Raw genomic sequence first — 53469 nt, 5'->3', positions numbered from 1 at the left:
ACCACACCAGGACTCCAGCCTCTGTTTGCTGTTGTTAAATGCCATTAAGTCAATTCTGGCTCACACCGACCCTGTATCAGGTTTCCGAGGAACGGTTGGTGGGTTTGAACCACAGACCTTATGGCTAGCAGCACCACACCAGGACTCCCCAATCTCTATTTGTTGTTGTGTGCCGTGGAGTCGGTTCCGACTTATATAGCAACCCTACACAGGATTTCCGAGGCTGTAAATCTTTAAGGGAGCAGACCGCCTCATCTTTCTCCCGTGGAGTGGCTGGTAATTTTGAACTGCTGACCTTGCGGCTCGCAGCCCGATTCGTAACCACTATGCTACCAGAGCTCCTTTAGCAACTATTAAAAACAAAGCTCTGTACTGAAGGCCGGGGAAGACATTAGATAAATAGTGGTCTGTACTCTCAAGGAACTCAGTTTAAAGGAAGTGACACAAAAACCCACTGATAATACAGTGTGATAAGTGCTGTAGTGGAGGTTTGGAAGCATGGAGGACAGAGATGATAACTTGGAGACCATTAAAGAGACTTCAAAGACAATCTGGACTAAAAGCATCAGTCAGTGCCTATCTTGTTCTCCACTGTGTTCCTAGCACCTAGCACAGTGCCTAGTACAGAGTTGGCACTCAATAATTGTTGGATGAGTGAAGGAGGTGACAACTACCTTGTTCCTTGGAAAATAAGGTTTGCCAGGCAGGTAAGAATGTGTAGGGTAAAAAAGATGCGAAGGGTAAAAAAGCTCAGCACATTTGAAGAGTGATAAAGTTTGAGAGGGGTTGGGACTGGTCAGGGTGAGAGTATGGAGGAGAAGTTTGATGCTTCAAGTCTCTGTAAGGCTCTCAAAGGACAAAAGGAGCTGGCTTGTTCTGTGTAGCACTGGGGGCAGAGCTAGGAGCAGTGTAGGAAGTCACAGAGAATCAGATTTCAGTTTAATATAAAGAACTTTCTAACAGTCAGAGCTGTCCAACAGTGGAATGGGCTGCCTTGGAAAGCAATGAGTAAGTTCCCTATCGGAAAAGCAAGCAGGCACCGGACAACCTCTTGGTGCAACAAATTGCCCTGCATGGATACATTTTTGTTTCCTGGCTAGATTTTGAAAGGATTTCTGAACTCTCCTTTTATAAGGATGTTAGATAATATATGGACAGTCATCCTTAAACAGCAATTCTACAGAAGGCCCAGAAACTTTGCTCAAGTGGTTGTCAGTCATGATTAAAGCTGAGATCAACTGGGGAACTGAAGGCACTGTCATGGGAGGATAATGTCTTTTCAAAATCACTGAGGTCATCATTCATTTCACGTACAGTTATATATTCATGTAGCAGTCGTATACAACATATATTGGCCACTTTGCTAAGCGCTGAAAATGCAGACATAGCTGGGAAGGGTGTAAGCCACCTGCCCTCACAGTTGAGTGTTTTTTGTTGTTGTTAGGTTCCATCAAGTCTATTCCGACTTATAGTGACCCTATTTGTTACAGAGCAAAACTGTCCCATAGGTTTTCCAAGGCTATAATCTTTATGGGAGTTGTTGTTGTTGTTGTTGTTGTTGTTGTTGTTAGGTGCCATCGAATCGGTACCAACTCATAGCGACCTTATGCACAGCAGAACAAAACACTGCCCGATCCTGGGCCAACCTCACTATCATTGCCACACTTGAGTAGGTCACCAAATATTTCCTCCTGTGGACCGCTTGGTAGGTTCAAACCTTTTGGTTAGCAACTGAGCACTTCAATCATTATGCCACCAGAGCTCCTACACAGTTGAGTACAGGATAGATAAACAAATAAATATTTATGCTTCAATAACTATAATACAAAGTACTCAAGAAACACTGAAGACCAGAAATTCACTGAGCCTGCAATAGTGAGACTTCATCTCTTGTACTTTGGGCATGTTGTCAGGAAGGACCAATCCCTGGATGCTTGGTATAGTAGAGGGTTAGCAAAAAAGAGGAAGACCCTCAAGGAGATGGATTGACACAGTGTCAGCACAATGGGCTAAAACATAACAATTTGAGGATGACCCTGGACCAGGCAGTGTTTCATTCTGTTGTGCACAGAGTTGCGATGAGTTGGAAGCCACTCAAGGGTGCCTAGCAATAAATAACAACAACAAAAGAATCAGGGAAGACCTCAGAGAGGAAGTGACTCTAAGATAACTTGTGATTTTCTGGAGAGAGGAGGAAAAACACATACACAGGAGAAGAAAACATATACAAAGACATTGTTGTTGTTGTTATAAGCCATGGAGTCGTTTCCGACTCAGAGTGACCCTGTACAGGGTTTTCGAGGCTGCAAGTGTTTACGGGAGCAGAAATCCTCATCTTTCTCCCTCAGAACAGCTGGTAGTTTCAAACTGCTGACCTTGTGGTTTACAGCCCAATTCGTAACCACTACACTACCAAAGCTCCTTATACGAAGACATTGTTGTTGTTGTTGTTGTTGTTGTGCCGTCGAGTCGGTTCCGACCCATAGCGACCCTGTACAGGGTTTCCGAGGGTGTAAATCCTTACGGGAGTAGAAAGCCTCATCTTTCTCCCGCGGAGCGGCTGACCTTAAGGTTAGCAGCCTGATTCGTAACCACTACGCTACGAAGACATGGAGGCATGAAAATACTTGGGCTAACATGGGCTGGTGAATGGTTAGTGAAAGTATACAGTAAGTGACAATGGTAGTAAGGGACTTGAATCCAAAGTGAAACATTCTGGATTTTAATACATAAGCAATAGGAAGCTACTGATGACTTTTAGATGGGAAAGTGATATGATCATATTTATCAATGGAAATGATCCACATAACTCTTCTAGCAGATGTGAAAAATATAGATTGGAGATACCCAGACTTGGGCAGAAGACCTACTAAGAGACTACTTGGAAAGTCCAAGTAAAAGATGCTGGTGGCCTGAACTCTGGAGCTGATTGGACGAAGAGGAAGCATGAAATGGTAGGGAACTTTTTTGAAGCAGGATGGGCCGGATGTAGGGGAGGTCAATCTTACATTACCTCTTACAATGAAGACATGATGGGTGTAGGTGCACTGCAGACTTTAAAAAAAAAAAAAAAAATGGGGAAAGGAAAAGATCTCTGTTCCAGGTCCTTAGGATGACATTGTTTTTGCAATTTAGCACTAAATTGAACTCTGAGCTCCCTGAAACCAAGGCAAAAAGGGCAGCATGATGATGTACCTAGCTCTCATTCTCTGTTAAAATGAAGTAAGACAAGGAAGAGGAAGAGACTAGACAGACTGGGTGGACAGAAGTTAAGTCTAGATGGCACCTGTGGGCAGGTCGTAATTATACCTGATTCTGAGAGTCCTGGGGAAATGACATTTCTGGAATTAGTTGTTTCTGGTTGCTCATACTGCTCTATTTTTGAGGCAGCAAAGTGGAATGCAGAGTCCAGCCTTTGTTCAGGAAGTTTTCTTTACAGACAGCTATTGAAAAGTATTTCAACCTAGTAAATGGATTCCCTACCAGCCCACCATGAGTAGTAGCTCAACAACCCATCAGATGCTTCTTACTTCTCCCAGTGGTCTCCCCTTCAACATTCAATGGAGTCTCCAGGAACTCTGCAAGAGAAGCTGGGCAGGAAATTGAGGTTCAAATTAAACATATTTACCCAAAGTGGCACAACAAGTTAGGGAGAAAGCCAGAATACAGACTTTACCTCTTGATTGCAGAGCCTAAGTGTTTCTGGTCTGGACAACGCTTGTTGCTCTCTTCTTTCAAAACCCAAACCAATTCCACTGCCCTCAAGTTTGTTCCTACTCATAGAGACCGTGTAGGACTGAGTAGAACTGCTCTATAGGGTTTCTTTCTGAGGCTGTAAATCTTTATAGAGGAGGAGTGGCTGGTGGATTTGAACAACTGGTTTTGTGGTTAGTAGTCCAGTGCTTAACCCAGTCCACCACCAGGGCTCCAACGTCCTTTTAACTCATGTATTCATTCAAACAAGGAGTCAGGGTCCGGCTCTTCAGCTCTCACTGAAGATAGATGAACATGGCCATCACTGTCAGAGAGGTGCCTGGCCTTACCTACAGAGGCAAAGGAGAGCATATGTCCTACCTCAGGAGAGAGGAGAAAAGCACGGAAAGATGTCTCAGAGAAAGGTCAAAGGACCCAGCTGGGCTGCATTTCAACCTGGTGGAGGTACAGAGGAGAACCGGGAAGGGCACTCTAGGCCCCTTGAATTATGATGCCCTCTCTTTGGGTTTTGAGTGTTTTGACTTTCATAATCTCATCTGATCTTAAAGGCAATTGCCGTGAAGATCTTCACGACTTCGCATTTCAGAGGTGTGGAGAGACTTTTTAAACACGATTCCTGATTCCATCGGGATGCGGAGCGCCTCCCGGTTTCCGCAGCCTTCTTCCCCACACGGATCCCGGCATCTCATTCTTAGCCACCCGAGAGTTATACCTGAAGCCTTAACTGGGTTCCATCTTCCTTCATTTGGGGCGTCACGGGGAAGCAGGGGTTAAAACCCGTGGCCCGGGTGGCCCCTTCCCCCTCCCCAGCCCCCTCGCCTCCTCCCGGCGCCGCGCCTGGGGCGTCCGTCCCGGAGACCTGCACGAGAGAGGAGGAGGAAAAAAGTGGGCCTGTTTCTCGGGTGGCCAATCCACCGAGTCCTCGGTGCCCCAGAGGAGGCGCCAAGTACGAGGCCAACGCCAGGCCGGGGCTGCTTGCTTCCCGCGGCAAAGTACAAATGCGCCCGAGCGCCGCGCCTGGCGCCCTTGGCGTGCACAGCCGACCCGCGCTCAGCCAGTCCCGCGACCGCCGCGCCGCTGCCTCTGCTGCCGCTGGTACCGCCGCTCCACAGGGTCCCAAGACCTCGAGCACCGACTCCGAGCCCGCGGAGCAGGCTCTAGCCCGCGTGTCCGGAGCACTCCGGTGGCCCAGCGCGCCTTGCCCGACGCTGCGCGCTCCCCGGACCTGTGCCCTTTCCTCTCTCTTTCTTCTACTGCTCGCCCTCTCACCGCCTCTTCTTTTATTGCTTTCACCTCTTACCAAACCTTCCTCCATCTCTTCATCTCTTTCCCTCCTTCTACCTTGGTGTCTTCCCACCTCGGACCTTCCTCTCCTCCTTTTCTCTTCATCACCTTTCTCTCGGTCCTTCTCTGGTTCTCCTCTGTAGCAGTAGCTTTCTTTGGGTCTGTGGAGTGTTTTGTGACCCTGTGCCTCAGTGTCCTCATCTCACTTTCTCCCGACTCCGCCTGGAGGCCTGGCCCTGGGGAAAAGAAGAATGGTTCCCGAGGTGAGAGTTCTCTCCACCTTGCTGGGGCTCGCGCTGCTCTGGTTCCCCTTGGACTCCCACGCTCGAGCCCGTAAGTAGTTGGGGATGATGGTCAGGCAGAGAAGGATTCCGGGGACCCTGTGATGGGGGCGGGGGTAGGTAAGCGCCAAAAACTGTTCTAACAGCCATCCAGGCAGCACCTGTGCCGGCAGGGGTGGGAACTCCTCTGGGAGGATACTGTTGGCAAGACTCAGAGGCAGGGGGCTGCTGCCATTGACTTGATGATGGGGGTGCTGAGGGCAGTGAAGTGAGGGCAGGACGTTGAGCTTTAGGGAAAAGAGGCTTAATATTCCTGGTAGAGAGTTCCATATGTTTGGCTGCAAAGAAGAAGTATGATGAATACAAAAAGGCTGTTGCATTTAGAAAGAGTGTGTTGGAAGAAATAAGCGCTTACTAGGTCGCTATGGGTCGGAACCGACTCAACGGCACTTAACAACAACAACAACAACAAGGACAACGTTGGAGTCCTGGTGTGGCACTGTGGTCTAATGCATCAGACTGCAAAGTCGTTTGAACTGCAGGGTCGGTGGCTCAAACTCACCAGCTGCTCCTTGGAAACCCCTATACAGGGTCGCTATGGGTTGAAATCGACTGGACGGCACTTAACAACAACAGGACATCCTTGGAGTCTTGGTTTGGCGCTGTGGGATAAAAAGCACTGGACTGCAAAGTCGGCTTGAACCACAGCGTCAGCTGTTCAGACACACCAGCCACTCCTTGGAAACCCTCTACAGGGTCGCTATGAGTCGGAACCGATTCGATGCCACTTAACAACAGGATAATGTTGGAGTCCTGGGAGCATAGGAGGTTGTAGAGTTTGGCTGCAAACATAGAGGTCAGCTGTTTTAATCTACCAACGGACTGATGAGGCTTTCTGCTCCCTGTAAAGATTTACAGTCTTGAAAACCTTTATTGGCTCACTCTGAGTCAAAATCAACTCCATAGCACACAACCACCACCACCACTACCAGGATAACTTTCCTTTCTCTCTGTTGATCTTCACAACACTCCAATAGATGGATATTATCACTGTATTTTATAGATGAGAAAACTTAAGCTGAGAGAAAAGAAGGAATATGCTCAAGCTTACAGATAGTAAGCCATCCTAAGCCTATACTCTCTAGTACCAAATCCTGTTTTTCCTCCTGCCCCACACATAGTGCCCAGGAAGAGCCCTGATTTGGAACTGTGAGACTCTGGGAGGAAGCCTGGCACAGTGAGATAGATCAAGGTCTTCATTTCCCCAGTCCCGTTGAATACCACCTGGTGGGAGGCAGGTATCCAGGGTACCTTTATACCTATATGGTCTAGTCCTTAGTTTCCTAGTCTATACAATGGGAGTAGAACTCCCAGGACTGTTAATGGAGATTAAATTAGAGAAATATGCAAAGCAACAGCACAAGGCTGGAACAAGGCAGGTTCTCAGAAATGATCAGTTCACAAATTCATGCTTTTCCATTTACAATGTGACCTTAACAAGTTACGTATTCTCCCTGAACCTCAGTTTCCTCACGGACCCCACAATAGGCTATTAGATTCACTAAAGGGATTTGCAAGGGCAAATCCCTTAGGATGGTGTGAGGTTGAAAAACCAAAGCAAAACCCCCTTCAATGAGAAGGGAGAAGCTTAGTTCAAACCCCATCTGCCCAATAAAGAAACTGAGGCCAAGTAGGAACAGTGGTTTGCCCCAGATCACAACAGGCAGAGCCTGCAACTAAAACCTCAGTTTCCCAATGCCCAGTCTGGCGCTCTTTCCTCTCCACAGTTCAGCTCTCGAATTTATGCCTTTCTTTGAGCATGTGACTTTCTGGAGCTGGCTGCTGGATTTTGTTTCAGTCTTGTCTCTGCTCGTGAGTGCAGGGTGTGTGATCATCTCAGGCCTGCCTACAACCTAAGATTCACAGGAGTCCTTAGGAAAAAGTCATGTTGGGTTCAAGTCCTGATTCTGCCTCTTACTAGCCATTGTGACTTTTCATAAATCCCAGCTCTCTGAGCCTCAGTATTGTCATCTTTCAGAGAGAGGTCCTAACCTGAATGGCTCTTGGGTAGATTAAATGAGAGGACATGTCTAAAGTGCTCAGAACAATGCCAGTTGCTCAGTAAATGTCACCTCTTCCTCCTTGAATTCTGGGGGCTTTCTATAAATTCTAATCTGTTGTTTTCTACACGAGTCAGCACAAGATACCCTCCATGCCTCTCTCTTCCACTTGGTACCTCCTTCTTGGCCCCAAGATATCCTAGAATCAGACTACTGTGCAGGATTTCTCATATCTTACCCACATCTCTCTCTTCACCTCTCATATCTTGTCAGCCCAGCAGAACCTTACTTAGGTCACCCTGCTTCCAGCAAATTCTCTCTGACAACCTGATCCATACTCATCTCTCATCCATGCCTTGCTGGCCCTCAGTTGCATACCTCTCACTGGGGTCTGTCAGTATTCCATCTTCCCCCACAGCCTAGTCTAATGTATAGAGAGCTTTTACATGTCCCGACATGCAAATAGAAGAACTCAGAGCAGACTTGTTATCTTGAGGTGAACTGGCATTCAGAGGAAGGTGTACAGATTTGAGGATGTCAGAGCTGAAAGAGCCTTTGAAAATCATTGATGTCTGCCCCTCAGTTTACCTATCTATATCATTAAACTGAAACTCAGACAGGGGAAGCTCTTTGCCCAAGGTCGCACATCAAATTTATTAAAGATCCAGTAGCAGAACCAGTTGCCATTGAGTTGATTCTGACTCATGGCGATTCCACGTGTGTCATGGTAGAACTGTACTCCTTGGGGTTTTCAGTGGTCGGTTTCTGGGAAACAGATCACCAGTCACCTCTGGGTGGACTTGAACCTCTAACTTTTTGATTAGTAGCTAAGTGTGTTGACAATCTGCACCATCCAGGATCTCGTATTATAGAACAGAGACCTGGATTGTAATTTCCAATCTGTCACTTATTGGCTGTATGAATTGAACCTTCTTGGAGCCTCATTTTGTCTAGTGCTGACAGTCTGTGAAGATAGAAACAGTCCCACCGTCACTTGCCAGGGTCCTATTTGAAGGTGTCTCATGAAGGTTCTCATCTCAGTTTAAATGGGATATCAAGCCTATTGTGGGTAAGAAATCTCTGACATCTTAGGTGTTTTCAAAAAGGGTACCAACAGATGGAAATTCTCAAATCTGTGTGGTGTCAGACTCCTAAATTGGCCCGACCCTGCAGAATGCCAAGGGCCTTCGAACATAGGTGGTAGCTTGCTCCCCAGTTAAACTGCAAGGCTAGTCTAACAAAGGGTATTGTATACTCAGCTCTATTTCCAGTCTTAGACTGAGTTCTGATGCCAACCCAGACTGAGCTTTAACTCCAGTTGCAGACTGAGCCCTAACCCTCCAACCCTGAGCACAGATTGAACCCCATTTCACCCTCAGGCTAGGTCCTTTCCCTGACTTGCTCTCTGACCAGTACTGATCCCAGCTTCAGGCTGAGCTGCATATATGTGTGATGTTGGTCACTGTGCACCTACCTACCCCCTCTGTGGGGTGAGAACCTGACCAGTCTCTTGACTCCCTCTCCAGTGCTCTGTCCCCTAGGTCAGCTCCTCTCCCCTGTCTCCCACACATGCACACATTCCTCCCTTTAAGGTATCCAGCATGCTCCTTCTGTCTCTTCCCTCCTCTCACCCAATCCTGCTTTCAGGAGAGAGTTGCCACAGTAAAAATATCAGTTCCTCTATTCTTTCTCCAGGAGTCCTGGTGTAGCACTATAGAATAAGCACTCAATTTCAAAGGTTGGTTTGAACCACAAGGTTGGTGGTTCAAACTCACCAGCTGCTCCTTGGAAACCCTATATAGGGTCACTATGAGTCAGAACTGACTCTACGACACTTAACAGCAACAACGTTCTTTCTCCAAATCCCACTGCCGTCGAGTCGATTCCAACTCCTGGAGACCCAGTATAGGGTTTCTGAGGCTATAAATCTTTTACAAGAGCAGAAAGCTTCTTCTTTCTCCTACGGAGTGGCTGATGGATTCAAACTATTGACCCTGTACCCTTGTTATTAAGTGCCCCATTAAGTTGGTGCTGACCCTTAGTAACCCTGATAGGGTTTCCTAGGAGCGGTGGTGAGCTTGAACCACTGACCTTGTGGTTCAAACCGACCTTGCGGTCCAGTGCATTAACCCACAGCGCCACACCAGGACCCCAGCCTACCCTAGGGGATATATGTTCTAAGAACTGAAGCTTTTCATTCCTAGATAGAAGAATTCCAGACCTCAGAACAGGGATGAGGTGGGAAGGGAGCTACCCACAGTACAACGTGGTTCAGAGGGCAAACTTGGAATCAGAAATCTGGGGCTCCAACATTGTGTCTGCCACCAGCTCCTACTGTGACCCAAGATAGGTATCTTTTTCTTTCCCTGAGTCTTTTTTCTAGCTGTAAATTAAGTTGGTGGATTTGAACTGCGTGATCTTTTGTGGACCATTCCAGTTTGTGGACCATTCCAGTAACAATTTGTAATTCTAAGACTCTAAAATCCAGTGGGGTCTAGGTTTGGTGCTGTAGGGTAAGCACTGGATCATTAATCATAAGGTGGTGGTTCATACTCACCGACTGCTCCTTGGAAGCCCTATACAGGGATCAACTCGATGGCACTTAACAACAACAAAAACGAGGTCCAAAGATGCTGTTGCTTTGACTATGAGAGTCTACTATGATCTTTGGAAAAGGGAATGAGTCTGTAGTCTGATACTTCAACTGGGAAGTAAGAGTCAAGTTGTCAGATGCTCAGATGCCTGGAGTTTGTACCTGGAGAGCTTAGAGTAATAGGCACTTTCCTCTGCTGTTCACCTTAGTCACATCCCCATCCACCTGTCTACATATGTGTGACAGTGAGCTGGGGGGCACTGAGTCTGGCTCTAGGCGGGCCTCTCTCTTGTGTGTCTTAAGCTGAACTTTCTGCACCTCCTTTCTCTCACCGTTAGAGGTCTCTGCCTCACTCACTGGCTTGTAGGCTGCACAGCAGAGCTGTGAAACAGCTGTGCAGCTGCTCCAGCTGTTGCACCTGTTCCACAACTGGCCTCTCAAGTTCCCCCAGCCACCAGCCAGGGCGCCAGGATCTGGGGAGGGAACTTGTATCTCTTGGAGTCCCAAAAGACAAGGATTGGTGTGGTAGCAGTGCCCTTTGAGGGTGGTACAGCAATCATTTCAGACATATCCCTGCCTCTGGGAAGGTCTCTGTCTCAGAGAAGACTGTCCCACAGTCTTTTATTACCCATGCTTAGAGGTAGGAAGTTCTTCCTTAGTTCTCAACTAAATCCTTTTGTTTGCAATTGAAAGCCATTTTTTCTAGCCCTGTCCTTTAGGGCATGGGTGTCCCTAAAAGCACCTGCCCCACATCTGAAGACTAGCACTGTAGTTTGTGCTTACATGAATCCATGATCTTCAACAAGTCCTTTTCTCTCTCTGGGACTCAGTTTCCACATCTGGTAAATGAAGGGATTGGATGTCTTCTCTAAATCCCTAACATTCAAAGATTCTATTTTTCTATGTATCTATGTTCAAGGAACGATAAATTGTGAACAGCCCCATGGCTGCCCCTGGCCCTTGCTAGGTGACAGACTTGCCTTTCCTGGTTTGACTGTTCTCCCCTTTGAGACTCTTTATGCTCCCGCACACTTGCCATGCACCAGAAACAGGGAATTGGATTCTGAGAAGTGGAGCTCCTTTCCCTCGGTTACCCAGCTTGGCCACTAAAGAGCTGAGGTTTTTATTCTGATTCCCTTAAGAGGCCTCTTCAGTCGGGTGTCAGAGCCCACAGCAGGGCTTATGTCTCAGATGGGAGCAAGTTTGTTTGTGTGAAAAGGGGACTATAAATAAATAGAGAAAGTATGGCTGTGTGGGCGTAAGGAGAGAGATGTAAACGTTCTCACATTCCTGTGCAGCCTGGCTCACTCAGGTTTCCTGAGTTCTTGCAGGCTGGGGACAGGCCAGCCATGATCCCAGCCTCTCTCCTTTCACCCTTGCCCCTCCTAATGCTATTTTCATGGCCTTAGCCAGTTTTCCTCCCAGTTCAGAAGCTTCTTTCTGGTTGCCTTTTCTACCTCCTACTGAGAGAATTCCCCACTACACTTCCCACTCCTAGTCACCCCCTCCCGCAAGACCTTTATCACAACATGAGGGTTTTGAGTCAGTCTGGAAGATGAAATGGAATGGGAACTGTTTAGAAATTTTGACTTACGTTATGTATGGAATGACTCATCTTCTCCTTACCTGTTCCAGGCTCCTGAGTTTTTATACATTCTGTTGTTTGGTTCGGCAGGTGGTTTGGGAGTTCAGATGGCAGGGAGCACACTGGAGACACAGTGATTCTTAATAGGCTCTGGACCTTGCTCTCCAGAAGGTCATGATTTAATGACGGAGAAGAACCCATTTGACAGTGTGATGAGGGCTGGGTTCAGTTATGTGAGAGCCCTAGGGAAGGAGAGATCAGTGGTCTGAAAAGTTGGGGCAACTTCACTGAAAGGTGATGTCTCATTTTTTAAAATGAGGAGTTGATCAAACATGGTGATGGGAAATCACAGTCTAGGTGGAGAAAATAGCAGTGGGCAGGCACAGAAGTGTAAAGGATCCTGGTGAAGAATGAGGAATTTGTCAAAGCTGAAAACAGGGCCACAACAAAGAGGTCTGGTGGAAAAGCTGGGGATGTGGCGATAATGTTTGGAGTTTCTCTGATAAACATGTTGTAAACTCATGGTGACCCTATGCACAAGAGAACAAACATTGCCTGGTCCTATGACATCTATGATCACTTGCAGATCAGACCATTAAACATAGCTGCTCTGAATTCAGTTTTGTTGTTAAGTGACATGGAGTCAATTCAGACTCATAGCGACCAGGGTTTCCAAGGAGCAGCTGGTGGGTTTGAACTACCAACCTTGTGGTTCATAATCCAGTGCTTACCCTACAGTGCCACATCAAGAGTCAGGAATTCGGATTAGATCAACTAAATCCCATCACTGTAAGTCATTGTCAATATAGGTGCAGGTTGTGGTGTATCCTCAGCACACCTCAGCCACTTGCAGTTTCCTGCATGAACCACATTCACACCCACCTCTCTGCCTTTGCAGTAAGCTTCGGAGACAGCCTTCCCTCTTTCTTCCCTTTGTTATTAACTCCTTCAAGATCCAGCTCAGGTGTCTTCTCAGAAGACCTATGTATGCTTCAGCTGTTATAGCACATGTAGTACATTTATCTGGCTTCTTCATTAGGCTGTGAGCTCCTTGAAGTTGGGAACTATGTCTTCTTTGATCATATTTCATGTCCAAGGTTGTGTATACTTGATATATAAAAAGCTCAACAAATGGATGACTAACAGGAAGTAGGAGACCTGGTGTGGCACTATGGGCTAAAGCACTGGACCGAAAGGTTGGTTTGAATCACATGGTCAGCGGTTCAAACTCACCAGCCACTCCTTGGAAACCCTATGTAGGTTCGCTATGAATCAGGACCGATTCGACAGCACGTAACAACATAACAACAGGAAGCGAAGTAGTAGGATTATTACTAATGATAATAATGTTTACTATTTATTGAACTCTGATATGCCATTTATTCAGAGCCAAAACCTCAGTCCCATCCTTAACTGCTCCTTTACCCTCTCCACCCATAGCCAGTCCATCCCAAAGTCTTTCCACTGTACATGTTAACGTGTTCCTCAAGTCAGTAAGTACACTTTTGCCCATCGGCACTACTTCTCGATTGGTACAGTTCACCATTATTTTAATTTTTAATGTTTTATTGTGAATTATGTGATAATTTACATGGGAGAACATTAATTTTACATTCATTCGATCGTATATCGTCTCATTGCCATGGTTACAATCCCTTCCATACATCATCAACCAGCCAAAGGTTAGATCCAGAGAGGAAGAGCAACTTTGTGCTGAAGACTTGGAGGATATGGGGGGCAGGATTACAGGGTATACCCTTTGGTTCACCACTATTTTAAATCAGAATGATTGCAGCTACCTCTCCCCAGACCGTCTTCATTTTTGCTGCCACAGTGACGATTCTAAAATGCAAAACGGATCACAGACCTTGCTCGCTTAAAGCTTTTCCATGGCTTTCCCTTGCCCTTCGGGCTCACAAGACCCTTTGTGACCTTCAGACTTTCTCTTAAGTCTGATCCTTTGCCTCTTACTCCAGACACCGTGCCACCCTGTCTTCAACCTACCTTTCTGAACTACTTTTCATCTCTGTAGCCCAGCCCTGGGGTCAGATCCTTGTTGGTACAAGGTAGTGTTGAGGGCTACTGTTGCTGTTGTGTTGTGGTGTGCTATCAAGTCGGTTCTGACTCATAGCAACTCTTTATAGGGTTTCCAAGAGTGACTGATGGGCTTGAACCTACAGTGATTATCCTACAATGCCACACCAGGGCTCTGAGGGAGACTGACCTGGCTATAGGGAAGAGGTAAAAGAGGGGGAAGAGGAGCCACAGAAAACAGGCTTGGTGAGGTTATAAATGAGATTTGGGAGATTTGACCTCAGTGGTTGGCACTATGAAGCCATAGCAGCTCCCTGAGCAGTGGTTTTAGCTTCATGTCCTAATAGGTGCCAGGTACTGCCACTTAGGATTCTGGGAATAAAGGAACTACTACAGCAAATAGACTGTTAAGGAAATTTGGAGTCCACATTTAGATCTGGTTTCTGTCTGTTTGTTTTTACTACTATGTAATTGAGTGTCTAATATGTATCAGCCAGTAAGCATGCTACATATATCATCTGATTTAATTTCACAATAATCCCAAGAGGTAGTTAAATTGCTAGTTTCATTTAACAGATGTGGGAACTGAGGCGAAGCAATGGTTAAGTAATGTGCCCAAATTCATACACAAATACAAGCCAAAGCCACGATTTGGACCTTGGCTGTCTGACTCCAAAGCCAGAGACTTAACCACTGTATACATATGCTCACTGAGTGAGGGATTATGAAGGGTATGAGCTCTGTCCAACATCAATTACTCTCCAGCCCATCTAAGGCCTAGGATAGGGCCAGTTGTCCTCCCCAAACTAAAACTTCACTCACTACAGTTTTTTTCCTGAGTTAGTCATCAGAACCAGGGAGTATTAATGGAGAGTGGGGAAGCGAACTGTGGACACAGGTGATAGGGAGAATCCTGAGGGGATGAGATGTGGGGTGGGGAAAGGAGAAGATGCAGGACAGGCCCAAGGCCTGCACAGGAGTTAGGAGGCCACTGAGGACCAAGGGGGAGGTGGAAAGGGAGGAAGATGTGAGAGACAAGTATACCTACTTCAGTGCCACTTAGGGTTGGCCCCACTGACTCCCTGAACCTGAGATGTTAAGAAACCATTAAAAAAAGAACTTCATGAAATCTTGGAATGATCAAATCTTAGAACCACAAAATCATAGCATTCTAGAAGCTTTGTGTTCTAAAGAACTGTTTGTTGTTGTTAGGTGCTATTGAGTTGGCTCCTATTCATAGCAACCCTGTATAGGGTTTCTGAGAAATGACTGTAGGGTTTGAGCTGCCAACCTTTTGGTTAGAAGTCCAATGCTTATCCTACAGTGCCATACCAGCACTGTAGGCTCTAGAAATATGAAATTTTCTAATCCTGAATCTTAGACACCTAGAACCTTGGAGTCTTAGCCTCTTTAAATCATGGATCCAAAAGCTTAGCAGAAAAACTCTAAAGGGCATACATAGTTCACCCTTCATATTTTGAAAATGGGAAAACTGAGGCTCAGAGATGGAAGAAAGCGTCTTCCTAAATGCCACATGGTTAATTCAGGGCTTCAGGAACTAGAGCTGCTTCCACCAGCCATGTGCAGGAGCTGAGGAGGCCTGCCCCCTGGCAGGTCCTCCTCTCCGCCTGGTTTTGGCATGGCCACCCTAAAGGGAGAAGGAGCTCCAAGCAATGCCACCTTAGAGGGCAGGGTGAGTTGGGGATTGTGGTGGGCAGGAAGCCTCCAGGGCTGACAGACAGCCTGCCAGGCCCCCCACATTCTCAGCTTCTGCCAGGACGATTGGTGGGGGGAGGGGACTTCCTGACCTGACCACTGGCTGAGATATTTTCTCTGTCTTAATGCTCTGAGCAGACAGCAAGGTCGGGTGCCAATTGGCATAGGGGGTGGGGCTAGGAGGCCACCCCAAGGTGGGCCAGGGTTTCTTCAGTAACTGGGCTGAGAATTAAGACTGAGGTGTGTCGCAATCGGCCCCCTCCCTACTGGAGGGAAGGGACAAGGAAGAAAGACATTATTCACTCCTTGGAGAGTTAGGCTGGCTCTGACAAGCACCCCAGCTGGGCCTGTGTCCCACCCTCTCTGCCAGCAGCGGCTGAGAGATAAACACAGCTCATTTGATACGGGCCAGCCAGGGGCCTTGCTGGAAACAGGATCTGATATCTAATCCCCCCTCCCCACCACTGAACTTTGGGGGACTGGAAAGGGGGTGGGGAGGGAACTAAGTTGTGTGTTCTTATGATCCTCAGTAGCCTTCAAAGCCCAGACTCCGAAGGCATCATGACATTGGCCTCAAATCTTTGTTGTGGGAGACCCAGTTGGACAGAGCAGGAGCAGTGTGAAGATCTAGAGGGAGGCAGATTGAGGCTACCTATAAGAAAACTTACTAAAAGTTGGGACTGTCCCATAAGTTCCTCTCCCCAGAAACTATGTTCACAGGTTTGAGTTCGGCCCAATCCACAGCACTGACTGAGAGAGAATTCTTCATTGGGTGTAAGCCCTTTGAACGGCTATACTGTTTTCTAATGTTCTGAGATTCTGTTAATTTCAGTCTCAGGGATTGTGATTCAGAAAGTGTGAAAGTCAATGTTTTCAGGATCCTTGATTCTAGAAAGTGGGAAGGAAAAGGCATACAAGGCAGCTTCTAGATTCTAGAATGGGAGTCCTGATGCGATGCTGTAGGACAAGCGCTGGACCACAAGATCTGTTTGAATTTCATGGTAGGCAGTTGAAACTCACCAGCTGCTCACCAGAGTTGATAAGAGTCAGAACCGATTCAATGGCAGGTAACTACAATAACAGCAGATTCTAGAACAATAAGGATCTAGTATAGAAAATGAGGGATGGTTGCCAGTGGAACTGAGAGAAAAGAAGGAACTTAAGCGTTTAGGTCCTGGGATTGGAGAAAAGTCATCATAGGTGGTGAAGTGAACTGGAAAGAGTTTGGCTTTAGAGTTGGGATCCTAGGTTCAAATCACCTGCTACATGGCCCTAGGCAAGTCACTTTGGCTCTGTGAACCTCAGGCTTTTCATCTTGTTTACTAGTAACCATGACACTGCAAGATGAATATTATCATTTATATAATTTTTTTTCTATGGTTGTGATTGCTGACTTAATTCTCATTTTTATAATATCATTCAACTAAGCTGCCAAGCCCTAGGCTAAGTCAGCATTTTATAAGCATTATTTAATTTAATTCTAAAAATAGTAGTGCTACTGAGATAAGAACTTATGTTATAAATTCACCACAGAGAAGGTACTTAATAAATAAATGTTAGTTCCTTCACATTTAATTCAGCAAACCTAGCCTGTTACTTAGTGCCCAGGGACAAATGAAGACAAATCAAACCCAGTCCCTCCTTAAAAGACTTTTATTCTTTGAGTATCTGGGAAATTTTTGCATAGAAATTTTGCATTTCTCTCCTGAAATGCAAACCCATCTAGTATCTGTGTGGAAGATGGTTGGCAGGGAAAGGACAAGAGGTTACAAAGCTGAACTGGAAGGCTTGACCCAGGATAAGCCATGAGTGGGTAAGAGGTGAGGGCTGGATAGTTTTGGACAGAGCTCTGACAGGCTGAAGATCAAAGAGCACAGCCTTTGATATGGATTACATCTCAATGTCAAGAAAACAAAAATCCTCACCACTGGACCAGTAAACAACATTCTTATCAATGGAAAAAAGATTGAAGTTGTCAAAGACTTCATTCTTCCTGGATCAACTATCAACACTCACGGAAGCAGCAGTCAAGAGATCAGATGACGTATTGCATTGGGCAAATCTGCTGCACAGGAACTTTTTAAAGTATTGAAAAGCAGAGATGTCAGCTTGAGGACTAAGGTGCGCCTGACCCAGGCCATGGTGTTTTCAATAGCCTCATATGAATGTGAAAGCTGGACAGTGAATAAGGAAGATCGTAGAAGAATTGATGCCTTTGAGTTGTGGTGTTGGAGGAGAATACTGAAAGTGCCATGGACTGCCAAAAGAACCAATAGATCTGTTTTGGAAGAAGTGCAGCCAGAGTGCTCCTTGGAGGCCAGGATGGCTAAGCTTCGTCTCTCATACTTTGGACATATTGTCCGGAGGAAACAGTCACTGGAGGGTGTCATGCTGGGTAAAGTGAAGGGTCAGAGAAAAAGAGGAAGACCCCTAATGAGATGGATCAGCCAGGTGGCATTATTGATGGACTCAAGTGTGGCAGTGGTAGTGAGGTTGGCCCAGGATCGGACATTGTTTCGTTCTGCTGTGCATGGGGTCGCTATGAGTCGGTTCCGACTTGATGGCACCTGACAACAACAACTGATAGTCTGGGCAGTTGATTGGTTATGATAGAGAGATGGGGATTTCAGGAAAACAGAATTACAGGAGAGATGTCTCAGCCATCCAAAGAAACAAAACATCTCAATTGCTCTTAGAAGGCTTCATCCATATACTGACAAGTGATATGCAAATTACATAAAAAGATCCATTGATGTTCCAATCATAAATCACAATAGTAGCAATGACCATTTTTAATATATTAAAGTCAATTTTCTGACAGCCTTTTACTAGGCAGTGCTGTATTTGCCCAATTCAAGCACTTTTCATCACAGCAAGCAACAAAGATGTTGTCAGTAGCTTTATTTTAAAAGTGACAGGAGCCAGAGAGGTAGTATGTATGGGGGTGGCTGTGGGTAGGGTTGGGAAATATAGTAAATAAATAAACAGCGGCAAAAGAAGAGGAAATGAGTATGCATATGCGTATGGAAGGAGGACTGGACTTGGTCTGTTGTCCTTGCTTGGTGACTGACTTACTGTGTGGTCTTGTTGTTGTTGTTAAGTGCTGTCGAGTTGGTTCCAACCCATAGAGTTTCCGAGGTGTGACTGGTAAGCTTGAACCGTTGACCTTGTGGTTCAAACCGACTTCGTAGTCCAGCGCATTAACCCACAGTGCCACTCCAGGGCTGTGTGGCCTTAATAGTATTATTTATTTTCTCTGGACCTCAGCTTATTCATCTCATCATAACAGCTCATATTTATACCATGATTTCAATCTGTAAAACATTATCACTGCTGGATCCCCTAACTGTCCAATAAGGTAGTTGTTGTTGTTATGTTGTTAAGTGCCGTCGAGTCGGTTCCGACCCATAGCGACCCTGTACAGGGTTTCCGAGGGTGTAAATCCTTAAGGAAGTAGAAAGCCTCATCTTTCTCCCGCGGAGCCACTGGTAGTTTCGAACCACTGACCTTAAGGTTCACAGCCAGATTCGTAACCACTACGCCACCAGAGTATTAAAGTATTATTTCCTACCTGGACAATGAGATCGAAGCTTAGAGAGAAGTGTGTGGTCAAGCTGAGATTCAGACTCAGACATTCTGACCTCCCTGACTGGAAGAGAAGGTAATCCAAATGATATCCTTCCCAGAGCCAGAAAGAAAGAAAGATGTAGCAGAGTCTTTGGAGTGGAGCCTTCTGGGACTAACCTAGCAATGTTGGTTTTCCAGGGCCAGATATGTTTTGCCTTTTCCACGGGAAGAGATACTCCCCTGGCGAGAGCTGGCACCCTTATTTGGAACCACAGGGCCTGATGTACTGCCTGCGCTGTACCTGCTCTGAGGTAAGTTCCTCTGGTCACCTAAGTCAGGTATGACAGGGAGGCCTCACAAGAAGACACCATAGAGGAAGGGAAGGCAGCCAGAAGCTCTGTAGGCCAGGGGCACTCTAAAACCAAGACCACTATAATTGTGCTCTGTCAGCTAACAGCTGAGGGACTTGGGGCAAGCCACTTCATTACTTAGCACTCAATATATAGGAGTACATACCCCAGAAATAAGGCATACAGAGTGTCAGGAAGACCTGGGTTTCCCTTCCTTCATCCCAGCTTTCTTCCACCTCCACCTGATGTGCGCCTTCCTGCCTGCTGTGCTGTGGAGTGGCTCTTACCTCCCGTTCCTCCCTTTTCACATACTGTGTCCTCCAGTTACCTGTCCTGCCACCTTGCCTTAGGATTCCTTCCCCCAACTCCACTGGCCCAAATATTAATTCTTTAATGCTTCATCGAATGCCACCTCCACCAATAAGCCTTATGTGAGTCCTTAGCTGGAAGTGTGTTCTTCTTCCAGGCTTTCGTACAAATTTCTCTGTTTTTATCTCCTTGTCATTGTGTAGTCCCCCTGTTGTCTGTGTCCATGAGTTACTAACCCTCCTAGACCGAGTCACTGAGAACAGGCCTTCCTGGCCCTTACTCACTTCCAGCACAGTGCCCTGCTGAAGGCTGAAGGCACACTGGGGCAAAGATCAGGGCTTTTTCCACCCAGCGTCTTCCACAGCGTCTTGCCTTGTGAAATAAATGAGACCCACATGTGATCCAGAATTCTTAGGTCAGGTATGAGGTTGGAGGGGTGGGAAAGGAGGGCATACCTTAGAATGTTTGAAAAAACCTGGCTTTAGCCTGGGGTCCAGTTTGGTTGCTATGAAATCCTCAGTTTTCTCTGTCTTTGACTTAGTGCTGGGGGGAGGTTACCCAGCTCCCAATTGGAGACTGATCTTTAACCCCCTCTTTCCGTGCACAAAGCCATGAGAGGAATGCAAATAGCCTATAAGAACCTCCCTTGTTAAAACAAAGTCAAAATCCTCTGAGGTGGAAGCAGAGAGCAGAGCCCTTCCTGAGGAGACATTGGGAGGTGGAAGCATGGAGGAGGGAGTAGGCCACTGGAGTATCTCCCTCCTCTTGGGGTCTTTCCCTCTGATTTCCCACAGTATCTACCATGTTGGCCCCAAGTAGAACTCTGACCCAAACAGGGACATAACCCTCTCACAACTGCCTTTCCTTGGTTTTCCATAGCACATCTGAGGCCAATCAGCCTTTTCGGAAAGAACTTTATGAAATATAGCCAGACAACAGAAAGGAAACCATAACAGAAAATTCCAGACATATCACATGGTCCAGTTGACAAAGTCCAAGTTTTGTGACCCAATGGAGCTAACTCATTTCTCCTTTCCCCTGAATTCACACACACATTTTTCATCCTCAACTGAAAGATCTGTTGCCAATATCTCCAAAATATACCTCAAATCCCCCCACTGTAACTGCTCCCCCTAATCTAAGCTGCCTTCCTCTCTCACATGGGTTATTACACAGGACTCCTAATTGGTCTTCTCATTCCCCCTTCTAAATATATTCTCCAAATAGCAGCCAGAGTTATTTTTTCCTGAACATGAAACAGATTGCGTCATTCCTCTCTTAAAAGTCTCTAATAGTTTCTAAAGTCAAAATCAAAGTCCTCGCTGTGAGCTACAAGGCACTGAGTGATATGGATTCTGTCTTACTGGCCACCCTCATTTCATATCTGCTTTAGCCACTCTGTTCCAACCACTCTGGTCTTCTTTCAGCTCTTCAGACTCATTCCCACTTGAGGATTTCGCAGTTGTTCCCTCTGCTCGGAATGCCCTTCCGGGATCTTCTCATTTCTCAGTTCTTAACATAAAAAGGCCTCCTTAGAAAGCCTTTCCCAGCAACTGTCTCTACAGTAGTCTAACCCTGTTCACACAATCCTGTTAATATCATGAACCTAATATCTAAAGTTATCTTGTTCTTTTACTGTTTACTTGTTTTTATAGTCTGTCTCCGGTCTTATTCATTGCTGTATCCCTGGTGCTCAGAGAGGGCTGGGTGGCCAGTAGGCATGCAGTAAACACTGAGTAAATGAATGAGTCCGTGCTCCCCCCACCAGAGGCAGCTCAGCATAATGGAAAATACATCACGTATCAACTGTGTGACCCTAGACAATTTCCTTAACCTCTTGAAGTCTCTTTTTGCATTTGTAAAGAATGGATAACACAAAGGTGATACTGTAGGATGAGCACTGGACTGCTAGTTCCAAGGCCAGCAATTTAAACCCACCAGCTGTTCCACGTGAGAAAGATGAGGCTTTCTACTCCTGTAAGATTTATAGCCTCAGAAGCCCTATACAGGGTTGCTGAGTCAGAATTGACTTGAGGACAGTACGTTGGGTCTAAGGTTGTTGTGACAATGAAGTGAGATAATCAATTTAGATATAATGTCCCTACCTAGTAGCCATTCAATAAATGGTAGCTATATGACTTTCTTAAGAGGTACCCTTCAGTTGCAAAGAGCTTCATCACATGACTGGCTGGCCTCCAGCCCTTCCAGTTCCAAGCCTGTCACTATCTATTTCTTGCTGCAGAGTTACTGATCATCTCCATCCCTTGGTTCCTCCCAGACTAAAATCAAGTTCCTTCTACAACATCCCGGTTTCCCATCTGAAGGGCTCTGTTTACCCTTTAGTCCAGACAATGACCCTCATAACAAGGGGAAGAGCAAGGTATATGAAGCTAGAGGATGGGTGACAAGCTGCCTGGCAAGTTGGGAAACATTCTTAAAGGGGTATGGTCTCTCTTTCCATCTTCTCTGTTTCTACTCATCTCTGTCTCTGGATGTTTCTCTGCCCCATTCTTTGCTTTGCTTGAAAAAGCTAAAAAATTTGAAGCCCTTCATTCTCTGGTGCCAACTCCAATGCTTTGTCCAGGACTACCCAAACTTCTCAAAGATTTAGGCAGTGGGATCATGAAGCCTTGAGCCTTCTCCACATCATTTTTCAGTCTTGTCCCCATTCCAGTTACCTGCCCTAGTGTGTCACATTCCTCTTTTAACCACAAGACTCAGACCCAGAGTTCAAAGAATACATCCTTGGAGTTAAAGGCACCAATATCAAAGCACCAAGTCAGAACATCAAGATCAATGTGAAAAGAACTCTAGCCCTTTATTTGTATTTCTCAAATGCCATGAAGGGGACACAAAGTCTAAGCAAACCCATGAGTAGGTTTGCCCTCCTCCAATGGTGAGGGAGGAATGCTGGTGAGTGGGCCAAGCAAGATCCCCCTAGTAGACAGGGAAAGGAAAAAGCCTGGAGACACAGGAGTTCATTGTTTTTCACCCCATCACAAGGCAGTGATTAGCAATTAGGGTGACAGTTTTGAGACAGGGCAGACAAGCATGGGAGGCTATGGCTCTGTGGAATCAGAACTGACCCCACTGTCCCTTTCAGAGTGCCCATGTGAGTTGTTACCGCCTCCACTGTCCTCCTGTCCACTGCCCCCAGCCTGTGACTGAGCCGCAGCAGTGCTGTCCCAGGTGTGTGGGTAAGTAGACTCGCTTCTCCTCTTTCACCAGCCTCCTCACTGCCCAGTGGACCGTTGTCTCAGTCTCATTGCCATGGCTCTGGCTCAGGGAGAGGCAGTCTCTACCCCTTAGAGACGTGATGACACAAAGATGCTCAGGGAGAAAAAATCCTGGAGGGCTAGGGCAGGGGCAACTTTCGAATTCTTAAGTAGGTGTGCATGGCAGGAGGACGGAGAAAATGTAAAAAGTCGTTGAAAGACATAGGGGCTTACTTGGGCATGCGTGGGCTCCGATCTCTCCCACCTCCCTTCAGCTGGTTGCAGTCTCTCTTGAGCTGTACTGAACTGGAGGGAGTAGATGTGTTTTATGGAACTGGAGGTGAGTGGGCTCGGGCTGGGAGCCCTACAGAGAGACTGCCAGGGGATTGTCACCCTGGGCTGAGAATGACTCAAAAAATTACAGTAGATGTACCCTGAGATTCCTTCTAGTTTGAGATTCTGGGACTCCATGGTCCTCATGCTAAATGTCTATGATTTCATGATTTTAGCATTCTAAGAGCCTCTGACACTGGGATTCTAGGAAATAGAGGTAAAATAGGGGAGGTGGCATCAGAAGAAACTGGCCTATCTAGTAAATGAAGACTTAGAAGTGGGAACAGACGTTGAGAGGAGAATTGATGTTTAGAAGCATCAAGCAGATGATGAAGAGAGGGGCTCTTGAGATTTGCCTCAATTCTAAGTTCTGCAACTAGAATTTTTTGGTGAGTTGGAGACCTGTGTGGAATTCATGTGCAGAAGGGTTCATTTTTCCAAGTGAGACCCCACTGGGGGGTTAACCTGGTCATAGAGATTCCTAATTCTGGGTTTCCTCAGGGGGCAGGGCTTCTGAGCTTTGTCCTGCCCAGTAAGGGGGTGTCTCGTCTCCTCCATGTCGGAGGCTGACTTCAGGGCACCTTTACTTCTTCTTCTTGCTGACTTTGGGACTTTTTCCTCTGTGCCTTGGCTCAAGCCTCTTCTTCCTCAAACATTCTTCACTCCCTCTCTCCTTCCATCATCTGTCTGTTTACCTAGTTGGGGTTCTTGCTCTTCAAGACTTAGCTGAGCTATTAGTCCCTCAGGAAGTGCACCCTGACCTCCTCCTCCCCAGCAAAACTAGGAGCTCCTCCTTTGCGCTGCCACAACTTCTGTGCTTCCTTCTTCCCTGGCCCTTACTATACTATACTGTCATTACGTGTAGCTTGTGTCTCTGCCCAAATAAATTGTGAGTTTCTTGATGGTGGAGAGTGAGTTTTATGCATCACTCCATTCCCAATGCCTAGCATGGTGCCTAGTACAGAACAGGTGCTTAGTAAAGGTGTTGAATGAATGAATGAGGCTCAGATCTACAGTTCTTTCAGGGTGGGAGGGTTATGCCTTTTCCCTTCAGGAGGAGGACTGACTGATTGGTGGTGGTGAGGAGGGGTGCTTTGGTGACCAGTGAATAGCAGGAGCTTATACCAAGCACAGGGACAGTCTAGAGCATCCCAGCTAACTCAACTAGATTGTAACTCCACAAAGGCAGGGATTTGTGTTTTTTACTACTGTCTCCCAGTGTCTAGAAAATTCCTGGTTACTCCATGTGGATTTGCTAAATGATGAATGAGCTCACCCAGCCCCCGCTAGTCACTGGAGCGAAGGCTTCTGGCCTTACTTTTTTACTGGTTAGGCCATCTCAGGCACTGGGAGACTGAAAGGTCAAGGTTTGCTGACATGGGGAATGGTTGGGAAGACTGAGAATAGAACTTGGTCAAAATGCCAAGATGGCTTAAAATGCAAAATTTTGAGAAAAGTTGCCTGGTTAATTTTAGCAAAGCTCTTAGAGTCATGTGAAATCTCATTTTCTTCTTCCTCTTGCTCCTCTCAACCTGCAGAACCTCACACCCCCTCAGGACTCCGGGCTCCCCCAAAGTCCTGCCAGCACAACGGGACCACGTACCAACATGGAGAGATCTTCAGTGCCCGTGAGCTGTTCCCCTCCCGTCTGCCCAACCAGTGCGTCCTCTGCAGCTGCACAGTAAGAGCTGCAACTTTCCCTTTAGCCATGTAGTGTGGCCTGGGGGCTAAGGGTAAAATGAAGATAAATGGACTCATGGAGCAGGGAACATCTGGCAGCTGGGGTTGGAGTGTCCTGCCTCTTGCTGAGCCAGGTACCCCTCTTCTGGGCTCCCACACTTCTTCTGTTACAGCACTGGTTCTTTTGCAGTGGTGTTTGCCTATTCCTGTTTCTCTCACTAGAGTCTGCACTCCTTGAAGGGAAAGAACATACTCCGTTCATTTTTTAAATCTCTGCTGCTTCCAGGCCAGGTCCTGGCACACAGAGGATGCCAATAATGGTTACTGGATGAATGAATACGTGAATAGATGAATGAATGGTAGAGTGAATAGATCAGTAATCAGCCCTGGGACCCAAAGACAGGGTCAGCCTTGTTTGTAACAAAGATGTAAAGCTGCTTAAACTCCCTGTCTATGATCAGAGTTGGGCCCAGGACCAACAGGGCTGTTATCAGGGGACACAGACTGGAGCTAAGCAAGGCCTAATCAGGCGACTCTTCACTCTCTTCCTAGGAGGGCTCTTGGCATAGCGTTGCTGCAGGTTGCAGGTGGCTTTCAGCATGTCATTCCTACCTTCTGGACTTAGCGTCTCCTTTGTACATTGACAGTAGAGACTCCCGCCCTCCTGAATGCCTTACTGCTTGATTATCAAACTTCTCTGGCCCTCAATTCCTCTAAGTGCATAGGAATCTCTCATATCCTTGCTGTTATAATCACTTGATTAGCAGTGATCTAAAGGTAACAGGCCTGGACAAAGTGTTGGCAGACCCATGATTGAGCTCCAGCTCGGCCCTGATTCACTGTGTGACCTTGAGCAAGTCACTTCTCCTCTTGGGACCTGCCTCCCCATCTTTTTCAGCGAAAGGGTTTGTTGTGGGTTGAATTGTGTCCCTTCCAAAAGATAAGTTGAAGTTCTAACCCCTGGTACCTGTGAATGTGACCTTATTTGGAAATAGGGTGTTTGCAGATGTGACCAAGTTAATGTAAGGTCATTAGCATAGGCCTTATCCAATATGAATTCTTTCCTTATAAGAAGAGAACACAGATAGACACAGAGGGAAGAAGCCCATGTGAAGATGGAGGCAGAGGTTGGGGTTAAGTTGCTGCAAATCAAGGAACACTTGAGGCTGGTGGAAGCTGAAAGAGAATAAGACAGATCCTCCCCTGGAGGCTTTGAAGGGAGCATGACCCTGCCAGCACCGTGATTTTGGATTTCTAGTCTCCATAACTATAAAAGAATAAATTTCTGTTGTTTTAGACTATCAAGTTTGTGCTACTTGGTTACCGCAGCCCTAGGAAACTAATTCAAAGCCCAATCATGTATCTAAGGCTCTGAATCTTAAGGTATCTGCTGCAGAACAGATTGTAAATAATGGAATGATTACTTATAAATCAACCTAATGAGCAATTATGTTCTGCAGTCTGGGCCTCTTGCAATGGTCAAGTATATTGTATCTACTCATTTACTGGACTTCTGATGTGGCATTGTGGATTAAGTACTGGGTCAAAAAGTCGATTTGAACCACAAGTTTGGCAGTTCAAACCCATGAGGCACTCATTGGAAACCCTATACAGGGTCTCTATAAGTCATAACCGACTCAGCAGCATTTAACAACAATTTACTGCCATTGAGTCAATTCATAGGAACCCTAAATGATAGATAACTGCTCTATAGGGTTTCCAAGGCTAGAAGCAGTTGCCTAATCTAGCTCTTACAGATCAACTGGTGAATTTTTGCAGCTAACCATTCAGTTAGTAGTCTCATGCTTAACCCACTACACCACTCTTGTTGTTGTTGGTAAGTATCATTGAGTCGATTCCAACTCATAGCTACCCTGTATAGGGTATCCGAGGAGCCGCTGTTGATTTTGAACTGCCACCTTGTGGTTCAAACCAACCTTGATGCTTATTCTGCAGCACCACACCAGGACTCCTTATTGCACCTAGTTGTTAGGTGCCATAGAATCGGTTCCAACTCATAGTGACTTTATGAACAACAGAATAAAATATTACCTGATATTGTGCCATCCTTAATATTGTTGTTAACCTTGAGTCCAGTGTTGCTGCCACTATGCCAATCCATCTCATTGGGAGTCTTCCTCTTTTTCGCTGACCCTCCACTTTACCAAACATGGTGTCTTTCTCCAGGGACTGGTCCCTTCTGTGATAACGTGTCCAAACTATGAGAATTGAATTCTCTCAATCCTGGCTTCTTAGGAGCATTCTGACTGTACTTCTTCCAACACAGATTTATTTTTCCTTCTGGCAGTCTATGGTTCTTTAATATTCTTCTCCAACACCATAACTCAAATGATCAATTCTTCTTTATTCATTATCCAACTTTCATATTCATATGAGGTTAATAGAAATACCATGGCTTGGGTCAGGCTCACCTTACTCCTCAAACTGACATTTTTTGTTCTTGAACACTTAAAAGAAATCTTGTACAGCAGGTTTGCCTAATGAAATACGTCATCTGATTTCTTGAGTGCTGCTTCCATTAGTATTGATTGTAGATCCAAGCAAAATGACATCCGTAACAACTTCAATCTTTTCTTCATTTATTATGATGTTAGTTATTGTTCTAGTGGTGAGGATTTTTGTTTCTTTACATTGAGGTGCAACTTTGATCTTCGTCAGTATTTTAAGTCCCCTTGGCTTTCATCAAGCAAGGTTGTATCATCTGCATATTGCAGGTTATTAATGAGCCTTCCTCCAATCCTGATGTCACGTTTACCTTCATATAATCCAGCTTCTCGGATTATTTGCTCAGCATACAGATTGAATAAGTATGGTGAAAGAATACAACCCTGGCACACACCTATACTAATTTTAAACCACTCAGTGTTTCCTTGTTTTATTTGAACAACTGCCTCTTTGTCTAGGTACAGGTTCCTTGTGAGCACAATTAAGTGTTCCAGAATACTCATTGTCCGCAATGTTGTCCATAGATTGTCATGATCCACATGATCGAAAGCCTTTGCATAGTCAATAAAGCACAGGTAAACATTTTCTCTCTCAGCTTTCAGCCAAAATCCATCTGATGTCAGCAAAGATATCCCTTGTTCCACATCCTTGTCTGAATCTGGCTTGAACCTCTGGCAGTTCTCTGCCAATGTACTTTTGCAACCGTTTTTAAATTATCTTCAGCAAAAGTTTACTAGCATGTGATATTAATGATACTGTATGATGATTTCCACATTCCGTTGCATCACCTCTCTCTGGAATGTGTACAAATATGGATCTTTTCCAGTCAATTGGCCAGATGAGCTGTCTTCCAAATTTCTTGGCATAGATGAATGAGTGCCTCCAATGCTGCATCAGTTTGTTGAAATATTTCAATTTATATTCCATCAATTCCCTAAGTCTTGTTCTTTGCCAATAACTTCAATGCACCTTGGACTTCTTCCTTCAGGATCATTGGCTCTTGATCCTATGCTACCTCTTGAAATGACTGAACATTGACTATTTCTTTTTGGTAGAGTGACTCTATGTATTCCTTCCATCTTCTTTTGATGCTTTCTGCATCACTCAATATTTTGCCCATAGAATCCTTCAATATTTGAAGTCAAGGCTTGAATTTTTTCTTCAGTTCCCTCAGCTTGAAATGAAATGCTGAGCATATTTTTCCCTTTTGGTTTTCTAATTCCAGGGCTTTGAACAATTCATTATAATACTTTGGCTTCTTGAGCTACTCTTTGAAATTTTCTGCTCAGCTCTTTTACTTCCTCATTTCTTCCATCTGCTTTAGCATCTCTACACTGGAGAGCAAGTTTCAGATCTCTTCTGACATTCCTTTTGGTCTTTTTATCTTTCTTGTCTTCTTTTTGCTTTCTTCCTGTATGATGTTCTTAATGTCATCCCACAACTCTGGCCTCCAGTCATTAGTGTCTAATGCATCAAATCTGTTCTTGAGGTGATCTTTAAATTCAGATGGGATATGTCCAAGGTCATAATTTTGCTGTCGTGGACTTTTTAAAATTGGTTTCAGCTTCAGCCTGATCTTGCATATGAACAATTGATGGCCTGCTCCACAGTCTTCCCTAGCCTTGTTTTGACTGGTGATATGGAGCTTTTCCACCATCTCTTCCCACAAATGTAGTCAATTTGACTTTTGTGTATCCCATCTAGTGATGTCCATGTGTATATTTGTCCTCTATGTTGTTTAAAAAAGGTATTTGCAATGAAGAAGTCATTGGTTTTGCAAAATTCTATCATGTGATCTCCAACATCACTTTTACTACCGAGGCCACATTTTCCAACTACTGATCCTTCTTCTTTGTTTCCAACCTTCAAATTCCAATCACCAGTAATTATCAATACATCTTAATGAGTGTTTGATTAATTTCAGACTGATGAAGTTGGTAGAATTCTTCAGTTTTATAATCACTAACTTTAGTGGTTGGTAGATAAATTAAATAACAGTGGTATTCCTTGTATGCATATAGATATTAGCCTATCACAAACAACATTATACTTCAAGATAAATCTTGAAATGTTCTTTTTGATGATGAATGTGATGACATTCTTCTTCAATTTGTCATTCCCGGCATAGTGAACCATATGATTGTCAGATTCAAAATGGCCAATATCAGTCTATTTCAGCTCACTTGTTGTTCTTGTCGTTAAGTGCTGTCAAGTCGGCTCCAACTCATAGCAACCCTGTATAGGGTTTCTGAGGAGCGACTGCCTCGGATATCAGCCTTTATGCGTTCCATTTCATTTGGACAACTTCCAATTTTCCTAGATTCATACTTCATACATTCATTGTTCCGATTATTAATGGATGTCAGCTGTTTCTCCTCAGTTTGAGTTGTGCCCCATCAGCAAATGAAGGTCTCGATAGCTTTACTCCATTCGGGTTATCGTGGTCAGTTTTACTTTGAGAAAGCAGCTCTTCTCCAGTCATATTTTGAGTGTCTTCCAACCTGAGGGATATGTTCAAGTCATATTTTGGCTCTCCTGAACTTGTTTTAATTTGCTTCAGCTTCAGTTTCTTCTGGGACTATATCTGACAATATTCTGGTGCTATTCATCATGTTGCAATATTCAGTATTCTGGTGCTATCTGACAGTGTCCCACTGCTATTCATGTTTTCAGAGGCTAAATATTCAGAAATAGTTCACCTCTCCTTCTTCCTAGTCTTTCTTATTCTGGAAGCTCATCTGAAACCTGTCTACCATGGGTGTAAAATCCCAGTGACATAGTTTCCACCATCACAGCAACACACAAGATGAGTGGTGGATTGTCCCTAGTAGGTTCATGGAAATGCCTTGTGTTTATATATAGCCCTAGCAGGATATCATTATTCTGTTTTTCAGATAGTAAACTGTGGCTCAGAGTAGTTAAGTAACTGGCCTAAGGTCACAGAGCTAATAAGTGACAGAGTCAGCATTTCAGACCCAGGCCTACATAATTCCAAAGTCCATGTTCTTTTCTCTGCCCTGTGCTGCTTCAGATGGAGTTAGAGGTGATGGTGGTGATGTGGAGAGGGTGTTCTTTTTCTTTTTAAAACTATTTTATGAAAGTTTACACAGTAAATTAGTTTTTCCTCTAATAATTCATAAACAAATTGTTCCATGACATTGCTTACAATTGCCATCATGTGTCAGCGTTCTCCTCATAGCCACCCTGAGTTCTGTTTTCTTTGGTCCAGTTTCCCTGCCCCTTCCTGCCTTCTTGTCTTTGTTTGGGGGCAAATGTAGCCCTTTTGGCTTCGTATAGTTGATTGTTCTAAGAAGTGTATTCCTCACAGAGGTTATAATTTTATGGCCTGTCCTACTGTTTGGTTGAGAAGTGATCTCTGAGAGTGGCTCCAGCCCCCATTAGAAGGATGACTTCCAGCAGGAGCTCAGGGTTTCCTCTAGTCTCTGTCACACCAGTAAGTCTGATCTTCTTTATGAATTTAAAAGCTTCTATATTTTTTTCTCACATCCTAACCAGACCTTCTATTGTAACCCTGGTCAAAATGGTCAATAGGGAGAGCCAGTCACCAGCTAGTTCTTCTGGCTGTAGGCTGAGGAGTTTGTAATTCATGCCAACCATTAGTCCTTTGGATAAATTGCTCCCTTAAGTCTTTGGTTTTCTTAACTCTCCTTTGCTTCTGGGGAGAAGAGACCAATGGTTATATCTCAGAGGGTTTTAAGATCCCAGACACTGTTCACCAAACTAGGACGTAGAACATTATCATCATACATTACATTACATAACATAATGCATAATGATATATAGATGCTGATTCTTGTGATTCCTCTGTTTCTTCTCCCTGGATATTGACTCTCCATTTCTTCTTTCTTCTTATCCCTGTGTATATGCAACTGGCTTAGCATCTGTCTACATATGAGAGGTCAGAATCCTTACTTCTCAAGCTTACTGAAAAAGGAATAGGCAAAGGACTTAATCACTTGCTTCCAAGCACATTGTGCTTTACAGATTAAAAAGGGTTTTCACAACCATTCCCCCTCACTTGGTCTTCACAACTCAACTGAGCGTGCCCCAATTTCACAGACCCAGAGAAGAGAAGTGTCCCCTCAGCGGTCATCTGGCCTGCTGACTTACAGAATGTCCTGCCCCTGCAGTCTTGTCTCTTCAGCTGGGTCCTAAAGTTGCAGGTCTAGGTGAAGACAAGCCCAAGATATTACCCACTTTTCCCTTTCCCTTATGCCAGGCTCCCTGTTTAAGCTAGGGGAGAAGGACATGGATTTCACTGGGAAAAGCATGAAGTCTGGGCTTCTAGGCCATCCTTCCCCAGTTGTCTCTCAGACTTCAGATGGTTCAGGTCCTTCGCCAGGTTCCCCTCATCTGTAGTAGTGGAAGAGTCCCACTTTGTCAGTTTGCTCCAAGAACCTAGGGAGAGACTGGGTGTGAAAGAGATTTGAAAGTTGAAGGATGAACGTTACCTTTTGGGCCTGAAGTGGGTGTGGGAAGAGTACAGGTATTTTTCTTCCCAGTGGGCCAGGTGTTGTCCCTTCTCCATCCCCTGCACAGGGGAGACCACTAAGCCATTTGACCCCAGGGAATAGGCCTCTCCAGTCCCCTAAGGCTGGCCATCAGAGCTCATTTCTCAGCCCCTGTTTGCTCTATCAGGAGGGCCAGATCTACTGCGGCCTCATGACCTGTCCTGAACCGGGCTGCCCTGCACCCCTCCCACTGCCTGACTCCTGCTGCCAGGTCTGCAAAGGTGAGTCTACCTGGAGATCTGGCAGTGCGTACCCTACCTAACGGATCTACTCTTAGGCTGTTAGAACCTCAAGGGACACCCATCAAGTGGCAGGCCATTCCTTCCACAAAGTTGCTGGCTTAGTCTGATGTGGAGGCTGGTTGTGGTTTTGAATGTGATCCCAGGGAGCAGGAGTGAGGGGGAGAGGGAGTGAAGCAGGGGAGGAGGGTGCGGCAGCACAAGAACTTGTTACAGAACTGGCCTGTTTATATCAAGAGTGATTGCTTACTCAAAATAGTCTTCTGCTCCTCAGAAAAGCCTGGGGTGTTAGAGGAACAGGTAAGAATTTATCCACCAGCCACCTGACTCCCATTGGCCAAATGTTTCTCAAAAACGTGTTAAGTCCTCATCATCCTCATTTCTCACTTATCTTCTGGGTTAGCTACATAAGCCCCTACCATGTCCCAGATCCTTTTCCTAGATCAGCCAGGCTATGGCTGATGGGCTAGGAGAGGCCTGGGAGAAAATATGTCACCCACACAGGGCAGGAGAAGACTCCAAACTTTCTGATTTACCTCCTGGAAATTTGTTGTGCATGAGTGTGTGCAGGTGCTAGGAAACTCTGGGTGCAGGAGGCAGGAGTGGGGTGAGAAGGGAGACTGGGTTGGGATAAGTAGGAGGTAGGAGACATAGATCTGAGGTGCTGACCTGAGGCACAGGCATGTGGGGAGGCGCTGCCAGGTTGAGTCTGAAAGAAGTTGATTGGAGCCCATCTAGAACTCGGCACTGCAGCAGTGGTTATAACAAGTAGACAAAGTCTCTAAATTAGAAGAGGTCAAAAGGATGACAGTCAGGGAGCGGGTCTTTTCATAGCAAGACGGGGCTCAGAAAACAGTAGTCAAGCTGAATTCAGGTAGATTCTTGAGAGGCCAGATCATCATCTAGTGAGGGACAAACTAGGTTTGAGCAGATTGAAGTGCATAGACGGCTGGACCAATTCCCTGTAGACTGGGAGAGTTGAAGAAAGCTTCTTGAAGGAAGCAGGACTCAGGTGGAAAGGGGAGGGGTTATCCACAATAGAATGCTTCCCCAGATGTTAGAGTTACAGAAGGGGCATTGGACCAGGAGTCAGGTCCTGATTCTTCCACTTAGCTCCTGCAAGTTCACTCCCACTCTGGACCTCAGTGGCTCCATGTGTACACTTAAAAGTTGGTCCCGGTTGGGCAGTCTAAATCCAATGTTCTGGGTCTTTGAGCCAGGGATGTTCAGTGGGAGCCAAACTGTATAGTGGGGTACAGAGACTGAGGAAGAGAATCCTACTCAGGGCATTAGGGAGCTGCAGGGCTCCAAAAGGCTCTGTATGCTGGTTTCCAGGGGAATGGGAGATGGAGGAATTGGGGGTAGTAAAGTTGGAGGGACAGAGAGGCTAGAGAGCAGGACCCTGGAAGTGGATACTGTAAATCAAGGTCTGGTGAATTCAGTGTGGATGTCTGAGGGACTGGCTGCAGGGATGGCCTACTGTTCCAGAGAGGCGTCTCTTTAAGAAAGAACTGAGCAAGATGCTTTGACCCGACCAATCAGTCAGTCTTAATGGTGACCAGGAGGTCAGCATGGGGAAACCAAGTTAGCAGTCCCTTTGTAGGGACTCAGGTAGTCCAAGAGGTGAGGGGTGGCTGTAATGAGAAGCAGAAATAAGTCCCTACTGGGGCCAAGGGGCATTCTGGAGATTAGGGGTACAGAGTGGCTCTAGGACTTGGAGGAACAGAGCTCCAGCCAGTAAGGCCAAGGAGACCCTGGCTGACCCAACTTTCATTGGTTTTCCAGATGGATCAAGTGAGAAACTAGCTGAAGAGGACAGCATCCAGTCACATCATGAGGTGATGAGTGCCGGTTTTACTGATAGGGTAGGGAGAGGGTGGAGAGAGGAGGTAATAGAGTGGTGTCCGGGGCCTAAATCTCTGAGACTCGAGCAGGCAAGACCATTTATTGTCCTCATTTTTCACCTATCTTCTGGGTTAGCCACGTTAGCTTCCATCACGTCCCAGACCTTCTTCCTAGTCCAGCCAGGCTATGACTGATGGGCTTGGAGGGGACTGGGAGAAAATGGGTCGCCCACACAGGGCAGGAACAGGCCCCAAACTTTCTAATTTACCTCCTGGGAACTTCTTGGACACTCTTTCATCCAGGACCTGGATCTGGTCTGAGTTCTGGCTAACTCTAGGAAGCACATTACCCTGAGGAAATGGCATCTGACTTGGGCTGGCCTGCCCCACCCTGGCCCTGACTCTGTCTCAATCTACCTCTCTGTTCCTTCCCCTCTCTCTTGGTCCCTCTTAATCTTGGTCTAAAATTCCTATAGGGAGTGGTATCCTAACTGCCCAGCTCTCTGAGTTCTAAGAACTCACAAACTGACTTAAGCTCCTAATCTACCATCTGTGCTGTGTCTACAGTGTGAACAACTCCACCTCCTTTTTTTGTTGTTTTTCCCCTAACAGTTCTAAACAGAAGAAATCTAATTCTCTTGATTTCCTATCAGTGATGTAAACATAAACATATTTGAAATATTTTCTCTATATCCTTTTCTTCTTTCTTGTTTTTTAGTTTTTACTGGGAAGGTTTACAGAGCAGAGCATCAGTTTTACATTCGATAATTCATACACATGGTTTCATCTTATTGATTATTATCCCCTCAGTGTAATGTTGCTTACCCCACTTCCTCCTTGGGGTTCATGTTTGCATTCCTCTTTCTTTCCCAACTTTATCCTTGGGAAAATTCGACCTTCTCTTGAAGGGTCACCTGGCCCTTGAGGACAGGAAACTGGGCTGCCCTTCCCAAAGATTCCCTAGGGGGTCTGAATTTACTTATCTCTCCTTTGCCAGCTTGTCTCCCCTTCCCAGGCTGGGCTTCTTGGCTGAGGGCCAGTGCTGCAGAACCTGAGGTAGTCACCCTCTTTGCTTCCCATCCTGTCCCTAGGAGGCACTGTGCTAAGTAAAATCTACCCAGATTTTGTTATAGGCCCTGATCTAGCTATTTTCACTGACCTTTGGGGATTAGACTCTTCAATACTTTTTTTTTTTTTTTTAAGTTTTTATTGTGAAATGAGTGAAAGTTGCAACAAATCATATACTTTGTCTCATTACAATGATTATAATCCCCTCCATTTACCATCAGTTAACAGTATTTCTCTCTCTCTCTCTCTCTCTATATATATATATATGTATATATATATATATATATTTTAACAGTCAGGCATATATAATAATTTAAACCACCAAAGGGTATATTCTGCAAGCCTGCCTCCTGACCACCAGCTCTCAGTCCCTCTCTTTCCATGAATCTAGAGTCCTCAGCTGCTCCCTCTCTCCATGCCCCATCTCTGCTTAGGGTCCCACATTCCGCTTGTGCTCTTCTCCCTTGATGGTCCTAGAGTCTTCTGTTTCTGGACTGTAAAACGAACTACTTCCCCAATTTTGTTACAAAACTTCTACATTTACAGTTGTGACAATTATTTGCAATTAGTCATGATAACAGTTACTCATTATTGAATCAATCATAAGAATCTTATCCCCATCTCTTTTCACCAGACCCATCTAGACAAGATGAAAACTATTCAGTGGGGACTCTACCTTTACTCTTAAACTAAACTCCCTCTTGAAACCTTGTAAGCCAATCACTTCATGCCTTTATTGCCTCCTCATTTTAGGTAGCCAGTGTCTAAGTTGCTCATCCCTATCTACCCTTATACAGAGGGGATAGCATTGATACTTGATGTGAAGATTCTTTTCCTCTCTGTTGGTATTTTGAGCTACTATATCCATGAGTATAGGTCAAGTTCATCTTCAATACCTTCTTGCTTATATTGCACTCAACCAGAATTTCCTGGAAGCCTCCTATGTATGTGGGCCTCTGCTGGGGCTACTCCAAAGAGGTCTTGTGGGCTTAGACTCTGGGCTATCAAAGAACTAACTCAGAGGCTGAACAGGGCAGGAACAGACTCTAGAAGAAGAAACGTGAATGACTCAGGGTCAAATCTTGCCCCTTGCCACAACCCATTTGCTCCTCTTCGTGGCCTGACACTGCCCAACCCCCTGACTTGCCCTCAAAACATATACTGTGTTGGCACTGTTGTCCCTCCTAAGACTGGGTCCTAGAGGGGTCTTAGAATCTAGGGACTCAGGAAAGGAGATGCAGGCTCTGAAGACCCTGTGTCTGGATGGGCTGGCTCTTAGTCTCCCCTTCCCACAGGATTCTGGGACCTGGTGCGATCTTCAGAGGCTCATCCATTCCCTTGTCTCATCATCAAAGTCAGAGAAGAGTTTCCTGACTTCACTCTGCATTCCCATCTTCTGTTTCTTAGATATTAAGTTGTCCAGGGCTGATCAGTTCACTATATTTCTAAGATCAAGGTCTCAGCACCCTTTCCCTCTCCTATTCCAAGGCCCTGCCTCTGACAAGGCTTAGTAGAGGTTGACTTTCCAAACTAGTATCCTCTGAGTCTTTTTCCAAAGATGTATTGTCTGAAAGCCTCTTAGCCTCTTCAACCTCCACTTTCTATACTTCATGGGAAGTCGTGCTGTTGCAGACTGTTTTACTGTCTCCCACCCAGCAGTGGTCTCTGGTTCTCCGACAGTTGCCTGTACTTCCTGTCATTTGCAGAGCCATTCCCAGGACCCATGCTCAGGTGATGGTGGGAGAAAGAGGGGCCTGAGCACCCCAGCCCCCACTGGCCTCAGCTCCCCTCTGGGATTCATCCCACGCCACTTCCGACCCAAGGGGACAGGCAGCACCACAGTCAAGATTGTCCTGAAGGAGAAACATAAGAAAGGTAGGGACTGAAATCACCTTCAACCATATGGTGGGAAAGGGGCCCCCAATTGCTCCCACCTCTCCCATTGACACCATCCACTCGGCAGTCCTCCCCTCCCCTCCCCCTTCACACCATCCACTCAGCAGTCCTCCCCTTCACACCACCCACTCAACAATCCTCCCCTTCCCCTTTTACACCACCCACTCAGCTGTCCTCCCCTTCCTTCCCCCTTCTCACCAGTCCCTCAGGAGTCCTCCCATCCCTTCTTCACTCCCCGCACCACAGCCCTATAGATCACAGAACAGCAACACAGTCCTTCTGGTCCTCAAGTCTAAACCCTATCTGACAGGTGAGGAAACAGGTGAGGTTCCAAGTATTGAGTTAGAGACAGAGTAAGGATTGGAACTCATGTTCCAGTCCCAGTCTTTGTTCTGTCAGAGTACAGTAAGACTCTCTGAGCATCTTCATGTCTTTGCTGGAAATGGGGGAGATAGAACCGAGATGGAAAATGATCCTTGCCTTTGAAAGGCTCATAGGTGAATCGGGGAAGGAGACATATATACATGACTGTCATATATGGAAGAACAAAGGGAAAGTCTCTGACAAAGGAGGGAGGGACTAAGCTGGACAGTAGGAGGTCAGTCAGGATGGAGCGGAGAAGGAGGACACATGGGCAGCTGTGGCAACAGAGGAGAGGAAAGAAGTCTCAGGGCCGTCTGTCTAGGAGTTAGGCGGCTGAGTCACATCCCTCTTTGTTCTGATGGGATACTAAGGCTGAGAAACGAAAATGGACCAGACAGAGTTCACACAGGAAGGTTAGCAATAGAACTTGACCACACTTCTCCTGTCTGCCGGGCCTTGTCTTGCTCCATCTGAGGTATTCATGAAGGGTAGAGGAAGGACTCTCAATCTTAAGCAAGCACTTACCTGACACATCTGATCCCTGAGTGCTAAGATAAAGGGGATGTCATTGACGGGAATCAATGTGGCTGGGCACTATGGCTGGACCAGATGGTAAAATGGGGTTTGTCAAGGCTCTGGCCTTTGCTGGACCAGAGCCTCTGGCCTAGGTCTGAGACACTGACTCTCCTCCCTTCCTGCCCTTCTTGGCCTAGCCTGTGTGCACAGTGGGAAGACATACTCTCACGGGGAGGTGTGGCACCCAGCCTTCCGCTCCTTCGGACCCCTGCCCTGCATCCTATGCACCTGTCATGATGGTCGCCAGGACTGCCAGCGTGTGACCTGTCCTACTGAATACCCCTGCCAGCACCCTGAGAAAGTGGCTGGGAAGTGCTGCAAGATTTGCCCAGGTAGGAATAGGGGCTGGAGGCAGGGAGAGCAATGACCAGAATGAACCCTGGGTTTGTCTGAACATCTCAGACAAGAAAGGCTAGGACTCGGTTTATAGAAGCACAGAACATTAGTTACACCGGAGTAGAAACTGTCAAACTTAGAAAATAATTAGATTTACGGAACCATCAATACAGTAATAGATGCAGAGGCTCTCAGACATATACAGAGTATATCAGATAATGTTTGGGACTCCATGGAGTAAGAATCATGGCCATTGTTTATTTCACATGCATGAATTAACTGAATTCTCATAATTGTGGACAAAGTATCTGTATCTCCATTATGTAGAATGAGAAGATAAGTACCTTCTCTGAGTTCACACAGCTGAAAGCAACAGAGTTAGGACTTGAACCAAGGTCTGTCTTAGTCCAAAGTCTATGCTCTCAATGGCCATTGGCTTTCTATCTCCTCTGTATATGAGAGAAATAAGACCCAAGTCACACAGCAAACTAGTCATGGCACTGGAACTAGAACTCAAGCTTCCAGACTTGCTGATGGGTTCCTTTAATGATGTCATGTGGCCCCAGGGCTAGCAGGTCTGCAGGAGAGAACCTCAGAGTTGTTGTTGTTGTTGTTAAGTGCTGTCGAGTCGGTTTCGACCCATAGCGACCCTGTACAGGGTTTCCGAGGGTGTAAATCTTTACGGGAGTAGAAAGCCTGATATTTCTCCCGCGGAGCAGCTGGTAGTTTCGAACCGCTGATCTTAAGGTTCGCAGCCCGATTCGTAACCACTACGCTACCAGAGCTCCTTCGAACCTCAGAGTATCTCACTGAGAAGAGCAGCCTGTGATTTCCCACAGCACCTGTTGTCAGGGGCAGGCCCATTCTCTCAAGCCAGGAAGGCAGGCAAGAGTTGAGGGTGGACCTGGACTGCCTGTGGTTGGCAAAGCTGAAAGGGAGTGGGGAATATCTCAGTTGCTCTCAAGTTAATTCTAATTCATGTGATGCTGTAGGACTTTCAAGGCTGTGATCCTTTGGAGGCAGATCACCAAGCCTTACTCTCAAGGTGTCTGAGAGATGGGAGCAGGGTTTGAACTGCCACTTTTCAGTTTGCAGCCCAAGCACTTAACCATTTTTGCCACCCAGAGACTCTGGGAAGGAAAGGAAGGGGGACTGAAAACAACAACAACAACAAAAAAGAGACAGAGAGAAGGAAAAAAGAGGCAGGAAATATATCCGAGCACCTACTCTGTCTCATATTGTACTGTGACTCACATATATCATTTAATCCTCGCAACTCCGTCATTTCACAAAAGAGAGAACTGGGTGCTTACATTTACCTACAGTCTCCATCTCTCCTAGAACTTAACGTCAGGATATTTGAGTTGCGTGCTTACTTCCCTAATTTACTATTGTGAGCTCAGACAAGTTACTTGACCTTTCTGAGCCTCAGATGTGTAGCTGATGAAAATACTTTGTGGATTACAAATCAAAATCCAAGCATAAAGGATCATTATTATTTATCAGAGTAATATGCTGTTAGAAGTCCTAGTGTGGCACTGTAGGATAAACACTGAACTGCTCACCACAAGGTCAGCGGTTCAAGCTCCTCAGCTGCTCCTCAGAACCTCTCTATCCAGGGTTGCTATGAGTCGGAAGTGACTTAATGGCATTGAAGAACAAATAACCATATGCTGTTAGAGCACAGTAGTGGGGAGCATAATAGGAACACTGAGGAGTTCAACTGGAATTCTCTTTGGGATTGGCTCACTCCTGGGCTCTTTCACAAACACACCTGGTCTTGAGCTCCACTCAGATCTCAGTCCCTATCCCTTTACAAACATGGAGATTGTAGCCTGACAGGCCTTAGCTAGACATCTAGGAGGACTTCATAACTGTGGCACTTTAGGATAAGCAATGGACTGCTAACTGCAAGGTCAGCAGTTCAAATCCACCAGCCACTCCACAGGGGAAAGATGAGGCTTTCTGCTCCAGCAAAGACTAACAACCTTGGAAACCCAAAATAATGTCGTTATGAGTCTGAACCGACTCAACAGTACTTAACAACAAGAAGAGTCTAGAAGAAGGGATTAGGACTTAGTCCTTCAGCCTCTGAAAGGTGGTCCAGTAAATGTTGATAAACAGGAAGTTCTGGGGAATGTCATTGGATTGTTTGCACATCAAGGCTTTCGAACAGGATCCAACTGGCATCAAAAATGTTCCCACCAACACCACTATGGTCACAATCATCCTGATCCCATCCCCTCTCCCACCATCACAAATCATCACTATCACTACTGCCTTCATCATCCCCTGCCCTAGACCTCACATTCTGTACAGTGAGAGCCTATGTCCAGTGAAGGGAGTGATTCAAAAGACAGAGCTGACAGAGTTTATACGAGTCTGTTTTAGAGCTAAGATGTACCCAAGTGGAATAAGACATGGCGTTGGAGGCATGAGTATGTGGCAGAAGAAAATTTTTTTCTTCTTTTTTAAATGGATTTTTAAAAAATTGTTCTAAATATAGCTAGATGGTGGTGGTGGTATGCCGTGGCATCGGTTACGACTCATAGCTGACCCTGCATAGGGTTTCCGAGGCTGTAGATCTTTACAGGAGCAGAAAGCCTCATCTTTCTCCCATGGAATGGCTGGTAGTTTCGAACTTCTGACCTTGAGATTAGCAGCCCAACTTGTAACCACTATGCTACCAGAGTTCCTTAAATATAAATAAAGGGGCTTCAAAAAGTTCATGGAAAAATGGAACTAAAAAATAATGGAATTTTTCCATGAATCTTTTGAAAGCCCTTTGGATAGCACAAATTGCCATTAAATTTCACATATACACTTTAATGATGTCAGTCACATTAATCGTGCTGTACTGCCAACACCAGTATCCCTTAGCAAAAGGCCAGTTCAAAGCTATGGTGAGAGAAATCAGGGTGGGCTGAGCTGTTTCTGGGCAGGCTGCTGGAGGAAGCGGGATATGAGCTGAGCTGCTAAAAGATGCGAAGTTTTCTGAGGTGTTAATCAAGGGAGGGGCCCAGAGCCTCTTCCTCTTCCCATGAGCACTTTCCCAAAAACCATAGAGCCCCTGAGGGGGTGTCAGACCAGTGGCCTTCTTCCTGGGCCTGCCAGGGATGGAGAGACAAGCATTCATGAGACCCTTGTTTCTCTCAGAGGACAAGGCAGACCATGGCCACCGTGAGAGCAATGCCACCAGGTGTCCGAAGGTGCCTAGCCGGGTTGTCGTCCACACTTCAGTGTCCCCAAGCCCAGACAACCTGCGCCGCTTTGCCCTTGAGCGTGAGGCCTCTGACCAGGTGGAGATCTACCTCTGGAAGCTGGTAAAAGGTGAGCATTGGCCCATTTATGGCTGGCTGTACCTCTGGCCCGTTCCCCTTCCTTTGCTTGAGGTCCCACGTGGGCCTTAGCGATGTCATGTTGATCGGGTACCTATGCTTCAGAAAGACCTGTCTCTGGCTCCCCCCGCCAGGTTTAAAAGTCCCTGGTTCCAAAATCCAGGAAGATAATGAGTTGAGTCTGAGTCTTCCTGGGCTCTGTTAAGTTCATTCACTCTGAGATGCCGAGACCTCAGAGTGCTCCCTCTCCTGGGGGGAAGGAGTTGTTGCACCTTGAAAGGAGTCAGGAAATAAATAGATCTCTAACAGAATTTCTGCCCTTCAGGTCAGCTGAGGAGATATTTTCTGGCCAAGTGCCACACAGATAGTATCCTCAAGGTCTGAGGACCTTGAAAGTTTCCTACATGACTGGGCCCAACATTCCAAGTTAAAGTTGACGTCAGGATATATTTCTCATTCTGTGAGAAACCCACTCTAGTCAATAATCTACTCATATCCCCAATTTAAGGTCAAAGAGAAGTACTGGCAGTTAGATTTTATGGCTCTTCCTTTAAAGCAGGGATGGGAAACTTTTTTTCTGCCAAAACTTATAGCATCATTCACAGGCCATACAAAATGATCAACTTAAAAATTAGCCTGCTATCGTTGGTCAAACATTTAATTAACTCATCCCCAATGTGATGGCTGGTGTGGCGCTGTGGGTTAATGCGTTGGACTGCAGAGTCGGTTTGAACTGCAAGGCTGGCGGTTCAAGCTCACCAGCTACTCCTTAGAAACCCTATTCAGGGTTGCTATGGGTCAGAACCGACTCGACGGCACTTAACAACAAAAATGTGATGGCTAGACCAAATGATTTTGAGGGCCTTATACAGCCTTTGGGCCAGACGTTCCCTACCCCTGTTTTAAAGCAAAGGGCCCTGGGTGGTACAAATGGTTACGTGCTTGACTACTAGCCCAAAGGTTGGCAGTTCAAACCCACCCCGGAGGTGCCTCAGAAGACAGGCTTGGTGATCTGTTTCTCAAAGGTCACAGCCTCGAAAACCCAATGGAGCAGTTCTACTCTGCACACATGGAGTTGCAATGAATCAGAGTCAATTCAAGGGTAACTTGCAAGAGTAACAACAACCTTCATAACATAAATCCCTTCTGGTAGCGTAAAAATTCAACCATGATCCAAACTGAATCCTTTGGTGTCAGTGAACTAAGGTCACTTTCCTCTCCTGATGGGTTTGGCTGGGGGGTCGGGGTGGGCATGGAGAGGGAGGAATAAAAATGATAACAACAGTCAATGTGGGTAGCACTTTAGAATTTACAAAGTGCTCTCACATTCATTATCTCATATGATCCTCAAGGATCTTGAGAGTTAGGCATTATTATCCTCATTTTACAGATGAGGAAACTGAGGCTCAGAGAGGTGAAGTGCCTGGCCCAAGGCCACACAGCCAGTAAGTAGAGGATCGGGAGTTAGAGCCCATGTCTTGTGACGTCCGGTGCGGCTCTTTCCCTGCTCTCCTCTGGCCCCTGTCGTAGGAGGACTGGACGAAGGAAGTGGAGCTGTTGAGCCTGGAGAAGAGGATTCTGGGGAGCAGGACGGCTGGCTTCATGACTCTGAAGGGCTGCCCCAGGCAGAGGGGGCAACTGTGCTTTCAGTTACTTCAAGAATCAGAGCAGCAAACAGGGGCTTTGGAATATAGACAGAGCTGGATTCGAATCCCAACTCTGCCTATTTTAGCTGTGTGGTCTTGGGCCTCTCTGGACCTCAATTTTCTTCTCTGTTAATTGAGGAGGAGGGTTTTAAAGCCCCTGACCTGTGTTGTTGTTAAGAGCCATCAAGAGCGGTTGGTGGATTTGAACTGCCAGTAGCAATGAATACCCATCTCATTCCACTCCACCAGTTGATTAAACGTTGGAGAGAGGGAGAACTTTCTCATACTTGGAGCCTTCCCATAGTGAGAGGGAGGGAGCAAGAAGTGTGCACCTTCAGGGGATGTATGTAAGCAAAGGCTGGGTGGGAGTTGGGGTAACAAGTCTTTTGAGCCATGAGACCCCATTGTCACTGGAGAGGTGCTGGCTGCACTTTTACTCTGGCCTTCCTGAGCTGGGCAGGGAAGGCTTCATGGTGGGTGGGCTTGGGCTGGATAGGATTTTCAAAGCAAAGAGGGGGTACATTGTAGGCAAGGTGGCAGCAAAGACCCCAACACTAGCTCCAGAGCCTATGGTCTATGATTAGTAATGTAGCAGGTGCTTTGTACATGTAATGTGCCTCACTTAATCCTTATAATAAAATGAAGGTATGCATTAATATCTTCATTTTGCAAATAATAATACCAAGTCTGATAGGTAAAATGACTTACTCCAAGTCACACAGTTTAAGCAGAAAACCCAAGTCTGACTCTCCTCAGTGCCTCTTTTGGTCCAGGATGGCTCAGAGGACGTATAGCTCAAGACCAATCCCTCGATCCCTTCATCTCAATAAGGTGGTGTAAGGGCGCTCTTCAGTTTCAGGTGTCAGCTCTCATCCTCCTGGCCCCCTGTGCTACCTAAACACCCCATCAGCTGCCCATTACTCCATGACCCAGACTGTGGGAATTCAAACAAACACTCCCTAGGTCTGATCCTCATTGGGAACCGCTTCGCTGTTTATTCACTCAAAAACTATGGAGACGGCAGCTTGGGGACTGGGCGAGAAGGGGAGAGTTGGACTAGAAACAAGGAGAGTAGGTGGGTGCTGAAACCTGGACCAGGCTCAGCCGTGCCACAGTGGGGCTCGTCCCAACATGCAGAATCTGAACAGACAGCTTAGGGTCAAGGGCCTTAAACGTTCCTAAGTTTTAGAATAGAGGAGACTCCACTCCTACCCGAAGACAGGTTCTACATTTCCAACACTTGTATGGCTTAGCCCAAGATGAGTTCTTCAAACTATGCTGACCCACCAGCTTCAACTTTGTCCAGTGGTCCACAGGGCCTAGCTGCCCATCAGATTTGGCAGAGCTCTTCGAAGGCACAAACATGCCCCTCAGTCTAGTTTCTGATTTCAGGCTAAGAGCCCAGTCCTTTCAATCATGCTTTACAGCTGCACTGTGGGCATCCTCCCTGCCATGTCCTCTCAGCTTGTTTCCGGCAGAGTCTGAATGGCAGAGCTGCTACAGTGGGGCCTGTCCCACTTCATTTTCCTGCTTGTCTCTGTGATACAACCCCAGGTGTCTGGATGCAGCAAACTCTCAAGTGTGCACTCCCTTTGCCTTTGGAGCCGGTCTCTTCCATGGCCTCGTCCTTGGCATCTAGGCTCAGGGTCCCTGATTCCTAGAAATTGGGTCCAGAATCAGTGCTCTCTGCGCTCCTCTTGGTGGGATCCTCTTCTGATTCCCATAAGCAGGGCCAGTTCTTGGTTTTCTTGGGGGCAGTGCTGGCCTAGCAGAGGTCTTGCTGGCTGCATCTGTTCTTTCTGGCCACAGACCCTGGTGGTAACAGCTGGAACAATCTCACAGTCCATGTGCTCCGTGCCATGTGTGATGCCAGTGATAGTCAAGTGTCCAGCATCCCATGGGATACAAATATCAGGTCTTTCCTCTTCAGGGCCTGGCCTGGGCATACACATACGAGGGAGCCTCAAAAACTTTGTGGAAAAATGGAATTAAAAGATAATGACATTTTTCCAGGAACTTTTTGAATCTGCCTCATGTTTACTCATCCATTCATCCATGTAGCCATCTGTCCCTCCATCTACCTACGGATTCCCTCTTGTATTCTACATGACTAAAATGGAGTCCTGGAATGGCGCTGTAGGGTAAGCACTGGAATGCTAACCATGAGGTTGGCAGTTCAAACCCACCATCTGCTCCTAGGAAACCCTATACAGGGTTTCTATGAATTGGAACTGACTCGACAGCACTTAATAACATCAACAACAACAGTGTGGGTCAGGTTCTTGTGGTCCAGAGAAGAAAGCCCTCCAGGGGTTCCCAGTCTGTTAGTGGAGGCAGGAATAGACACAGTGAGAGGCTTTAGGAATAGCTACCACGACAAACAGAAGTCAAATGGTTTGGATACCCCAAGGAGGACATTATAACTGTCTGAAGGGGTAGGACAAAGAAACTGTCCCAGATAAAGCTTGGAGGATGAGTAGGACCGTAGAAAGTGTTCCATCAGGAAGAGGGGTGACATATGTCAAGTCTTGCCCTCCTCAGATGACTTTGAGCAGTTGGTTTTGGCTGGAGCACAGGCAAGACCACTCAAGGAGTGTTAGGGTGAACTGAACCTTGGGCTGAAAGGGGCTAGAAGGTAGGCACTTGTTAGCTTTTTGGTGTTTTGATGTCTGAATAAGGACACTTAGTGATTTTTATTGTAAATCTGATGCCCAGAGAAAAGTCTGACGAATCTGTATAGGTTGGTCCATCCTTCTTTCCTTCCTTTCTCCTTTCCTCACTTCCTCTCCCCTTCTCTACCCTTTCCCTTTCCCACCCCCTCCCCGCTTCCCACCTGCACATTGTACAGAGGAGTGCGTGAGGACAGAGTGGTGATGGTGACAGGGGCACGGCTGACAGAGAGAAAAGCCAGTGTGTGTGCACTTTCCTGTAGAGCTGATGGGAGGTCAGGGGAGGGCGATGACAGGGGAGGTTCGTGTTCAGAGGACTGTGTTAGGGTTATGGATTTGATGGGGTATGAAAGGAGTCAGGAGGCTAGTGCAGTGACTCGGGCAAGACATGTAGGGGTCTGAATAAGAAGAGAGCCAGTGGGGGTGGGAGAAGAGAGAGATTCAAAACACTTAAGAAAAGTCAATCAATACAATTTGGCATTCAGTCAGCATGGGGGTTAGGGAGGGGGAATGACCAGGTCACTTCCGTGTCTTAGGTCATCCTGTTTCACTGACCCAAAAGCCCTGCTCATGCCCCTTTCTCTGCCCTCAGGAATCTTCCACTTGATTCAGATCAAGAAAGTCAGGAAGCAAGACTTCCAAAAAGAGGCACAGAACTTCCGGCTGCTCACCAGCACCCACGAAGGTGGGACCTGGACTGATGAATGGGACCTGGGGACAAGGGCAGGGATAGAAGCTGGAGTCTCTGGTAGTTCTCAGGCTGCTGGTGCTGGGAGGAGGGGCCACAGAGGGGGTGCTGTCAGCCACAGACGTCAGTTCCCGGCACAGGAATCCAGTGGGCGTCTGGGCCAGAGATTTCCCAACTCTGTGAGCGGGAAGGTGAAGCCGAACAGGCTGGATTTGGACTTAGGGGTGGTGGGAAGACAGGGCTGCAGGGTGGAGGGATAGTTTGAGCCCTCTACACCCTGGTGCTGCCTACTCCTTCTCTATGGGGCAGAACTCCTTCCATCCCACTAGCCACTGACCCTCTGAGACCCTTCATTTACTCGACAGCACATTTAGGAGGGTGGGTCTGCAAGTGGAAAAGGGGGCAACAGGTGTCAGGAAGCCAGCCCAGCCCACAGAAAGAAGTAGGATGTTTAGTCCAGGTCATATGCCAGAACATATGATGGGAACACCTACCTTATTCCTCTCTGTGGACTCTAGACCCTGGCCTGCTCAGTTCTTCTTCGCCCTAAGCTTGCCCACCTCCAGCCCCTCTGCCTCTGTTGGGCACACTCACACACACACACTTCTGCCTTTTTCCATGCAGGTCACTGGAACGTCTTCCTAGCCCAGACCCCAGAGCTGAAGATCCCAGCCAGTCCAGACAAAATGACCAAGACCTTATAGCAAAGACCTAAACAGTTGCATATATGTATGAACTTATCATTTTTGTTATTATATGTTAATAAATAAATAAGAAGTTGCATTACCCCTCAACTCAGCCTGCTGTGTTCACATCCAGATGCCTGTGGGTTCTCACAGTGACTTCACAAGGCAGGCCTGGTTCGCCTTCTCATGCAGAGGTGGAAACAGATTTAGAAGGGGCAGAGACTGGCTCCGGTTCTAGAAGTGACTCATAGCTAGAACCAAGGGCTAGTTCCCTCTGTCTCTTGGTCCAGGCCACTGTCCACCATCATGCGCTTGTCCGTAGACCCCCAACTAAGACACTTACTTTTATGGGCAGCCCCTTCCACAGCTCTTTGGCACTGAGCCTAAGAAGGGAGGCTGACTCTAGTTAGCCAGGAGAGGGAATGAATGGTGTCTCAAAGCACTTTCCCAACCGATATTTCAGAGATCTTTACACTTGCCAGCCATGCTTTACAATGAAGAAACTGAGTTTAGGGAGGAACGGTATTTGCCTGAAGCCACAGAGCTTGTTAGTTAGCAGATTTGGAGTTGGAAGCTAGGTCTCTTACTCCAGGCTAACACTCTTCCCCCTGTTTCACACTGTGACCAATGTTATAAGCCCAAATCTCCTCGCCTCAGAGGATTTCCAAGACTTGGAAGTCAGATTTTCAACCCCAGCACCACGGTCTGGGAAGAAGGCCTTAACAATGACAATTAAAGCCAACCTTAATAGTTTATTGTTCCCACCTGTACAATTCTTGGCAATTTCAAAGATGTTTTAACACCATGGTTTCACTTACTTTTCATCTTAATAGATGAGTCCTATGTAGAGGAGAAAAAGCCCTGGTAGCACTGTAGGACAAGCACTGGAAAGTTCACCACAAGGTCAGCAGTTCAAACCCAGCAGCCACTCTGAGGGAGAACGCTGAAGCTCTCTGCTCCTGTAAAGAAACCCTATACAGAGTCAGTATGAGTCAGAATGACTCCATGGCAGTGAATTTTTTCAGGGAGCAGGAAACAGAGGCTCAAGTTCGGCAAATATCTTCCCCCATGCCTCATGGTGATGAGTGGCGAAGCCAGGACAGGAACCCAGGTCTACTGACTCCCCAGTACCAATGCTCCCCAGTACAGCTGGTCTCAATCATTCCACATCTTATGGAACACTCCCTCCCACCCCCCCACGATTTTGATTGGAAACAGAGAGTGGTCTATTAGCTGAAACTCTGCCAGCTGCATCTACTTAGAAAGCCGTGGATATTGTCTCTCTAGCTTTGGTCTTGTCCCTGGCATTTCTGAGGTCCAGGGAGTCTGCTAAACAACTCACATATTGCCACCTTAACTGAGCATGGACAGGTGTCATCTCTCCCCCAGACTCCTTTACCACCAGGTTTGAGAGCCTGAGGTTTGAGGATCATGGCTGGAACCTTCATTGGTCCCTTGAGTTGGAAGACCCATACATCATCCCCATGCAGCCTCTATCTATCCCTCAGAGAAGACTCATTATTCCAGCCTTGCATACTCTTCCCATTGGGTGAACTTGGGATAACTATCTGGGGATAGTTCTGTGGGAATATAAAAACTCAGTCATTCACATGGTGAACCCCAGTCATCCTGCAGCCGAACTCCAGAGTCATCTCAGTGACACCCCACCCACCTCTGCCTCCTGCACAGTGGCCCCTCCTCTTGCTGGAGGATGGGGTTGGAGGCAGGACTTTATAATCAGAGACAGTTCTGAGGTCTTGTGGTAGGAATGGACTTCCCTGTATATGATATTGCAGTCTTAAGCTGAAACCTAGAGTGTTTACTCCCAAACCATTTTCACCACAGGAAGCATGTTCAGCCCATCAACACCTCATCACTTTGGTCCAACACATTCTGAGCGTCATAAATACAAGACTTGCCATGCACATTTTAAAGCAGATCTACCACAGTTTTGCACTGCTCTAAGTTATTGTTCAAATCCACCAGCTGCTCCTCGGAAACCCTAAACAGGGTCACTATGAGTCAGAACCGACTCAGTGGCACTTAACAACAACAACAAGTTGTCCATTTGTTTCTGTTCATAAGGCATCTTCTGAGCTAGTCTTATGCTAAACATAATGAAAGGAACTGATATCGCCCTCCCTGACTCTAGGGAGCCCAAAGTCTCAAGACGACAGAGCCATCCCACACAATGGCAATGAATGCTGAGGGCTGGGGTGGCAGGAAAAGGAGAGCACAGCTCTCTAACCCAGGTTGAGGCCACTTAAGCTGACTCTAAAGGATGAGAAGAAGTTAAGAAAATGATAGAGAGAGCGAAGGCTGGGTCATAGTACAGGAAGAAAAAAATTACATGAAAGATGAAAAAATAGCTTATTATAGGGAGACTCGCAAGCTCACTGTTGCTGGGTAATACAGTTTGAGGCCAAGAGCAAAAGGCAGTGTGACTAAATACCCAACTGAGAAGCTTCAGCTTCATCCTGAGCCCATCAAGGAGCCCTGGAAGGGTTTCAACTCCTTGGTTCAGATATGTGTTTCCCAAAACCGACTGGGTGAAGAATGCTGTGCCATAGAGGGGTTGGGACCAGGTACTGTGGGAATCCACCATGACAGATGAAAATGACCTGGACAAGAGAGAGGTAGTGGAGATGGATGACTGACTGGACGTAGTGTTTAGGGAAGTGAAGAATCTAGTGTGTACCTGGGTGTCTCACTTAGCTGATTGGGTAGAAAACTCAGAAGTCTCAGTTGAGCATACGTTGAGTCAGAAGCACCTGTGAGGAAATGCCCATAACCCTTTGGATACATTATGGCTCTGGAGAGAGGACTGCGCTTGGTATAGGGATTGAGGATCTGTTGGTCTGAGTGTGGTAACTAAAGCCAGGAAGGGGGCGGACACTGACTTGGGAGAGAATATAAAGTAAAAAAGAGAACAGGAGATAAGCCTGGAGCAAAGGAGGCAAGCAAAAAGCCAAGAGATTGCGGTGGTTGAGAGGTCCAATCAGATGAGGCGTGAAGAAGGTCCTCCATGGAGATAAGGAGGCTCCGGGTACCATGACAGCAAGTGATGTCCGGAGAGCAGAGAAGCAGAAGCCGACTGACCCTGAGGTAGTGTCTGGGAAGTGAGGAGACAGAGACAAGACTTCTAAGAAAGTAAAGTAGCTGACTGTGGACATGGGATGGCAAAAGGGAGTTTCTAGGATGTGAGAGACTTAAACAAGTCCTGGGGATGAGGGGAAGAAACCACAGCAGAGGTAAAAGTAGAAGAAGCAGAAGATGGGGAAAAGCAAGATTTAGGGACAAGTTAATATAGTTCTTCCTCAACCACAGTCTTGCTGTGTAACTCTGGCTCGTATCCCCATGAGTGTGTCAAGAGAGAGGGAAGGGGTGGTCTCCAAGGGTTGCCTAGTTGGGGCTCTCTGAGGCTCCAACAGGGAGTGCCCATGAAATCTACTGCCGTGCTTGGTGGCCAAGGTTGGGTACACCCTCGAGTTCCAGATGAAATGATCATATCCCTTTCTAGGTGTGTGGTCATTAGTTACCAAAGTGTACTCAAATTAATTGTTTCATCTGAGGCCCAGGACAACTCAGAGGTGGGGGTTATTACTCAAATTCTAGAAAAGATAAAACTAAGGCACAGGAGGAGGAAATGGCCTAACTAAGATCTCACACTAGTGAATATAGGTGCTAGATTCCATCTGAAGACTGTGATTCTAGATCCTGTGGGTCCCAGAACATTGTAGGGGTCAGGCCAGTCCCTGGCCTCAGAACCTCTAATACCGCCAATGTAGCTTCTTGGTCTTAAAACTTGGTCCTCTCATTATGCCAGACCTGCCCTCCAGGTTTCTTGGGGAGGCTTCTTCCTTCTCTTCCAGAAGCTTTAAAGCAACCCCTAACCCCTCACAAACCCTGGGATCTGGGAAATGGTGGTATTTCCAAGAAACAGGATGTGGCCTGTGGTTTGAAGTTGGCCTAGGCGTAAGGAAGGCCCGGGGCTCCAACAGGCACAATGGCATTTCTCTCTAGGGCTGGCTCAACCACCCTCCTTCCCCTTATCTGGTCCCTGAAAGACACCCCCTGCCTGCCTTCTCATAGAAGACGAGAAGGAATTGTTGTAGGAGGTTAGCTGAGACTGGAAGGGATGTGGGTGGGTGTACGTTTCTGTGTTACCTCAGACCTTCCAAAATATGAATTAGGACCGAAATCTCTGAACTCCCAGTTCAAGTTTGTCTTGTTGTTATGTTAAGTGCTGTCGAGTCGGTTCCGACCCATAGCGACCCTGTACAGGGTTTCCGAGGGTGTAAATCTTTATGGGAGTAGAAAGCCTCATCTTTCTCCCGCGGAGTGGCTGGTAGTTTCGAACCGCTGACCTTAAGGTTCGCAGCCCAATTCGTAACCACTACGCTACCAGAGCTCCTTAATGACCACATAATGTTGCGTTTATTTCCTTAACCCACCTTGAATCCACTTGAATCCTGATCAAGTTAGGATGGAGCTGGGCTCCAGGAAGACTTGACATCAAATGAATACTGTCTCTCCATTTCTCACCTGGGAGAAATGCAGCTCATTTCTTTCTAAGCAGCTCCTTCAAGAAACAGACAACAATACGCCTTGCACGGCTCAGAATCCTAATAGCTTTCAACCCAACAAGGCAAAAAAGATCACCCCTTTCAATTCCAATGGAAATTCTCTAGGGAAGGATTTAGAATGGGATATATTGGGTGATATATATCACCAGCCTGAGTGATCAGGGGAAGAGATGCTAAAATAATAGGATTAGAGTAAAGGAAAAGTAGTTCCTCAAAACAAATATGTGGATAAATAATAACACATGGAATCCTATTCTCCAGGTGGCTATCCCTACAACTTAGGACCATATTTTGAACCAGTGTCCTCTCTTCCATGCCTTAAACAAGTTCTCTCTTTCTGGACTGCCTTTCCCTATTCTCTGCCTGTAGCACTCCAACTTATCCTTTAAGATTCCCTCAGGAAATCCTTCCTGGGTCTTCTCTGGGACCCTTCTGTAACTGAACACATCCTTTTGTACTACAATACTCTGTTAATGAAACTTTCTCCCTGTCCACAGTAAGCTTCTTCAATCAGAGAAGACAGGGATGGTGTGTAAGGATGAAGTCAAAAGAGGGTCAGAGTGGGGCCGTTCTAGAGGGCATGACTCAGGGCAGGGGTCCCTCTTACCTAAGTCTAAGGGCAGCCGTGTCCTCACCACCACTGCCACTACCAATGCCATCAACTACTAGCATAGAGGTGATGCAACTGGCCATGTCCAACCACGTTTTCATAAAATATCCAGTCTGACAAGGGAGGAAGACACACACACAATGACCACAGAGAATTCTTTGAATACTCTTAATAGAAACCATGAGGAGAAGCAAACAAAGAAAGCTTCCTGGAAGAGGGGCCATCTTAACAAATTAGCTTTGGAAACATGTTCTAGTCATAGGGAAAACCATGCTCAGAGACCTGACAATGAAGAGCATGCTACATTTGGGGAACCTTAAGAGGTTCAGCACGGCACAAGAGTAGCTTTAGACATTGGAGGTAGGGTGACAGAGGGAGCAAGGATGGGGGGAATAGTCTCTAGAGATAAGCCCAGAGGGACAGGTAGAGGCAAGCTTACCCTGGACCATCAGAGCAGAGCTGAAATTCAGGAAGGATGGACTAGCCTAGCTGTCAATGGTTACTGTCTATTCTGATTAGCCAGGATCTGTTCTAACCAGTGGTTATTTTTAATATCCCTGGAAGGATTTCAAGCAAGGGAGAGACTCAGTCAGAGTTGTGTTTTAGAAAGATCCCTCAGGCTTCAGTGTGAGAAAGACTTGGAGAAAGCCATGAGTGGAAATAGAGCAAGAAGATAGTAAGCCATTGTAGCTATCACTGAGAGAAATGATGATAGTCTGAACTAGACATGGCAACAGAAATGAGAGAGGTGGAGGAGACCCAGAAGTACTTAGAAGGGAGAATCAACAGAAGCAAAGGGTAGAAGAAACAGCATGGGCACACATAGTTAAAATCACCACTGTTGTGTTTTGCAGACTTTAAAGGCCTTTCACATGCATTGAATCCTCACCCCAAATGTGAAAGGCAGGTATCAACATTCCAGTTTCACAAAGGAGGAAGCTGATGCCCACTGGCAGACACTGTTGACTAGTCACCCAGCAGCCATTCTTTCACCTCCTCTTCACTAACAGAACCCCTTGGCTGGGTCTCCTGCACCTGGGTGTACCATGATTTATCTAAGCCAGCTCTGGCAATCCAGCTCTCCTTTGAGAGTGATACTTAGGGAGAAAGTCCAAGGTGCATTGAAGGAATTGGCAAAGAACAAGGCACCAGGAATTGATGGAATAAAAATTGAAATCTTTCAAGAAAGTGAGGCAGCACAGGAG

General features: G+C 46.3%; 1 protein-coding gene across 1 annotated transcript; it reads left to right on the top strand.

Moving 5' to 3' along the window:
• The first annotated feature begins 5249 nt into the window (after positions 1–5249).
• Positions 5250–47097, top strand: CHRDL2 (chordin-like 2). The gene is made up of 13 exons (XM_006875414.1): positions 5250–5331; positions 19033–19145; positions 22597–22690; positions 24580–24722; positions 31847–31940; positions 33744–33796; positions 35747–35751; positions 36579–36745; positions 37843–38037; positions 41198–41371; positions 42770–42824; positions 46287–46379; positions 47007–47097. Exons 1-13 carry the CDS (start codon positions 5250–5252, stop codon positions 47095–47097), a joined length of 1359 nt encoding a protein of 452 aa, XP_006875476.1.
• The last annotated feature ends 6372 nt before the right edge of the window (positions 47098–53469 follow it).

Source organism: Chrysochloris asiatica, unplaced genomic scaffold (genome assembly GCF_000296735.1).
Source record: "Chrysochloris asiatica unplaced genomic scaffold, ChrAsi1.0 scaffold00326, whole genome shotgun sequence".
In the NCBI taxonomy this organism is placed as follows: Eukaryota; Metazoa; Chordata; class Mammalia; order Afrosoricida; family Chrysochloridae; genus Chrysochloris; species Chrysochloris asiatica.
The sequence above is the reverse complement of the archived record's forward strand: the minus strand, read 5'-3'. Positions and strand labels throughout refer to the sequence as shown.

What these genes read in the sequence shown, in the direction of transcription:
- CHRDL2 (XM_006875414.1), top strand. Translation starts at nt 5,250, where the DNA reads ATGGTTCCCGAGGTGAGAGTTCTCTCCACCTTGCTGGGGCTCGCGCTG. An exon ending in GGACTCCCACGCTCGAGCCC is followed by an intron (nt 5,332 to 19,032) that starts GTAAGTAGTTGG and finishes TTGGTTTTCCAG; the next exon opens with GGCCAGATATGTTTTGCCTT. An exon ending in TGCGCTGTACCTGCTCTGAG is followed by an intron (nt 19,146 to 22,596) that starts GTAAGTTCCTCT and finishes TGTCCCTTTCAG; the next exon opens with AGTGCCCATGTGAGTTGTTA.